Below are 72,089 nucleotides of genomic sequence, written 5' to 3'. Positions count from 1 at the left end.
GCCCCCAATAACCTTTTCCTCCTCTAAAATCATTCTTGTCAGGTCCTTTGGTCACAGCAGAGAGAAACCTGAGGAACACACATGATCAGCTGAAATGCATGAGGAGTTGAACAATCCCCCTTAACACATAAAAAAGTCCTTTAGGAATCAATTAAAATAAGGACACTCCTTCGTCCAGGGAAATGACTCCCTTGGTCATTGGATGCTGTGTTCGGGCAGCATCGGACCTGAGCTTTGGCCTTGGTCTCCTGAGGCAGCACTCACTGAGTCACCCCCTGATTAAGAAGGTCCTCTCACTGCCCACGGGCATTTGAGACCGTCCTTTATCTGGGTAGGCTCACCTCATTACCCCCCAAATGGCTCTATTCTGATGAGACATTTCTCTGCACATCCTCCAGACATACCGGGTGCTGAGGCTTGGATACAGTTTGTCCCCCCACCCAGGTTCCTGTGCTGGAACTTGGTCCCCAGTGTAACAGCATTGGGGTGGCAAGGCCTTTTAAGGAAGATAATTAGGTCATGGGGGCACCACACTCAGAAGCGATAAATATAGTTATCCTAGGATGGGCTCCTTCCCAGGAGAGCAGGTTATTGTAAAAGAATGAGCCTGGTTCCTCCCTGTCTCCTGCTTCCTCTCTCATGGTATGACCTCTCTCGTGGGTGGTCCTACTATATGGCCATCCACCATGGTATGAGGCAGCCAGAAGGCCCTAAACAGAGGCCACAGCTATGACTATCTAATCTTGGGATTTTGATCTGCAAAACCATGAACCGAAACAAACCTCTTTCCACAAAGAACCCAGCCTCAGGCATTTTGTTATAGCAACAGAAAACAGACTAAAACACCAGGCCAGTTCCCAACTGTCTATATTTAGCTTAACTTGACTCTACCATCTGAAATTTTTATCCTTCTCTCTCTACTCAAATTCCCTAGATCCTTAAAAGCCTTAGCTTGTCCACATCCTCTCTCCAGCTACCCCAGCATTAACTGTTGGCACCCTACATTTTACTGTTTATTCAAAGATTCCACTTTATCATTATCTTATTGAGGAGAAAGACCACAATCCTTTGTGAATCAGAAGGACTGATTTTTATATCCCCCGTGCTTATCAAAATGCCTGGCAAACAGTAGTTCTTAAAAAGATGCTAGTCAAATGAATGATTATCTAACTTTTAAATGGAAAATGTCTGGGGGAAATATTGTGTGGAAGGAACAAATTGGGATCAAATACTTGTGATGCAACCTCAAACAAATTACAGGATTTCCCAGGGCTCAGCTGCCTCCAGGGTAGAACAGACACACTGACTGACACACGTTGGCTGCCTTTACTACGGGTAACAAGTGCAAAGCAACTCTATATTTTTTGCACTAGATAGTGGACCTGGGCTAGTAAGGCACACAGGGAAATGGCCGTGGAGGAAAGGAATGGAGTCCCAAAGGAGAACCACATCTGGGGGAAAGGTTTCAGTAGACAGAACTGCACCAGGAGTATACCCATCGGAGTTCCATGGTGCAGGAAGCAGATGTCAAGGTGAAATAGAAGCATCAGAGGTGTATTCTAGCCTCCCTCCTTCCCAGGGAATGTCAGGTCCTCAGTACCCCATCTCCTGAGCACCCCAGGACCACCCACTCCTTCTTTCACACTCTTAGATCTGGGCCCTTGCTGACTGATTAACAGTAAGGATTTTCACTCCCGGGGAGAATGCAGCCTTCTGGCCATGAGGTGTCTTAGCCTGAGTCCCTCCTGCCTGTGGGATCAGGTGCCCTGAGAGCCGAGAGCTGCCGTCTTCAGCTTGGCCTAACGTCCCTGTGTTGTTCAGCTCTTCATGGGTAGAACCGAAAGACCCGACAAGAACAGCCGAGAGGAGGGAGGATTCACTTTGGCTCATGGTTTCAGAGGTTCAATCCACGGTCTCTGTGGGCTCCGAGTGGGAGCATGCTGGGGAAAGGCACGGGGGTGGGGGGCTGCTCAGCTCATGGCAGCTGGGAAGCAGGAGGAGGCCCTGGAAAGAGAGACCTCTCCAGGGCGTGCTCCCACTGACCCCTTCCTCCGTGAGGTCCCACCTCCCCACAGTCCATCAAGCCTCAAGGCATTCTACCTATCAAATGGGTTAATCCACTGGTGAGGTCAGCGCCCTGAGATCCAATCATTGCCTAAAAGCCCACCTCTGAACCTTGCTGAATGGGGGACCACGCTGTCAACACATGAGCTTTGGGGGAACATTGCAGATCCTAACCACAACAGCCTACCACAGGCTGAGTTTGGAGGGCCCAGTCTGGTTTGACCCCACGTTCCCTCCGCCAGCTGGCTCTGAGGCTGGCTCCTAGTGGTCAGCTGAGCAATGGCTTTATCAAGAACCAGCCATCAGTTTTAGTGGACTGTCTAAAGTCATATATAGAAAAAACATATTAACTAAAGAAAATGATCTGTGGTGAGAACTTTGCCTACAAAGAGAACAACCTTACCATTCTTCTGCAGAATAACTTGTCTGCTGAGAGTCTCTGGTTGATTTCCAAGAACAGGATCTTTAAGTTTGCGAAAACCAAGATTTCACTAAGCAGATCTTCCCACAATTGAGAAATATTCGTCCTAAAATTCCTTCAAACCCCCATCTTTTACATGAAAATTTCCCCCAAATCTTCCAAGAACCCAGGATGAATTCTTTGTCAGAGCTGGGGGTTTCAGTGTCTATACTTGTCCTTTCCCAGCCAACTCCACAGCAGGGCATGCAAGAAAGGAAATATTTCTAACCCAGCAGCCTGAGATGGGAAGCTGCCCACCCACCGCAAGCCCCAGGGAGCACAGGCTGTATCACATCATGTCCATGACACACGCACATACATAATGCAACACGACGTACATATATTATAGGTAATATATACTAGAGCACACCACATATTGGGTTCCCTGACTTACAAACGGCCTCAATATTAACAGCCCACACCTTCACAGGGATTCCATGTCTTCCTCTTCCCCCAAGACCTCCCCCCAGCTCCTAATGCGAGACAAGAGTCCCTCTAGCCAAACTTTACACTAGCACATAAAATAGGAGTTGAACAGATATATGCACAAGTGAACCGATCCTATTAAACTATCTATAAACCTATCAGCATATTAATACTAGAGGCATGGGATAATTATCTGCATCCCACATTGTCAAACAGTTTCCAGGAACAGTCATCTTGTGTTCTAAATAAGTGACTTTGAACATGACCTTTAGTTCTTTTATAGGTGCTTATAGCATATGATATCCGGTAACATTCCAAGAAATGTGTTTTCTCTGTGTGCTTTTAAATGACATAAGTAGCAAGCAGATTGCTAGTTTCATTTTACAGGTGAAAATGTTGGGGGTGGGGGGTGGTTAGAAAACAAGAGAAACTAAAAGAACTGTCCCGAGACCCAGAGAAGGTTTTTCTTCCCCTGCCTTGCCAGCATGAGCCAGATGTCAGATAAATAAGCAAAGAAGTGTGTGTGTGTGTGTGTGTGTGTAGACAGAGAGAGAGAGAAGGAGGGAAGGAGGGGAGGAGAGGGGAGGAGGGGAGGAGAAGGGGGAGGAGGAGGAGGAGAGCAAACCTTGCCCAGAAGAAGGCATTGCACCACCCTGTGCATTCCTGAAACCTAGGAGTCCTAACTTTGGGTGAGGGAGTACTGGGATGGATCTCAGGGGCACCCAACCACTGAGCCTCATCCCCAGCCCTATTTTACATTTTATTTAGAGACAGGGTCTCACTGAGTTGCTTAGCACCTCACCCTTGCTGAGGCTGGCTTTGAACTCACGATCCTCCTGCCTCAGCCTCCCAAGTGCTGGAATTACAGGCGTGCACCACTGTGCCTGGGCCAGAGTCCTAACTTTTAGACAACCCCTGCTTTAGCCAATTGTGAACATCCACTTATGCTTCAACACAGGAATAAAAGGAACACAAATCCAAAGGGACGTTTCCATTGCTATGTATCTGTCACTCGACCAAGAACCTCCTAGCTGGAGAAGTATCCAAAACCCCAAAGTTTCCTTCCTGGCCTCTGCCCTATCGGTGCTGGGGAGAGGCCACTGAGTTCTCTCCAGGTGCCCCTCCAGCCTCCACCCACCAGCTGCCTTTAGGTAAAGCTCCTAGAAGGAGGCTTTCCTTTCTCCCTGTCCCTTGCATTCTTTCTTAGTAATGTGTCCCAGGCGTGGCGTTTCAGGCTAGCATACGTGGCCGTGTGGGTTACTTCCAGGCCCAGCTATTACCAGCGAATGCGGTGACATTAATATGAGTAAATGCAGGAAAAGGGATGAAATAAAACATATCCTATTGAAGGAAATGAGAGCTCCTCGAGAAAGGCAAACACGCATAGGAAAGGACGTGGGCATATCAGGATACAAATGGGACCCCGGGGACCCGGGATTCCACAGGCATGATGCTATTGAAGTATTTGATACTAGAGTAAGCACCTGCAGATATGAATTACATCCTTGTTCAGACCACGAACATTGCAGTACTGACATCTCAGGAAGCGCTTACGTTAGATTTCAAATCCCCCTGCCCCCTGCAAAAATAGCCAATAAATCCATCAGCGACAAAGGACACCAGCTAAAAGGCTTAAAACGCTGAACGAGCCACCTCTCCCTCCCCAGAGAGGCTGCCACCCCTAATTTATTGGGGGTTTCCCTAGTCACTCACACCTCTGGCCATGGGACACAGGCAAGAGGAGGTGGGCTGTTAACACCTTCAGTGCTGGACTCGGGGAGAGGGCAGCTGGGCTTCTGGGCGTGTTTCCACACCTACTCTGTTTTTATATCGAGACACAGGATTTGCACATTTTTGTAAGGTGCATTATGCTAATTTGATACATGTGTACAATGTGAGATAATAAAATCAGGGCACTAAGCACCTCCCGCCTTTGGAATTTCCTGGTGTCTCCTGAAAATTGCTAGGATTTCGGCGGAGAGAGACAGAGCTGTGGGCCACGTCCAATTTTACTCGGTTGTAATAACGGTGGCTCTCTAGTCATTGTTTTGTAAGTGGCAAATCAGAGGCACAGTGAAAGACTCTCCTAATAAGAAAGGGGACAATGTGAAATCTCCAATAAAATAGAATGACTGATTTAAAAAAAAATGTCTGTGCTACATCAAAAGAGAGAAGAAAGACTTGGAAAAACTGTGCCAAAATTCGAATAACAGTTATCTTTAGAGGCAAAGTTAATTCTGTCTTCTTTCCTGCATGTCCCAAATAGTAGCCCTAGTGTGATGGTGAACGTGTGTTCAATCTGAGTAGGCCCTGGGATGCCAGCAGGTTTGCTGGAACATTATTCTGGGTATGTCTGTGAGGGTGTTTGGGGGTGAGATTGACATATGAATAGGTAGACGGTAGACGCAGTAAAGAAAACTGACCACCCCACTGTGGATGGGCCTCATCCAATCAGTTGAAGGTATGCTAGGAAAAACATCCTGCGGAAGAGGGAATTTCTCTACCTGATCATCTTTGAGCTGGGATACTGGTCTTCTCCTGCCTTTGATCTCAGACTGAACATATATCATTGTCACTTCTGGGTCTCCAGCTTACTGAATGCAGATGTTGGGACTGCTTGGCTTTCATTAATTGCAAAAACCTTATGCTAAATCTCTTCACATATGCGAGTGTGTGTACACACACACACGCACACACACACACCTATTGGTTCTGTTTCTCCAGAGATCCCTGATTAATTCAACTTGTTTTCCACCTTTCCTATCTTCTCTACTTTTGTTTCTATAATTAGAAAACAATTTTTTAAAATTATCTATGCAAATTGAAGAAGAACCATGTAAAGGAACCTAACAGAATGAATCCCCCTGAGAGCGTGAGTATCTCATCCCAGGTTTAATTTGGATATTTATTCTTGCCACATAAACCCTAAGGCACCTCGAGAGTATAAACGTCAATATTGTTTAGATTGCATCTCTCAAAGACTTTCCTAGTTCCTAAACATGGTCCATGTGTAACATTCTTGCACTGGAAATGAAATCAGATTTGATTCTATACCTGCCTTCCTCTTCTTCGGTGATTTTTAAATCAATAAAAGCAAAAATATTAGAAGATGGGTTTCAACAAAATCTTGTTGGATACTGCACGGTGGGGTTGCCTGGGTATTGACATAGTAATAATGAAATACTGAATATCTGTTTTGAACCTCCTAAAGACTGCATGCTTTACTGTCAAGCATCCGAAGAACCACCCGTGTTTCAGGTGCGTCCGCCCCACTTACACGAGAGCAACTCGGCAGGCTGAGGAATGGGGACCCACGGAAGGCCCTGTGGGCTAGCAGGTAGCAGAGCCGGGGCCTTTCCTTCCAAGTCCTGAGCTCTTTCCTACGAAGTGAGACACTGTCTGGGCGCTTGAGGAGCTGCTGTCAGCCGAGACGGATACCCAGGAAGCGACACAGGATCCAGGATGAAGCATTAACTCTGAGTGGTGTTTTCAACGACTTCCATCCATTACAGCAAGTCTCATCTGACTTGTTCCATTTTAAAAACCGAAGTTCAAAGTTGGGAAATAATTCACCCACGTAGTTAGTGGCAGCTCCAGCAAAAAGTCCTGGAATGATGGCTTGTGTTCCTAATGAGGCATAAACAGAGACGGAGCCGCGGCCCAAGGAGCTGGGTCTCCAGGAGGCCCGAGTGAACTCAGGCGGGCCCCTCTGCCCAGATGTTCGGCCACAGCGGAGTGCAGTGATTCAGGGGGGAGCAGCTTGTGCTTGATTGTTGACTTTTATTAAGCCTTTACGAAACCAGGGCTTCTCTTTAGGGTCCTTAACGCCATCGATTCCTTGTCGTTAGAGTGCCAAGGACCGAATGTTCTCTCCTAGTTCTCATCCAGAGCAGGACTGAGGAAGTGAGGAGGGTGTGGGAAGAGAAAGAGGAAGAAGAGAAAGGGGGCCAAGAAGAGAAGGGAGAAGAACAGAGGGGATCCATTTTTGCCTCATTCAAGTTCATTGCTATAATTACCTACCACTGCGGGGCAACTTCCTAAGGACTTGGGTCTTGGCTTCTATGACTTGAGTCTCACAAACACACAAACGGACTTGAAAGCAGAATTTGCTGTTGTTCTGGATAATGAACTTGGGATTGACTTGCTCAGGGTCACACAGCTAGGTGGTGGAGCTGGGGTCCAAATCCAGGTGAGTCGGACCCCAGATCCCGAGGTCGGAGCCTCTATACAGAATAGTTTCCCCGCTTCCAATCTCCACTGGCAGAGGAGCTCAAAATTCCCAGATGTTCTTTCTCAACTTGGCCAATCCACAGCCATGGGAGGTTCCCAAGCTACTTGGAATTCTTCATTAAAGTGCACGGCCTGTGAATTATCAAGATTCTTTTCCCATTGAATTTTAATACAACTGATAGTCAGGACTGCTGATGTAAGCATAGAATTTTATTCAAGCAGAATTAATACTAGTTCCAAAGGGTCCTGCCAGATTCCTCAGAACTAACACTCCCTCCAGGACATAGCGTCCCAATGAATTATGTTGCTTTGGTTGTTCTCTAAGTTTGAGTGAAAGAGGATAGGGCCAGGCAAATCAGCTACATTTAGCTGGGAAACGAGAGAACAAATTGACAGCTCTCGTTGCTGGAATCTCTGGGCAGAGCGAGAGGCATTGCCAAAGGATGACATCTTCAGGTCCTAAGGCGAAGTCTAACCATCCCAAATGTTAACGATACCGTCAGCACTCCCTGGGAAAATAAACCTTCCTTTCAAAAGTAAACTAGACTAAAGGTATCCGAAGATAAAAAGGTTGGTTTCCAGCCAGCAACAAAACTGTGCAAAAGGATTACAATCATTTTGAAATGAAGTTCTGGAGAGCTCATCAGAATGAGAACTGTGGAAGCAAATGCCCTGCCACTCAGGCCACAGAAGCTTGTGGCAGCACCACGGAGATGGCACACGCTGGCCAGGGGCCCCCGGAGTGGCTTCCTGTTTGTTTGTTTTTTTTAATAGCCTCTCATTTTCATAACGGAATAAGATGGTCAATTTATTAGGCAACAGAGAGCACCATTTGGGTGCAGGAGGTGTCGAGCAATGGTAGAGCGATTGCCTAGCATGCACAAGGCCCCGGTTTCCATATCCAGCACCACAGAAAACAACAACCAAATCACTACAGTGTTTGCACTACAGTGCTGCTTTGGAAAGAATACAGGGATCAGAGCCCCAAGTATTGGGTTCAAATCTCAGTTCCACCACTTACTAAGGTCCTTTTGGCAATTTATTGACTTTCATGAGTCTAAATAACTGTGATTTGCAAAACAGAGCTAATCAATCTGCCTCGCAATGCTACCGAGAGAATTCAATGAGATATCTTTTCAAAGTCTCTAATATTGTGCCTGGCATATACTATGTGCTCACTAGAAGCTCAGTGGACCATGGCCGAGCAAGTATTTAGGGTACTTCCACTGCTCTCCTTAAATAAGTTATTGCCTTGGGCTGGGGCTGTAGCTCAGTGGTAGAGTGCTTGCCAAGCACGTGTGAGGCCCTGGGTTCCATCCTTGGCACCACATAAACATAAATAAATAAAATAAAGGTATTGTGTCCATCTATAACTCAAAAAATATTTAAAAAAATAAGTTATTGCCTTAATAAGTCATCTCATATTTTTAGGAAATAAATGCCCAAGTATTTTAGAGATAAAGGGGCATACTGTCTGAAATTAAAGTAATTAAACACAGACACACACACACACACAGAGAAATCTAGATCTACCCAGAGAAAAGGAGAAAGCAAATAAAGTAAAACCCTAATGTTGGGGAATCATAGTAAAGATTTGTCCTAACTCTGTAACTTTTAAATATAAAATATGCCACAATAAAAAAGTAGCTGTTCTTTCACTGAGCCCCTCTCACGTGCCAAACACTAAACAAGGAACTTTACATACATTATCGCTGCATAATTCAACCCTCGCAATAATTGTAAGAGAAAAATACTGCGACTGTTCACAGTGGAAACGCTTTGAAAATATTGGAATGATTGAGTGAGACTCTGTACCCAGCACCCCCACCCCCATGACTGTCCAAGGCCGTCACGCGCACTTGGATTACATGCTGTGGAAACAGAAAGACTGTCGCAGCTCCCCCTGCAGGCACATCACGGGGGCGGCGGCATAACCCTCAGCCTCTCAAACAGCGTTTATTCGCTCGCTGTGTCCTCTGTGCCCACCAGGCAGCTGGCTGTGGAGGCTTCTGTTTCCCGTCAACAAAAAGCTGGGCATCCTAGGGGCGGGGGGCGGTGGCAGGCCATGCTCTGTGACCAGGAGATTGGGTCCCAGCCTTGCCCTTAGAAACTGTGTGACCTTGGGCAAAATACCCCAACTCTCTGGCCATCCGTTTGCTCTTCCGTGAACAGGCTTGAAAAATGGTCGCTGAGTTTTTGTTTTTGTTTTTTTTTTCCATCTCAGTTACTCTGGTTGTACACAATTGCCAAGTCTGTTGGAGTTTTCGACTACAAGCACAAAATATCGTAAAACTTTAAAATTGACATTGCATGTTTTTCAACCTTAATTTTATTTATTTTTATGTGGTGCTGAGGATGGAACCCACGGCCTTGCACGTTGCTAGGGGAGTGCTCTACCACTGAGCCACGACGGCAGCCCTTGACATTGTATGGTGACGATGTCCGTACAGAGAGATGTTGGGAGGAATGGGGGTAATATAAAGTGCAAGGGAGATTTTGAAAAGGATGATTTCCTACATGCCCTTTGGAGAAGTTGGTAGACAAAGGAGGGTAGCTTTCCCCAAATCTGCAGTCCAAACCCCTTAGAAAGGAAGTCCCATTTTCTCCCCAAACTTCTTGGTATGACTGTAGGAGCCAGCAAAAGAGCTAAGGGACCCCTTCACTTTAACAAGCCTCTTGGTTGAGGCAGGCGTGCCAACTAAAATGATGCTCCACTCACTGCCTGGCAATTAACTATCACTTAACAAACATTGCTTTTGGCACTTGCTGCCCTAAGCCCTCAAACAGAAACTGCTCCAGCTTCCAGCCCAGTTCCGAGCCAGTTTCACCCCCTTGGACCTCCCAACAGAAACGGCCACAGCTGTCCAGAGCTCAGACACATGGCTTCTTGGACTTGGGGTGCACAACAGCATAGGGGTGGCTATTCAAGTCAACACCCCCCCCCACACACACACACACCCACACTGCCCTGAGGCCAGGCAAGCTTCCTGGTGGAAACTGCCTTGGCCAGACTCTAGCAGGAACCTCCTGGCAGTCTTCCTCTGCCCTTGGCTGACACTGCACCCCTGACCCCTCCTGCTGAGCCGCAGGTGGACAACATATTTTGGATGGTTAAAAGATTGATGTATTTGATTTCCGTGACTAGGAATTTTCTGTGCCCACCCGTGAGCCGGTTGCTGGGTTGCTTCTGTTTCCAGTCAACAAATGGCTGGGTAGGTGACAGCGCATCCTAGGTGGCACAGCAGCATCATGGGGGTGGGGGGAGCAGGCCATGCTCTGTGACCAGGAGATTGGGCCAGTACACGGACCCTGTCTTTTTCCAAGACAGGGGCTGTGCACTGAGAGATTTGACTAGATGGTGTAAAAGTTTAGCAAAGCTGGTGTGTTTCACACAGGGAACCTCCCCACATCTTGATAAAGAGAACTCTCAGCCGGGAGCCAGGAGCGCGGCAGGCCCTGCCGCAGTGGACGGTCTGCCAACGGGGCTGATTTCCTTTGGAGGAATGCAGGAGGAGGCTGTGGCTGGGGACAGAGCCTGGAAGCAAGGAGAGGACCCTGAAACGGAGTGTCGGCCACTGTGTCACAGCTCCTGAGGAAGAGGGCATTCTGATCGCCTTAGCGAGTCTGGCATAGAGGAAAATCTCCTTCCTCTGCTGCTTTTAGCATCCCCCAGCTTCTGCCTCAGAGGAGAGTGGGTCAGCTGCTCCGTGTGACCGGGGGTGAGTCACCCCAGCTCTTCAAGTCTCCGCTTCCTGATCCGCAGCATGGGCCTAACAACGTGATCACATCAAGTGAGGGCACGTGGGAGCACTGGTCACAGCTGTGGCACTGAAGATGGAGAACACAGCGGAGCCCTTTTCTTTCAGTGACCCTCTGTCGAGGCAAGGGTCACCTGGAACAAGATGTAGGATGCGGGCTGACAACACAAGAGGCACATCCGCGTTAGTCAATTTTCACGCAGCCACACACAGTGGACGTGGCCCCGGACCTCCGTTTACAGAGGAGGTCACAGAGATGGGCAGACTTTTGGCATAGTCATTTCAGGCACTTTACTTTTTACACTTTGTATTTTGAAATAATTAAAGACATTCACAGGAAGTTGCGAAATAGAGGCCCCATGTGCCCTTCACCATCCCCTCCATGGCTGCCTCTTTCCTGACCACAGTCCTCCGGGGGCTTTGGCCAGTTCCTCGGGTGCACACCTCAGAGATGGAGTGGAACCCTGGAGGCTCAGCCAGGGGCTCGGTGGCAGCCGTCGGAGGGCTTTCACTGGGATAAAGGAATATATTGCAGTGCCCTGGGGAGGCCTTGCTAATCTCCTGATTAGAGATTTATGAGACAATAATTGAGATTCGCTGACGTGCTCAGAAAAAGTAACTGGCCCTACCCAGGCCGTTTTCAGCGATCCTGCCAACAGAGCCAGCCAAGTCGCTTCATGGTCCTACGATCTGTTAACTGGGTTCTGGACGTGACAAGCTTCCAGTGACCAGCTGGGCATGGGGCGATGAAAGGCGCCCGTCATTACCAGCCCCTCAGGTTCAGCAGCCCTCCCATCCATCCACTCCACGTCCAAGTCACCACCATCTGGGGCCAGCAGAGGTGCGCGGCCAACGCTCCCCTGTCCCTTTTCCACTCCAACTTGTGAACTTGGAAAGGAAAATAGCTCCCACATTTCTTGCTGCACTATTTATTGGACGGGAGTTATTTCATCAATCATTAACATCCTTCTCCGAGAACCGGTTCCCAAGAAAGAGGAAACCCGATCCTCTTCTCCGGCTTGGATGCTGCGCGCCAGTCGCACTCCACGTGACCACGGTGATGCCTTCCAAATGCTGCACAAGTGCTGCCTTCTTCTCTGTTGGGCACGATGCCCCAGGGGCCAAACACTCCCTGAGGAAAATTAAACCCATCAAGGTCCACCTCCGGCCAGCGCCCGCTTCCTGCGCTCAGCCTGCTGCAAGGCTCCTGACTGGCGGGACACCCTTGCTGGCCACTGTCTCACCTGTGGCAGGGTCTGGTACACTCTGCCCGTGGACCTGAGCAAGTGCAGCAGGGCAGACACCAAGAGTACTTATACTCCTCACAAAAATGTTCTGACCCTCACTAAAACAAACCTCCCTGCTCAGCTGCAATAAAGGGAAAGGTTAAATGCGGACCAAGGAGTAATATATAAAGCAGTTTCTCAGTTTTCTGGGGGGAATACTTAACAACCTAAGTATGTTTCCCCAGGAGGTAATCTATTATATTTTGTCCAATTTCTTACTCCAAGAACTGAATCAATTCATGATGTAATGCCCTGGGGAGAACAATCTTTTGGAAACAGAGTATCTTTCTGGGGACAAGGTTGAGGAAAACATCTTAATATTGTTACAGCTTTTGGCCTGGTAGTAACAGCTCTTTGCAAGTGGATGGCAGAGCAGAAGGGAAGACAGGAAAATGTCAAAAGGACACTGGCCTCCACAGTGTAGGGGAGCTGACAGGACTGTTTTCTTTCCTGGGAGAAATACAGAATAGAAATCCACTGGGGCATTTACAGGACAGCTGTGGGACCCTGGGCACAGGTTTTAGGGACAAATGGAGAATGCTGAGTATTTGAGGTGCTGGCACCTGCAAGCAGCAGCAGTCTTGACTCAGAAGCAGAGCTCTTTCTGGGTTCTTCTCTGCTCCAGCCCCCCACAAACATATTAGAAAAAAAAATGGTAAATCAGAACTCGGCATTCAGTTAATTCACGACCTTTGATTACTTTTGAGAAATTCTGGATGATTCCGCTGAAGCTATTGATTTCAATGACTCCTCAACATTTAGAGCAACAGCCAGCTAGTGCCCCGTGGCCTGCCTCCCTGAAGCACCAGGTGCTGGAAGATAGAGGTGTGGACAGAGCTCATGAAATAATCCACCAGCTGAGCATCAGGCTGCACACTCTCCACTCTGAGGCTCCAGTCACTTCCCAGAACTGATGTTGCACCTTGCTGTGTCACCAGAGGAACGACACACTGCAGCACCTCTAGTGAGGGTTGCAAAATTTTTTTTTTAAATAAAAAAAAAGGGAGGACAAGGCCTTGATCAAGGGCTATAAGTGGGTGGGCCTAGATTATTTATTTAAGGGAAGATGCATTGTTTCTCCAAGGGGAAAGGAAGCCACAGTGGGAATTATCTGAGAGGTTCTAATTGGATTTGATTGGACAATTATTTTTATATCTAAAAATAAGTTTACTTAGGTTAAAAAGGAACTGTTCAATTCTGAGAGTTTAAAAAAAAAAGAAAAATGAATTTGAATAAATCAGAGTGCTAAATATTCCTGTTACTCAAATGCAAATGTTACTCTATGCACCCACCACATTCAAATTTGAATACCAACAACTTAAATGACACTTTCAAAAACAAAAGCTTGCTTCACCCCCCCCCCCCCAAGAAATTTCTAGTGCCCTGTCCCCCTCCTTTTAAAATCACATTTCTCTGGCCTCTTGACAGCCCAGGCACGGTGGGCTTCTACAATATGCATTCACCCACTCAGGGCAAATTGCAAAACCTAAACCTCCACTCCTTAAAATGCCACTTAGGCTATTCACAGGACTATGTTGGGCTTTAAGCGCCTGGGAAGTAGAAATCTTTGCATCTATAAGCAATGCTTCTGTCTGATATTATTCAGCAAAACATCTGATGAAAGGATTTTATATTTCAAAGGCAAGACCTGAAAAGTGGGCTGAAATCTTTGCTACCCTGTGAGACTAGGATCGTTTGACTTACACATTTGCTGCCATTGTATCTTAAGACACAAACCAAGAGCCTGTTGGTCGCAGGTAATCACAAATTCAAAGTTATTATTGTGATATATTTTGTGAGGGTCAGAAAGCACAATGTACAAGATGGATTATCTTGATTGCACAGATTACTTTCTCCTCACAGATCCAAAGGGGGAATACTTAACAACTGAAGTGGGGAAGGCCGGGCTTGGTAAACAATGCTGGAGGCTGACTTACAAAGGGGCCATTGATGCTTCTTAGAGTGGGTTCTTTGGGGGGCAGAGAAGGCTGCTATCAAGGGGGTTTCAGGCATTCTTGCTGGCTCTGATATTCCTAAAATTCTCAGATTCTTAGTGGTCTCTAAATGTTTAAATACTTAAATTCAAGCATTTATCACTCTTTGGGGACTTCTGTAGAATTTATTTACATTTGGAGTTACTATTATCAGAGCTCATTTTAAAAATATTAGCAAAAAAAAAAAGTAGTCTATTTAAAAGTATTACCACAAATGCAATTCCTTAAGACAAATCTCCAACATTTAAGAAAAAATGCCACCTGCAAGCTGTAAATATGTACGTTAATTTTTCCCCATGGTATTTGCTTTGGCTGTGACCTACCCTAATATTCATTTGAACAAGGGCTAAAAATTGTCAAACTAAATTCTTGTTTGAGAGCTGAACTCTACTGCCAGTTTGAAACACACATCCAGGTTTAGGGAATATGTTTTGTTTGTCTTGGCTGTGACACAGGGCAGAGCAGTTTCCATCCCATTCGAATGCATTCAAGAGAGTTTGAAATATTGCACAATAAAAGTCATTCATTATATCTGTCTCCTTTCCCTTCCAAAAACAAAAATGGCTGCCCCGTTCCAAATCTACACAGGGGGCAGGAAGAAGGGAGGCAGAGGGTCACTGGAAATCACCCAAGACTAACACCAGGTTTTTCAGGTTTGAGTTAGGGAATATTTAAAAATCTTCATTCCCAATTTATACTCAAAACAAGAAAAGACAAAGATTGGTTGCCTTGGATTATTGCTGTTATGAACAATTAAAAAGGAGACACATTGTATTTGCTCAAATGTTTATAAAATCGTACATAAAATCTTACGCTTTACATTTAAGTCCCTGGCATCTAACCTACAAATGTAATTGAACCAAAATCTTCTTTTGCCCATTTTCTCTATAAACTTTTAAACTGCCTGACATTAATTTTATACTGAAAAAAATTATTCCACTGTTAGCAGCAGACATTTAGAAGAATCTATTTTTGCAAACACCTGATGCTATTTAGTGGTTATTTGATGTGAAACAAAGAAAAAAATTGACATTTATTTCCTTGCTTGGCATCCAGGATAACAGAACACTTCTAGCTGTTTGGTTTTAAATGGCAAAAACATAAAGACCACTACCAAATCACTATATTTAAAATTACAAAACATTACTAAAGTAGAATGAATAAGTGGGTGAATAAGGCCATGAAAATAAAATTAGCTGTAGTAAATAGATCTAATAGTTACCTTTAAAATTTCGGAGATTAAAAATTCACACACATACACAAGGATTTGGAACTTTTTAAAGTTTATATAATTTGAATTTTCTTCTAACCCCAAATGCCAATTGTTTGCATCCCTGCAGACCACTTGTAGCACAGCATGTAAACTTAAGCAATTTAGCCAATTTGTACACTTTGAATAAATGAGAAAAAAAATGCTAAGTTCACTTGAGTATGGAGAGAGGGACAGTTTTTATACTAAACCAAACTATAACAAAAACTTTAAAGTTAGCTCTCCCACCAATTGTCAGAAATTTTGTGGTAAAAGGCAAGCCTGCATTTTTCTTTAATGTGCCTGCTCACTTATTTTCCCCTTTTCATGTGTGATAGAATACTTAACAAATATAAAAGCAGTTCCAGAAAATACTTGAATCCCAACTTCATCCAAACCTCCAAAAATCTTTCCAATAAATGCTTCAGGTCATAATCAGGCTAAGTATGATCTTGGTTGAAGATGTGAAATAAAAACATGTATGCGGTGAATGGCAGTGATTAGTCAAATTCTCCTTTAGGGCCATCTTGTTATTTGTAGTCTGTATCTCAGTTTCATAGACAACAGACAGCACTGAATGATGTACAAAAAATAAACACCAGAATATCAGACAGCTTGAAATTGTCAGGCCATGGTACTTTAACAATTGTAGGGCCAAATCAAGGCTATGCAGTGATTCTCAAATTTAAGACCAAACCCCCATTTTTTTTAATGTACAATTATTTGTTAAATGAATTTTAATCCCACCCCACACCCTCAATCTAGGATTTCAAACCCTCAGGCAAATCCTTCACAAATCCTGTCTACAGTCAGACTTGGTAGAACAGAGAGTTGAATAACCATGTGAGATTATTTTAAAATTTTGTTCCCTACAATCCGCTGTGTGCAGTCTAGTTTCAGATGTATGCTTCATCCAGATGTATTCACACTAAGAATACAAAGGAAGCAAAAATGATTTAAAAACTTGCATGAGATGAAGACAACCTGTAACAACCAGGTCCAGGAGTGGTTAACAAAGGGACATCAGGAACACATGTGCCTTTTGGAGCTTCCACCGGTGGCTCTGAGACGCCTCGCCAGTGGACTTCTTTATAACCATGCCCTAGACTACTGTTCTGCCTCCCTGAAGAAAACTGAGCTTCAGAAGACAATGATCACATTTAGAAATGAATGTCTGGCATAGTTGTCAAATAAATGCCTGACAGAGATATTAATAAATCTATAATCTGCTCACCTGGAATGACTTGGTGTAGGGAAATTTTCCATGTTAAGAAATAATTCACAAATGCTAAGTTCACTTGAGTATGGAGAGGAACAGTTTTTATACTAAACCAAACTATAACAAAAACTCAACTTATGAACACAAATGAACTAGTTCTATTAGATAATTTAATCTTTTGGAACTTATTTTAATTTCCCTTTATTTCTTCTATCCAAAGTTCAGTATCCAAAAAGAGAATTACTTCTGGACAATTGACTCTTACAGTGACTCTGGGTCACAATTTTAAATCACGAACCATAGTAAATTAGTTTACAGAAGACTGGGATGAATGCACAGCCATGCCAGGGAAACTGGTCTGCTTACCTTATTACTGAGAACTTTTTATTACTAACCTGGCTTCTTGTCCCCTAAAGGTAGTACCTGCAGGTCTGGGTATAATTGAAGGTCCCAGAAAGAAATGGTTGACCTTTTGCCTCTACTGCCCCCAACAAAGAACTTTAAACATGGTCTAACACTGGTCAGACATATAGATCAGTGGAATAAAGACCAGAAACAGACCACACATATAAGGCCAAATGATTTCAACAAAAGTCCCAACATAATTCAATGAGGAATGGATACGCTTTTCAACAAACGGCACTGGATGACTTCCACTAAAAACACACACACAAAACCCCACCCTTGCCTTACACAACATGCAAAGATTAACTCAAAGGAGACCTAAGACTGAAATGATAAATGAAACTATAAAATTTCTAGAAAAAAACAGAAAATCTTTGTACCTTCAAGTTAGGCAAAGATTTCTCAGGACACAAAAAGCAACCCTTAGGGGCTGGGGTTGTGGGCTCAGTGGTACAGAGCTCGCCTAGCAAGTATGAGGCTCCACATGAAAATAAATAAATAAAATTAAGGTACAGGGTCCATCTACAACTAAAAAAATATATATATTTTTTTAAAAAAAGCAACCATTAAAATATAATGCACCAAAATAAAAAAATTTGGACCAAAAAAAAAAAAAAAAAACCAACCCCAGTAAAGCCCTTGTATCCAAATACTTAGTAATCTTTCAACTCAATAATAAACAATAACACCAAGTAACATGGGCAAAAGGTTTGAACGGACAACATAGACGATAAGGATTGCAAACAAGCGTAGGAAAAGATGTTCATCATGATCAGTCACTGGAAAACAAACAGCTGGTGGTAGGAGTACAAAATGGGAAAGTACACCAATTCCTTAGAAAGGTAAACTACTTCAACCATCCAGTCCAAGAGCCCCGTCTCTTAAGTATTTATCTAAGATACAAAAAAAGAACCATACGTGAACATTTATAGCAGCTTTATTCATATTACCTAAAAAACACAATCCAAATTTCCAGAGTAGTGGTACATCAATAAACTGGAATACTACTCAGCAACAAACAGGTATCAACTACAGGCAGCATAAATGAATCTCAAAAAAGCAGACATGAAAAGTTATATACAGTATGATTCTACTTTTATGACATTCTGGAAAAGAGAAATATAACGACAGAAATCAGCAAAGAAGGACTGGGTTCGGACTCAGGTAGTGGAAATGTTCTATCACTGACTGCTGCAGTGGTCACAGGACTATAAATTTGACAAAATTCAAACTGCTCTAAAAGAGTAACTTTACTGTAACTTATTTTACCTCAGTAGGCTAGACTTTTAAAAAATAGCTCTTTCATTCTCCAGCATGAACCAGGCATGATCAATCACTGCCTCCTAATTACAGTAGTTCTAAGCCTTCTTCTCAATTCTGGCACCCCAGTTGAAAGTGGGGCAGTGAGAGAAAACAGAGGCAGAGTGGCTGTAAGTGGCAGAAGAAAACGAGAGAAAGAAGGCAAGGATGCGAAAACGTAAGGGGCAGGTTGCCAGTTAAGATCCAGAAGAGAAGTCAATTAACCATTTTACTTTAATTTTGAGGAATTTCTTTTACATTTCCACAAGCCCCATGTGCCACATTTTCAGTGGCAAAAGCTGGAGACAGTTCCCATCCATTACTAAGGAGATGGCTACCTGAATTACAGATAGCAAAAATATGCAATTCTATGCAAGGCTTAATTGAAAAGGTCTAGGACTGCTCACAGCAAGACTGAAGGACTCTCATGGTATTTTGTTGACCAACAAAAGTCGAGTTGCAGAATGGCACATCATGATCCTGGTTAGCAAACAACAAAATCGTACTCCCTGTGCATGGAAGAAAGTTCTGGAAGACCCCTGGCAGCTGTCAGTGTTTGCACACAGAGAGCTTCAACAGGAAGGTGAAGCTACACTGACGTCTGTCGGGGTGGAGGGAAAGGAAGACAGTTGTCAATACTTCTACTTCAAAGCTTTGTACAGTTCTCTGCCTTGTTCAATAGACACCTATTATTTCTGCGATTAAAAAATAAGGGGAGGCACCGGCAACAGCAAATAGGAGTTGCCCGGGCTTGTAGGTTTCAGAAGGTAGGGGGGGACTTCAGATACCATGCTGCCATCTCCTGGAACACTTAAGAATCTGTAGGAACAGAGGCAGAGGAGCTAAAGGATCAAACATGCAGGGTGAGTTCCTGCAGCAAAAAAAAGGCAAGGCAAGGAAAAACATTTTGAAGTCAACTTTTTGATTTCACCACTAAAGAAAAGAAAAAAAAAAAAAAGAAGCCTTGATGAAATACAGAAATTAATTTTTTACAAATCTGATACAGAGACTTTAGGTAGATAAACTATTCATAAATATCAAAATATTTATCAATGGAACATTTTAAAACCAACAGAACTTGTAAAAATGCGTATATATTTTTAGCTGTAGGAGTTAGAAAGTGAGAACAAGTTTACTTCAGAAAAACCCAAGCCAAAATCACAGATCAAAATACTTTATCCAACCTCATTAGCACTTTTTGAGAATTTTTTTTTAATGTGAATTTTTAAAAATTCAAATATGGTTGAGTCGGCATAATAAATTAGAACTAGTGGCAAGTAACAATCATTAGCTTTTTGCCTTCGTATTGAACAAGGGGAAATACAAAAGTTGTTTTTGAAACTCAAAGTCCTCTAATATTTAGGTGTCTGAAAGGTTTATTATTTTTTCATTTTTTTTTAATTACCAAAATCAAAAAGCTTCATATGAAGTTAATTAGTTTTTGTTGTTCTTTCTTTTTTGGTTGTTTTCAAGGGAACTGATTTGGTAATCACATCAAATCATAAATGGGAAAGGAAAAGGTCCATAAATAATTTACATGTAAAGATAAAAGAAATTTTTAAACAATCCACCCTTGAGCAGAAGAAATTGGGGATCACTTGAGTGTTAATGTAAAATACATTCGTCTTTAGCAGCAGGAGTTCCAGACCTGCCGGTGCCAAGGAGGTAACAAATAGTCTCCATCTACAAGGGGGAAATGGGCTGCTCAGCAGGAGCTTTCTTCCCTGTTGTGTTATTTATAGGGAGCCCTATTTGTTAACATGTTTCTGCTATTATGGCAAGGGAGAGCTTAATGATTTAAAGGATTTCAGAGACAATTGCTCAATGATACAATGATTTATGTGCATTCACAAATTCCAGATATATAGTAATTTAGATTTTCAAACTGCTGTCACCAAAACAGCCGGCAGGAAATATTATAAAAGGTACCTAAAGAAGCTGAGACAAGTGATAGTACCGGAAATTATGAACTGCTGGAAAATGCTGTGCCAATACAAACCAGTGACCTACCACCATGTATTATGTTAGTAAACTACTTTCCTAGTAAGTTTCTACCTTTCAAAATTTTTTTTTTAACCACAAATCATGAATTAAATGCCAAACTACCTGTGACTTATTCAAATCATTTGGGAATCCAGGCTTTAAAAGAGCAATCTTGTTTGAAGAAAAGAATGCTTTCATATTGATGTTATTTTTAAATTATATATTCATTTATAAAGATGGATTTATAAAATTCTGACTATTGAAAATTTCTAAAAATTCACATTTAGAATTTGATTTTAACTTAACTATTAAAGTAAAAATTTCATTTGAAATAGATAAGGCAAGTCTTCAAAGCTTCTCTTAAATTGAACCCAAAGAGAAAACAAGCTTCATAATTTCCATTTTCCTAATTGTTAAAATATTTAAGCACTTTTTTGTCATATCATAAAACACTTATCACCCCACATTAAGCCTTCAAGCTTGTATTACTTCCATCTTCATAAAGTTCCACATTTCTATACATTTGTCTTTTGCAAAAAATAAACTGTGATATAAGGATCAACCCTAAAGGTTGCTTTTGACAACAGAGTCTACACCTTCAGTGGTAAGTAAGTACTCTCATAAAATAAAGATTCAGAGACATACTGTTGGGTCTAAAAACAATCCTTTTAACAAAATACTAATAACAGCATTTACCATTTTGGGGGAGAACATACTTAACAGAATTTTTTTTTTTTTTGAATGATGCAGAAATGCACTTATTTCTACTTAAAAGCCAGTTCAGATCAAGTGATTTTATTGATCTGAAACTTTTGAGGCACTGAAGCTGAACAAAGGATGGAACTGAAAGAGAAGATGCTCCTGAGCAGGGACAACTACCTCATCTACTGCAGATGCTGCTGGGGAAGGGCTGCATCCTATTTTACTTTGCCTGTCTCCACCCCTTGGGAGGTGGGCTAGGGGCTTCCTCCCCTCTTGGGAAAGGCTCTTCTCCTGCAGAGGTTGGGCTGAGTGACACTGTGCCTTGCTGGAGAGTGTGGGTGCACAGAAGCTCCTCCTCCTCCTCCTCTGCTCAGGTAGGCGCGAACACTCAGCAGCCAGATCCTGGCTGCTCTCTTCACCTGAGGCAGCGACCACCACACGGGGGTTTTGTCTGGAAGACAGAGCTTCTTTTATGGGGGACATATTTCCCAGGCTTCTGCAGTCAAAAGTACTTATTGTTCTCCTCCTTGATTTTTGGGAAGTGGGAGGACATGGAGGTGATACCCACATAAGCCCTTCACTTTCCGAACTTTTTTGGAACCTTGAGCTTCGTCGCACTTTGGTTTTACCATTTTCTCTCTGAAAGATTTGTTCTAAACTAATTTCTAAAGAGCTTCCCACACTGTAGGAAGGTTCGTGATTCCCGTTTTGTTCCAAATGTAGATTCTGACCATCAGAATAACACATTGAGCGTCTTCTATGTTTCTTTTCTCTGCAACTCATAATGCTATTTTCTGGGGATTTTCTTCCCACATTATCACTGTTGCACTTAGCTTCTTTTATATTTCCAATTAGAACATCTTCTAAACAATTAAATTCTTTGTGTGACTCACACATGAAAGGGCTGCCCTGCAGTTTCCCCTCGGCAGCAACTACTAAGTCTTCTTGTTTCTCATACCTAATATCTTCTGAAATTTTCAAGGTTTGACAGAGCTTTTCTGCATTCTGACCAGCAGCAGCAGATTCCTGGCACTGAAGGATAAAATCAGGTTTCGGGTGATCTGACACAATGTGTTCTCCCATCACAGAAGCACAAGAAGCTTGACTGTCCTCGGTCTCAGTCTTAGTCTCAGTTTTTGATTCATTTTCACTTTCCAACGTATTTTCTGCTTTTGGAATGTTCCCGTTGTCTTTGGTGTCCATGGTATTTGTATTGGGGTCTTCCTCAGAAGTAACACTGCCAGGCAACGTGGAGGTTTTTATGTAAGAGCGGCAGAGTCCATACACATCAGATTCACCAAGGCCTTGCTGCACGTGCAGATCTTTGGGGTTCTGAGGCCAAAGAATGTTTTTTTTAACTCGAATTTTAGGAGGTGTCTCTTCTTCCAGTTTACCATTTGAGTTGCAACCATCTAGGGGCACATAAATATGTTTAAATCTAATTAAAAAGTAACAGTGGAAACTCAAGTTTATTAAACAGGTGCTTTATTGAATGACTGTGTCCTATTAACATGACGTTTAAGTTTTCAAAAATTATAAAACCTACAAATGCTACACTACACTTGTCCCCATTTGTCATTCTCCTCCTCCTTTCTTAGCTGTTCCCCAGTCCTCAGGTTAAGAAAACAGCTATTCAACGCATGAATTAACAAAGCACACAACCTCTGACTATGAAAATGAGTGGTACCTTAAATTGCTTCCTTTATTCTAACACACTTCCCACACTACAAGGTCCATTAGCATGAGGCTACCATATTTCCCATCTCCCTGAAAATAAATTACTAAAAATGGGCAACATTACGCTTCTAAAACTTATTCTATCTACGTCCCTGTATTTCATGATGCTAGGGACAAATTTACAATGAAAGAGATGAATTTGGAAAAATCTTGGGGATTTGAGGACTCAGTAACTAAAAGGGCACATAGCTCTCATATTCTCTGATAAAAAATTATACAAAGTGCCCTGTACTTTCAGAACCATGTTTGCTTTACATCTACCCTTTATTCCTCAACCTTTGACTCAACTGCATCCTCCACCAATGTGTGCTGCACGCAGCCTTTCACGAGTTTCAGACACTTTACAGGTAAAAAATGTCATCATCAAGTATGAGGTACGTAACTTATCCTAATGAACTCAGGCTAAGCTCTGTTCTAAATCTCAGTACTATTTATACTGTAATCTCAGAAAACAGTGTTTTCAATTGGCTAGTCAAATGAGTATAAAAAATTTTAAACAAAATAAAAATTGAAGATATATAAATCTAAAAAACAATGTTTCAATCTGAAATTATATCCATGACTAGGGTATTTAAAATCCTGTCATGTAAAGTTAAGAGATTCACATAGGTCAAGGTCCACTCAATGCCAATCAGTGAATATGTCACTTGGGCTTTTACAGCTTTAAAATAATCGGTATTTTTGTATTTTTCATAAAATTCAGCATACTAGAAAAGAAGGTAGGAGACAGGGAGGAAGGAAAAGAGGTGGAGGGAACGTGAAAGACAGATGGAAAGGATAGAGAGGAAGGAAAGAAAGAAGAAAGAAAAGAAGGGAGGGAGGGAGGGAGGAAGTTGTCTTGAATGCTTGAAGTTGTCTTGAACTTTGAGTGGGTAACACTATTGGTTAAAAAACGCTTCAAGTATTCAAAGAATTTTCCTCAAAATGCAGACAGCATGATGATTTCTTAGAACATAAGTAGCATTAGGCCACATTAAGAAAGAGATGGGTGACAGACCTCCTGTAACAAGGTGTCCCACATGAAAAGGCAGGGAGAGGCACAAGTGACAGGTTGGTCGTTCATTTAAATTCTTGCTCTATCCTCAGGCTGAGAAGCATGTAGAAACTAAGAGTCCACATGCTTGCTTCATTCTCAAATCCTAGGAATTGTAAATCCTCTACAGCATACCGCAAATAGGAGGCAGGCTGTAAACAGGATGATTGGCAAAGGCAGCTATTTTAAAAATGATTCTATTAAACAAACAAACAAAAAAAAAAAACACATCAAATGGACACACATCATCTTCAGCATGATTTAGCCAGGATTTAAACTTAAACATTAAAAATCAGATGTAATGTCTACCCATTTTTTAATTTAACTAGGATATTAATTGATTTGATCTTCACTTATAAACAAAAACCTTCAAGGGGCTCAAGCTCTGTTTATAAAAAATATTTCTAGAAGATGCTTAATAGCACCAATTCTAATGAAACTTCATGAGGCAAGATTTTTTTTGTTTTGTTTTGTTTTTGTTTTTTTTAAGTTTTTGCTTCAACTCATGTATCTTTTACTGAGCCATGAGCTTAAGGGATGGACTGCACAACCAATAGAATTTATTTTAACAAAATGCATTAATAAGCAAAATGATGAAAAAATAGAAATTATTTCCCCTGAAATTATATGCAAGTCTGGCTGGAATTTACAGATAGGACACAGAGCTCCCATCAGATTCGGACACTAGCCCAAGCCATCTCAAAAAGTTATAAACTACAGCTTCCTTTTCTTAAAATTCTCACTGTAATGGGGAAATAATGCTACTTTTATTTACGCACTGTTTATTGAATGGGAAATAGGGAAGAAAGGATGAAATAGAACAAAGAGGGTAAAGAGATGACATATACAGAACTAACAGGATAAAGAAGGGATACCTGAACACATCCTCCGGACGCCTGGAACCAAAGGTGTCATCTCGCAGACCTCAGGCAGCTCAGGAATAGGACTTAGGAGGGGCTTTTTGGAAGCCATTTCTCTTTCCCCATATAAAGACTTCTGAACTCTTTTCATCCACTTCCCTTTTTTCTCTGTGCAACTTTGTGAAACCTAAGAAGATATGTTAAAAATACTATGAGAAAGATGTAGCACAATGCACAATTTTGATCTTCTAACTTCTAAAACATCTCTAATTATCATTCACAGATTTCTGCCCCCCTCCCCCCAGTGCTGGGATTGAATTCAAAGCCTCATTCATGCTAAGAAAGTGCTCTACCACTGAACTATACACCCACAGCCCTACAGTGATTCCCCCTGACCCAAGAAAACAGGTTTTATTTAAACAAGGGTTTAAATACATTTCATAACATTAAAACTGGAAGGGAAAATGAAAATCAAAAACCAGTGTATCACTTCATGTGGCACTAAGCAGCCATTGCTAATAGGCTGCAAGCTCCAAGGCCAACTAGGTATTTGACCCCTTGTCAAAAGTTTAACTGCTCTTAGGCTGGCCTCACATTCCATTGTTTTGGACATACCTTAGTTAGAATATGTCTGGTTAGAAAGATCTTGGCGGCAACCCTGATGGATGTCTTATTACCTCACTGGAGGGAAGGTGGCCTCAAGTTCTGCCCACTTGGGCAGGTTTGGGACACCAGCACCTCTTTCTATTAACAAAGGCTCCCTCTAGTGGCAAAGAGATGTTGCTGCTTACCCCATCCCCTTCTGATTCACCAGGGTTGTTAAGGTCATGATACTCTTAGAGTATCTACTAAGGGAGAGCAGAGGAAATTCTGGCCAGACATAGCCATACATGATCCTGGGGCTCTGGGCTTTGCTGAACGATCACATTGTTTTGTTTCAGGCTGGACACTACCAGGTGCCTACTGCTTGACTGATATAAATGAGGGACTTCAAGACTAGATAGTATGGCTCTTTTCAGTTTATTGCATGAAGAAGTTACACTAGTTCAAGTTAAAAGTAGCCCCCAAATGGTTACATTATACAAGCTGTGAGGTTTTCAAACTGGTGACAAGGGACAGAAGGACAATTCTACTCATTGTAAGAAAATCCTCACTTAAGCTTCAGTGAGCCACAGCACTTAAAAGTCCATGAACTGATCATCCTTAGTCCAGTCTCTGCCAGGAACAGGCACATGTTCTTGTGCTGGTCGCCCTGCAGCTAAATTATGTCTCCATATTCTGGATGCTCAAGTGCAGTACCATTGCAGGCAAATTTTTTTTTTCTCAAACACCTTCACTAGTTTGCTTTTATCAGGGTCTTCTTGCCATTTCTCTGGTGAACTCATATGAATATAATCCTCAGTGCCAGCAGGAAGCCAGTCGTCACCCTTCTTGCATCAGCAAAAGGGTACAAAGAGTAGAGGCTCTGGATAGCAGACAGGGTGCAATTCCCTTTCCCTCGGAGGCAGTGGTCTGTGGAAGGCGGCTACACAGGAGAAGGAAGGTGAAGGGACTCAAAGGGGAGGCTGCGGAGTTGTTGCTGGCGGCTCAGTGACTGGGGCCTACAGTGATTTTTTTTTAAAGATAATTTTTACAGAAAAACTTATCATGATCAGTTATTCCATTTAAAATTTTAGGCATAAGTCATGAGTAGGCAGTAAGGTAACTTAGGCAAAGTCAGATATAATATGATGCAGCACTCAACAGATTGTACCGTAACTTTCTCTATTTCTACAAAGCATTTGCCAAAATAAGTACTGGATAAGTGAAAAAAAGAGATTAGATGACACAGAGTTGGACAGACCTAAGACATGAGATATTTATAACTAGGATGGAGTCTTGATGACTTAACCCATTGTCCCAGAAGCACAACACCTTTAAAAACTTAAATATATAATTATAAAACACATTTATTGTAAGGATATAATTATGGTATTAATATATTTTGTTAATACTATAATAATTATATACTTAATATATAACTATTTTATTTAGTATATTTTATTACCAACCTATTTTAATGCACTTGTGTAAATTTCAATATAATAGTCACAGATTTGAAAACTTGGGACTTAATGGGATAAGATTAACTAGCATGAGGCTATTTACTGAAATGCTATGGGACCTAGCTGGGAGAAGAAACAATACATATGTACATAGAATCTGAAGATCACACAAAGATAAATGAACTGACTCAATAAACAAATTAATCAAGATAAAAATGAAGAAATTGGAGAGGCTGGGGTTTTAGCTTGATGATAAAGCAACTGCCTAGCAGACATAAGGCCAAGACCCTGGGTTTAATCTCCAGGGCAAAAAAAAAAAAAAGTCAGAGAGAGTTAGATTCTAATGAACATAAGTAGAAGATGGGGGAAAAGATTTGGCAAGAACTGATTTTTTAAGCATGTTGTTTCAGAAAAATTAAACACACCACTTAAATTTCTGGACGGCAGAATTACATCCAATTCTGAGTGTCCTCTCCGCAACTGAGATATGGCATAAACAGGGACTCAAAGTGAGGTGGCACAGCAGATCTGGGGTTGCACATACAGTACATAGCCAGGGCATAGAAACAGCAGAAGCCAACACAGCAAAGAGTCTTCACATGAGATGAATCAAAGCAAGGAAGGCTCCCTGCATGGTACTTTGGGTTATAGTGAAAAAAGCTCATTTGGGTGACAGCATATATGATTTAGGTGACATTAATAGTATGAACAAGTGGATGAAGACTCAAGAGTACTGAAATGGCATGGAACTGTGTGTTCCTTGAGACATCTCGTAAAAATAATAAAACACAACATTCCATGGAAAAATAATTTTAGAACTCTACAAGAATGTTACTCTGGTTGATATATTGTACACACTTAATATAAAACTGAGTTCTCAATATAAATAATCTTTATACACATATGGAAAATGCTGAGTTCCATATTTTATCAATACATATATTTTGCATGAAATAACTGTTGACATTCCATTGAACTGGGGAAATGCTGCCTTAGTAATGGCTGTGGAAGCCATGAGAAAAGAAATATCTCAAGGTGAGACTCACTGAGGAGCAGCTACAAGAGACAATTGGCCTCTGGTGTGAGACAGACTGGGTTCAAATTCTGATTCTGCAACTTAACTGTTTTATGATCTTCGGCAAGAAAACTCAACTCTGCACCTGCTCCTCCTCCTGTGCAGAATGGGAATCACATCAGCACACACCATACTAAGTTGTAGCAAGTGTTACATGAGTCTGCAGCTGAAATGGTTAACATGGGGCTTGGCCTGTACAAAGGGTTATGTTAGCTATTCTTCTTCTTCCAATTCCTTCCCGTTACTTTGAAAATTGATATGGGGAAAAATACTTTAAAACACATTTTGACTGCCAGGTGTGGTGGTGCATGACTGCAACCTCAGCGGCTCAGGATGCTGAGGCAGGAGGACCACAAGTTCAAAGCCAGCCTCAGTAATTAGTGAGATTCTGAACAACTTAGTGAGACCCTGTTTAAACATAAAAAAATAAAAAAGGGCTAGGGATGTGGCTCAGTGGTTGAGCCCCCCTAGGTTCAATCCCCAGTACCAAAAAAACATTTTTTATTGACAAATTATACATATTTATGGTGTACATAGTATACATGTGGAATGGCTAAATCAAACTAATCATCTTATCCACTACCTCACATACTTTTTAGTATCAAAGTATGCTATGTTTTATAGGGGGGCATTGGCCCTACATGGTAGTTTAATACACTATGGTCAATGTCACCAGGTTATAAACTCCAGAAGAGTTTCTCATTTATAGTAAGAAAAAAGAATCCAGTCTGGAGATGTGGCTCAGTGATCGAGAATTTGCCTAGTATGTGCAACGACCTAGGTATAATTGCCAGCACTGCAGAAGGAAAAAAAATAACCTAGCATAATTTTGGGAATCTTTTTTTATGTTAGATTGGTCAAACGCTACAACAGTGTCTTGCATGTAGTAGGTACTCAAATACAAATGAATCAATGAAATATCATAGAAAAACGAAGTACCCTCAAGCTTACCAATTTGCTAAATGTGACTGAAAGACTAAATTTGTTTATATGGTCATGAACTAATAATAATAGTACACACACCACCAAAAAATAATAACCAAAGCATCTCAAGTCTGTCCTGAAAATACATCCAGCAATGCTGATCTTACCAATGAAAAGACTTCATCAGCGAAGGCTAGAAATTGATCAAAATTTCAATTTACCCTGCTTTACTCATAATGTAATCAATGAAAGAAGCCACATCAGAATGGAATTCTTAGGAAGCCACATGATCCAGAAACAGGTTGGTTCGTGGGGGCAGACAAAAGATAACTGGAGGTATTGCCCCCAAAGCAGTCCAATTTTCCCCAAAATCAGATTCTTCTCATATAGTGAAGGAGGTCATGAAACAGAAGTATTTTATTGCTTTATTTGCATAATTAAGACAAAATAATTTTCAGAGACTAGTTTTTTAAAAATTATTTTAAAATAGCTAGGCATGGCTGTAGTCCTAGTACTTGGGATGTTGAGACAGGTGGGTTACTTGAGCCCTGGAGATGGAGGCCAACATGGGTAACACAGAAAGATACCATCTTAAAAAAAATAAATAAAATAAAAATATTTCAGGTACACAGTAACCAATCAAATTGTATAGGCAAGCTTGGAATGATGAAACACACAATTCTCTATCCATGGTGTTCACTATTCCTGGTTCTAGTTTTAGTTCTTGTGGCCAGCCCCCTCTCAACAAATTAGGACCTCATATTGCTGTATTTATCCCTTTTTAAATACAAAATCTCAAACACCCAAATGTAAGGAAATAGTATACTGAAACCTACATACTTAACTAATTTCAACAATTACTAATACAGAAATCATGGTTTATTTATAATCCCCTGCATCCAGAGTATTTAAAAGCAAATCATTTCATCTGAAAATCTTGCAATCTAAGAGATAAAAATTTTCTTTAAAAATCAGTAAGAAATACAAATCAGTGATAAAAAGGAACTACCAATACATATAACCTAGACAAATTTCCAAGAACATGCTGAATGAAAAATGCTAATCCCAAAGTTATAGGACATGAGATCACTTATACAATAATCCCAAAATGACAAAATTATAGAAATGAAGACAAGATTGATGGACGGTGAAGTTGGAGCAGAGTTATTGGGGAGGGGAGTGGATACAAAAAAGGCAACAGGCACATCTTTGCAGCAGTAGAAATGCTCTGTATCTTGACATGTTAATGTCCTGGTTGTGATATTTTACTATGGTTTTGTAGGATGTCACCGTTATGAAGAACTGGGTAAAGGGTCCTTGGGACCTCTGCCTTTTTCTAAAATGATATCAAAATTTAAAAAAATTAATTATAACACAAAAACCATAGGGACAGCAATTTTCCCTAACATCGCCTCAGAATTCAAAATTCCAACTGTCCCACAAATGCCTTCTTACAATTATTTAACTTAGGATCCCAGTGAAGTCTCCACACATTTCTATTTAGTTGATATACCTATTCAAGTCTCTCTCACTTTGATACCTTCTTTTTCTCCTTGCTATTTATTTGGTGAGTAAACTGAGGAAACAGTCCTATAGAATCAGCTATGCTGTGGATTTGCTTAACTGCAATCAGTGTACCTTTTTGCTCCTCTATCCCCTGTATATACTATAAACTGGGAATTAGATCTAGATGCTTGATTAGGTTCTGTTTGACAAATCAAAATATAAGTTATATAACTGACAAAAATTACATGGATTAGGTATACAATGTGATGTTTGGATTTATGCATACATTTTACAAAGATCAGATTAAGCTACTAACATATTGATCATCGCATGTGTGTTTGTGTTGATAACATCTAGGTTGTAATCTTAGCAATTTTCAAGGAAACACTATTTACTGTAGTCACTATGTTGTCCAATCCTCCTCAGCCCACCAGTCCCTTGGCAGCTACCATTCTACTGTTTATATAAGTCTGACTTTTTTAGATTCCAAGATGCAAGTGAGATAATGCAGTTGCTTTTTGTGTCAGGCTGCTTTCACTTAGCACAATGTCCTCCAGGTTCATCTATGATGCTATAAATGACCGGGTTTCACTTTTATGACTGAATAGCGTTCCACTGTGTATGGTTACCACATTTTCTTCATCCATTGACCTTTCTATGGACATTTAGTCCCACAGCTTGGCCATCATACAAAACATTTCAGTGAACATAGAAGTACACATCTCTCTTGACATACTGATTTAATTTCCTTTGGATACATCCCTGAAGTTGGGACTGCTGGATCATATGGTAGTTCCTTTTTTAATTTATTTTTTGGAGACCTCCAGTTCATGTAATGGTTGTGCTAATTTAGATTCTCATTAGCAGTGCACATGGGTTCCACTTTCTCCACATTCTTTCCAGCACTTGTTACCTTTTTTATAGTAACCATTTCCAGTAGGTATGAGGTGATATCTCATTTTGGTTTTGATTTCCATCTGCTTGACCACTGGTGATGCTGAACATTTTTTCATCTATCTGTTGACTACTTTTAATTTTTTGAGGAATGTCCATTCAGGTCTTTAATCTGTTGTTTAACTGGCATGTTTTCTCACTATTGAGCTGTTTTTAATCATAGGTTACCCTCTGTACTTTGTTGAATGTTTCCTTTGCTGACTGAATCTTTTATCTAATGATTTCAGAAGTTGGAATAAACATTCCTTAGCTGAAAGTTCTCTATAAAGAACTTTCCTCTCATCAACTATTCACCTGAAATAGAACCCAAGCTTTATTTTCATTTTCAAATAAAAAGTGAGCTGATATTCTAGTAAGCTTCCAAGGTGGCCATTAATCCTTTAAAATATTATTATGAACTTATGTTATTTTGTCATGTTTGTATTTCAATAAGTTGTAATCATTGTTTCTGACAGTCTTATATCTGATCACTGGAAGCAACTCCACAATGTTTTTATGTCCTTTAACAAGACCTCAAGGTTTTTAGCATCCTTCTTTCCACTCTGGTACACACCAGGCTCACCTTCTTCACTTGCTGTTGTAAATCTGAAAGCAGTTCTTTCATCTCTGGACCCTAGTATCTTTTAACTAGTACTTAGGAAAGACAATACAGAGACCAGGAATGCTCATTCATTCCAAGTCTTGCCAGTGGACAAAGCTCGGAAAATCTTTTAAATGGAAAAATAACAAAATGAATTCATTATGGTATTTCCAATTCAAACTAAGTCTAACATTTAGTTTGAATTTTAACTTTTGTCTCACAGTGAAGTCTAAAGTGCTAGGTCAAAAGGCAAATAAAAATTAAATTTGAGCAGAGGCTGCCAAATTCCCCCCACTGTAGAGGTTTGTGTTACTAGAAATGTCTGAGTGTGCCTGTTTGACCCACAGCCTCAATAGCAGAGTATGTGGTTAATGTATACATTTTTCAAATATAAAAAGTGAGAAATAGAAACTTAAATGCATGTTAGAGTTGAAGTTCTGTTGTGAGCAAATCTGAATACTTTGCATGTTTAAGGCTCATTATCATTCAATTTTGTAATTTGTTTTGGTATCCAAGATTTTTCTGTAAAAGTCATTCACTGTCTCAACAACTCAGAAGCTCTTTAAATATTAGTGATATTAACCCTTTCTTTTTAGATGATGAGCAAGAAACCATCTCAAAAAAAAAAGAAATAAAAATATTTCAGGTACACAGTAACCAATCAAAATTGTATAGGCAAGCTTAGAATGATGAAGCACACAATTCTCTACCCATGGTGTCCACTATTCACTGGTTCTAGTTTTAGTTCTTGTGGTCAGTCCCCTCTGGGGCTGTCTATGTTTGATATGAGTTGCAAATACTTTTTTCAAGTTTGTCCTTCAACTTTTCTTGCAAAGGTTTCATCCCCCCGTGCAGGTTCCATGTTATTTGGTTCAAAAAAAGTCCCATTTACCAATCTTTGCTCTCAAAACTTCTGATTTCTGAGTTATATTTTGGAAGCCTTTCCATTTCTAGGTTGTAAAGGAATTCACTCTTTAGGATTCTAAGGCTACTTCTAATTTAATAATTTTAGTTATCTGTTGATTTCCTGTATTGAAAAATGATGATTTTTTTTCCTGTTAGTTTTGGTTCTATTGGTTAAATTTGAACTTCTTTCTTGCACTAATTTTAACACGTTATCCTGAATCCTGAATTTATAAGATGACAATTCTAACACCCACAGTGCTTACTATGGTCTCACATTTTGGCACATGCTTTATTAACACTGAAAACGAGCTTCAAAAAATGTGCCATTGCCACCACTGCTTTACAAACCAGAGACAAGAATCTTGCCTCCCATTCCACTGGTGGGAGTGGTGAAGCCAGGCTTCAGAATCAGAGTTCCAGCTGCACAGCCTGCACCCTCACCCACTAGACTGTCAGAGCTAAAACCTCTACCTTCTACCTTCCCCCTCATCATAATCTCATGAACATTCATACTGTACTGTACAACAATCAAACTGTTCAAGCTTCATCCTTAGTAGAAAGGAATCTATACTGCTATAGACTGTAAGCATTTGCCACTCTTCTACCTGTGTTCCTTTCTTTTCCTATGGACTCCTTGTGAGAGAGTTCCTAGCACTTTACAACTTATCTTTCCTTGTACTCCATTATTGCTTGAAATCTAACTCAAGTATGCTTCACATCTGCTCCAAAATTTGTCAGATTTTTATTTAAAATGGCATATAACTATCATTTCTTATTTGGGCAACACTCCTTTCACTTCTCAACCACAGGTTTTCTTTTTCTATTCAGAGATCTTCTCCTGGAATAACTCTTTACTCCTGTTCACATTTGGTCTGGCTACTCTTCTGGACTGGCTGACCAGTCAGTGATTTCCTTTGAGCTGCTCTTCTGTATTGCTACAGCCACTGTGTCCTGATTTCTTAAGCTGGCTCCTCAATTTGCCAGAATATCACCTCCAGTAACACCCAAAAGAAGGAGAATAATTTTCAGAGTCCTTGAATGTCTCAATGTCTTGATTTTTCCATCACACTTCACTGAAAGTTTGCCTGGCAATAGGACACAGAGCTGAAATGAAGTTTCCACTAAGCTTTAGATGTCCTGCTGCACGCCCTTTCAGCATTCTGGCTTCTACTAAACTTGATGCCATTCAAATTCTCTTTCTTTGTAGGAAAACTTCACTTTTCTCATTATTCTTTATCATTTAGTTTCACAGTGACATGTTGAAATCCTGGCCTTTTTGTTTAATTATGTCAGGCATTCAGCAAACTCTTTTAGTGTGAAAACTCCTTTTTCCAGTTCTGTTAGATCTTTTATTTTGGCTGATTTCTTCCACTCTATTTCTCCCTTCTCTTTCTGAGACCTTTTAAAGTCTCCAAGACTGGTCTTCCTTATCTCTTATGATCAGTCTAGTCTGTCTTTTGCTCTACCTTCTAGGAGATTTAACATTTTTTCTTTAGTCTGCCTACTAAATTTTATATATGAATCATTCAATTCTCTTTCTTTTTTATTCAATTATAAGGCAAACAGAATTAACACAACATTAAGTAACTTCAAACTGACTTTTGAAATGAAGTGTGATCAATTTAACAGGCATAGGTATAAGAATTCCTGACAGCCTGTCAACCCACATTGCTGCACGTCTAGATGGCCAGGCCTCATCAGTACCAGAGTCATTCTCCCTGTTGTTTTTCTAGAATTACTCTTTAAAGGAAAAACCATGATGGGGTTTAGCTGAAACACAAGCCTCCGGTCATGTTGGTGAGAGACAACACCACAAACACATCTTAGAAGATGCCACTGTGCAGGTCTAGTCTCAGGATCACAATGGCAGAGGTTACGAAAAGCCGTATCTTTCTTTTCAAACCTCCCAAAGATTACCTGATACCCTGCTATATTCCTTTTGATATGGTCTTTTTAGCCAGATATTTTCTTCTTTAATTTCTAGGTTGCTATTCTTACATTAGCAATATGATGACCCTAACAGTACCCAAATATCACCCAAATGGAGTTCAAATGTGAACACATGACTATTCAGAATTAGAAAGTTCAGACAGTAGGAAAAGTCACCCTAAAGTACTATCTGATACAGCTCGGGTCTCATGTCTGCAAACAGGAGCCTAAAAGGAGAAATGTACATATACCACTGAACTCGAGGACACCATGTGGGGCTACTGGACCGTTTAAATCTCTGGGTTTCTCCTGCTTCCTGGACAGCTGCTCACATAGCCTAGGGGCATCTGGACTGGTAACATTTGCTGAACACTGGGGAACCCAGCCCCAACTTTTCTATGAAAAGCTGCCATCTTGAATTCGCCATGATGGTCTCTAGATCAATTGCTGAGAATGGGCTTGTACTTTGTCAGTAGCTTGTCCTGCTGTGAACCAGTCAGATACAGCAGTGGAGCTCTGTGCAATTAGAAGGCACAGAGCCCACATAATCTAAGAGGGCTCTGCCACTGCTGATGGCACTGCACTTTCTGTTGACCATGAAGAAATGGTGTCATTCTCTCATTTCAGATCCTTCCTGCTGGGAGCATTCAGATCTATTAGGACCAAGCAGCAGAGTTTACCTGAATCAAGACCATCATACACAATGCTGCTGGCTCTGCTCTTAAACTAGTGGCATCATTATTGATATGAATAAATGCATTTGCCAGCTCATCATCTCTGCCTCAGCATAGGTGATCTATAGGGGAGGCTGTGACAGATTGGAGGTGCAACGGCCTAGATCCCTTATTGAGGGCCACTGGCTTAGAGGGGCTGAGTGGTGTATTCAACTGTGAGAGCCGCTGGACAGATGCTGGCTAGCAGCACTATCTTAAAGCCATTCACAAACTCCAAATTTTTCTATTTTTATAATTATTTTTTTCTCTGTTCCTTTTTCATAGCATCCTTTTCTTAGTTTTATCGAGATTGATTTTTTTCTGAAACCCAAGTACAAAAAATATATATGTTTTAGTCAGATCTTTACTGCTGTGATCAAAATACCTGTCAAGAACAACTTAGAGAGGAAGAGTTTCTTTGGGGCTCATGGTTTCAGAGATTTGTCCATAGATGGCTGACTCCATTGCTCTGGGCTCAAAGTTAAGCAGCACATCATGGAAGAAAAGCCCAGCAGAGGAAAACTATTCAGCTGGTGGTGGGATCAGGGAGCAGAGGGAGGGCAAGAGGGAAAGGGCTGTAAGGAATATGCACCTTTTCAGGGCATGCCCCCATAACACGCTTCCTCCAGTCATGCCCCACCTGCATGCAAGTATCGCCCAGTCTATTCAAACTTGAATGGGTTGGGTCAATTAGGTTATGGCTCTCATAATCTAATCATTTTACCTCTGAATATTCCTACACAGACAGTAACCTTGAGGGGATACCTCACATCCAGGCCAGCAGCACTGTCTTGGAGCCATCCACAACCTCCAAAATTTTCTATTTTTACAATTACTTTTCTGTTCCTTTTTTAAAGCATCCCTTTCTTAGTTTTATGCAATTTTTTTCTCTGAAATCCAAGTATAACAATCTATCGATTTATTTGTATGTATCGCTTTCATTCCCTGAATAACCTATATCTCTGGGGTCAGAGAAGCTCCCTAGTATTGATCTTATCTCTTTCATGCTATTGGTTCCACTCAATAATCTGATTTTTAAGAAACAAATGGGTAAATTAGTATGGGTTTCCATACTTTCTAGCTCAGTCTCTTTCCTACATGGAAACTACCTAGGAACCCTGTATAGGATAGGGGGCATGGCAATATGGTGGTATCAATTACCAGGCTTTGCTTTAGGATAAGAGCTGCTGTCAAGATTGTGGGACTTTCCAAATGCCATAACCTAGATGACAACATCTGTTCTGAGTATCAGGGTGGAAGAGGGGGTGGCATGCCTACTGGTGCAAACTATTCCATATATAGAACTTCAATTAATCTTTTTTTTTTTTTTTAATACCACTTCTCATTCTCACCATCCATTATACCTGCCAATTCTGAGCCCAGAGTCTCTTGGGATCCCCATAGCGGGCTGGTTCCCACATCCCTCTAGTTCTCTCCTAGCACATTCTGAACTGCAAATGTTTCCACCTCTTCTGTCAATATGTTCCCATCTGCTTTGTCTTCTAGAAATTCATTGAAGGCTGTCATCTGTTGCTTAATACCCCTTCCTCTTCTCATTACTACTTTTTTTAAAAAATGTTTTTTAAAGTTCTAATTTCTATTCTAAGTGTTCTCTTTTTATTATAGATTAATTCAGCAGGGTCCTCAAAAGGGTTGGTGCAATCTCATGCACAATCCTCCTTGATTCTTCTGGCCAATGATTTGATATGAATAAATGCACATGATATGAAACTATTTTTTAAAAGTATAGATATGAAGGAAATCAATTTATAATGCAGTGAGTTGTATGCAAGTTTTTCAATTTCTGCGTATTGTTTTCAGAAAGAGGAACTTTCAATAGTTTAAAAGCAAACAAACAAGGAAAATTTATAATTTCCTCTGAATTTGATGATTCAAAGGTATCTATGCCATTCAACCAAGAGTGGAGGAAAAAGAGAGAAATTCATAGCTTTGTGTGTGGATGTGTGTGGAGGGGGGGATGTAAAACTGATGAGTTTAGTTTAGAACTGTTGATTATAAAATGTTTACAAGATGATTTGGGAAGATATGTCTAGAAGGTAATTGAACATATATTTATGGACCAGGCAGATTGCGTCTTTGGACCATGCTGCATACAGAACCACCCAGCTAGAAAATAAACAATTTACAAGGGCAAAGAGAATTCTAAGGAATATAAATAGTTAAGGGTGGGTTCAGAAAAAAAATCAGCCTCTAACAGTGACTGTAAAGGAGTGTCCAATTATATCAAGCAAGAAAAAGACTAAAAAGCATGTATGGATTTTTTAGTAAATTATTAAATACCCTGGAAGAATAATGACATTTAAGAGGCAATTTGCAGCAACTTCACCAATGTGAATGTACCACTTCAGACAATAGTTGAAATACTGATTTGTAGTAGTACCTGCCCCCAACACCTGTGTGCATTTGTTTCTCTAAAGGGAATAATGAATTCAGAGCTGAAATGTTGCTGAAAAGGATATAGAATTGAGATAACTGACAAGAATTGTTGAAAATGGTTCAAGAAGTTCAGGAAGAAGAGGGAAATATGAAATCATAGGTATCTGAAAATTAGAGAATAAAGAGGGGGGTCAGATGATCATTAGTAGAACAGACACATAGGAAAGGGAATGAGGAAGGGGAAAAGACAGGAGTTGGAGTCAGAGAAGGAGGTATGCAAGAGAGTATTTTTAGAAACAGTAAGGTGTAAGGTAGTAACAAGTTGAAGTGCAGCAGAGGAAGCGAGTGACTTCAGAGAAGTGCAGTCCAAATCCCCAAAGTGGAGAGGATAAAGGACTAGAGTTGAGGAATTAGATCAGACATGCACATGGATAGTAGAAGGCATTTGGGATGACTGAAGTACTGAGGAAGACTGAGATCAAATTTCTAAGTTTAGAAACTTAAATTTAGAAATTTCTATGAGAAGTGACCCTGTGACTAGAAGAGAAGTCCAACAAATAGCAGATAGTGCATTCATCCCTGTCTGAGTAATCAGGGAATGCACAGGTGTTATGTGGCCCTCCTGGCCAGTTGGTTGATAGGGGAGTTTGAGAAGTCAGGAGCTGAAGGTGCCTCCTCAAGCGTCCAGGCCACCGCCATCATGCTGGGAAGAGCACAGCAGTGCACACTGGTGGGGCTAAAAATGCGCCAAGACAGATAAGGCTCCACAGTGCACAGGCTTCCACAGAATCGTCATCCAATGATCTGTGACAGTTACTTGTCACCGTAGCAAACAACAGGCACAGTTCAACGAGTATGCACTGGACAAACTGGGTTGGATGCAACCTGAGCTGGGACAACTGCCAAATGCCACCTAAGTGAAAACAGATCAATGTCTCCTACAGAACCCTATCATTTAAGACCAAGACTGGAGCCCAGGCTAAAAGAAAAGCAGATCTGAAGCCTGCCAAACAGTCACCTTCTTTTCTGGACCATGTACATGGGCCCGTGGCTCATACTCAGGACACACTCAACAACAGACGAAAACACCCACGCAGATGGCATCAACCAATAGTGTGTATAATCTGGGATAACTAACAGTAAAAAAAACAATGTGAATTTATGTGACCTGGCAGTTATTTCATAACATTTCCTATCCATTAAAAATTTTAAGGGGCTGGGGATGTGGCTCAAGCGGTAGCGCGCTCGCCTGGCATGCGCAGGGCACCACATAAAAGTAAAATAAAGATATTGTGTCCACCTAAAACCAAAAAAATAAAAATAAAAATAAATTTTAAGGGGGGAAAAATAGAATTCCCAATAGAGGGGTTAAAGTAGACTCAAAGATTATTTATTATGCAAGATATATATAACACAAAATGAAACAGAAGCAAAAATATCCCTCAGGTAGTTCATAGTTGAGTATACAACTTCTTATGGATGGTTCTACACTAGAATAACATGATTTTAATAATCTTGGTCCAATGTTAACTGGAAAAATATTGTTTCCATATTTTCCTTATCATACAAAACAAATAAATACACTACTTCTTTAAAATACACTACATCTTTAAAAAAACATACGTACCTGATTCTTTTTAGGAAGTGCCCTGTTTCTGTACTTCGTTTCTTGAGACTTCCTCCTATTAATTTTCTTTTCCTTACATGACTTAGTTTCTGCATTATGTAAGTTGCAAACGTTCTCCTCTGCAAAACTGATCAATTGCTGTAAGAAAAATTTAAAGCAAGGATCCCATAAAGCCCAAGCAGTCACATTTTTAATGTAAAGCTCTATTATTCTTTTTCCCATGATGCTCCTATCATTTTACATCCCATTTCTTCTTAATTCACAAATTCCACTAGTGGCATTTTAACCAAAATTCAACTAAGAAAATTGAAGATTTATTTATTCATCAAATATTTATGGAGAACCTACAATTTAGCACTTAACTATTGTTGGGTTACAAGAAAGAAAATTGTGAACTGTAAGATTCTATGTTTGAATTATGGGCTTATCACTTAAAAGTTCTATGACATTAAAATATATGTTTATACAATATGATATAAGCAAAAATCCAATTTAATCCAATTTAACATAATAGAAAAAGACTTGCATTCAATGAGCATTATGCTTATAACTTCCAGTTGAAACTCAGTGTTAAATTGAAGTGCAGTTTAAGGAGGAGTTGTGCTTATGTAATTTTCCAGCTCTGTTAATTACAAGCTAATCTCCTCCACATTCACCTCAATGAAATTCATAAAATTACACAGTTCTTAAAAATTTCAAAGGGATTACCTCTCACATTAACAATTTGAGACAACGGCCAAATGCCACCTAAGTGCCAAGATAACTAATAACAGAATTTAAAATCAAATCAGTAAACATTACTACTCTGGATTACATGCTAAATAGATTAAGATTTAATTTTTAATAATACTCATTAAAGTAAGATTTTACCCATTATCATCTGATCATGAATATAGAAAAAATATATTGTAAGATTTAATATAAACACTTACATTTCTTCTGCCAGAAGTCCGTGTTAGTCTACCAATTTTACGGGAGGATACTTTCTCGTGGTTATTTGAAGAACTAAAGGTATCAGTGCCTGGTAAGTAAGACACAAACAAAATCAAGTTGCTAACACAAAATGATAACATGAGCCAGCTTTGGGAAATACTGAACAGTCTTTTAGATACACTCACTTTTAATATCATATTTAGACATAAACAATTACCAAGAGGAATAATTTTTGAGATCTAAAAATTCAGAACACTTTAAGCTTCTGAATATCATCACTTTCTGTGGTGAATGCTTAACATATTATCATGCTAACAGACTAAATTACACCATAATACCACATATTATGATAAATGCATGCTATTTTCATAGATATCCATTTATTCCAAACTATATTTTGTAAAGGAAATTATAATAGCATTAAGATAACCATGAATATATCTTGCTTAATTAAAAGAAAAATTTTGATTTGTTTTATAAAAAAGTACTATAAAAAATACTATAATGAGTTTAAGAGTTAAGACTTTGGAAAGTGATTAGACTACATACAGCTCAAAAGTTAGCACAAACTTAATAATATATAGCTTGGATTCTGTGCTCATAAGATGGCTGGTGTCAACAAGAACCCATTAAAGGATTGCAACCAGGGAAGTAAGGCTGAGTAATTGTTCCCACTCCAAGAGCCCAATCTATAACATTTACCAACCAATGCCTGGTTTGTAAGAAGAGCTGGGAGCAATCTCTGCTGCCTTAATAAAAGATAAGGTCCTTGGAAGTACATGTGCCAAAAACGCCATGCTAATATTGATGAAACATTTTCGATCTTTAAGAATAACCCTTATCTTACAATTCAAATCATTCCAGTTGTGCAAAATATGATAGGCGCTTACTGTTGATACTTAAGAATTGAGAGTCCCATAGCACTTCAAAAAAGGATTTTCAAGATTTAACTTCCATCACAGAAAGTTAAAAGTGGGTGATTATAGGACTTAGAATGGAAAGGGATAGATAAGCAACTTCCCATAAACTTTTTAAATAACTACAGTGGTAGTTTGTTTTTTTAAAACCAAGCATAAATTGCTGTAACAAATATAAGTCATACCTGAGAGATTCTCAGAAACGGAAGGATTCAGAACTCCAAATGATACCTGAAGTGGTTCTATGTTTTCCTAAACAAAGTGGGGGCAGGGATGGGGGAGTGGTAGAAATTAGATATCTTTAAATTCAGTTAATATATAAATAATTTGCCCAAAAGAAAAATGTCTTATTTGGGTAAGAGGAATTGTAATAAGATTATAATAAGCAATAAGATTAAAGAGAAGGTAACGATATTAGATTTAAAAATACATGTTTTTTATAACACTGAACAATCATTTTTATAATGAAACCATGGTTAGTAATTATAATCCACCAAAATTTCTATTAAAAAGTGAAAGTTGCTTAATGATTCATTGATAAGTTACTTTTTGGTTTATTAAAAATTTCACATGGGGCTGGGGATGTGGCTCAAGCGGTAACGTGCTCGCCTGGCATGCACGGGGTGCTGGGTTCCAACCACCACATAAAAATAAAATAAAGATGTTGTGTCCACCGAAAACTGAAAAATAAATATTAAAAAAAACAAACAAACAAACAAACACTCTCCCTCAAAAAAAAAAAAAAATTCACATCATTCCAGGCATGGTGAAGCCCTCATGTAACTCCAACTACTCAGGAGGTTGAGGCAGGAGATCACAAATTTGAGGCGAGTTTGGAAAACTTAGAAAGAACCTGTCTCGAAATTTAAAAAGGGCTGGGGACAGTACCTTATTGGCAAAGCACTAAATTTTATATGCAAAGGCCCTGGGTTCAATGCCCAGTACCATCAAAAAACAAACAAACAAACAAACAAACAAAAACTTTTGTTTAAAGCCTGCAAAGTAAGTAAGAAAACCTAATAATAAATAAAATCTAACATTACAATATTATTCCTGGAACTTCAAGGATAAAGTGGCAATATAAACACATTAATTGCCACGGTGTTCACAGACCATGGACTTCATAGATAAAATTGGTCAATTTGAAGAAATATCCTTTTTTAAATCTGCTTGCTCTAATTCTTTCTTTTTTTCCTCAAAAATGGATGCTGGATTTTGTCAAATGCTTTTTCCGCATCTACTGAGATGATCATACAACTTTTCCTGTTTTGGTCAGCTTTTGCATTGCTGCGACCAAAAGACCTGATAAGAACAATGGTACATCTTACAGCAGTTAAGTCCCATGAAATATGCTATGTACAAGGAATCATGGAAGTATTGTTTGTAAGAGGGAAAAACAGGAAAAAAAATCTACATAGAAACTAGATTTAAGAAACGGTGGCTAGGAAAGGCAGCAGAATACAACAGACACTAGTATGGCAATAAGTAAATCAATGGATGTGTAACTGATGTGATTCTGCAATCTGTATACGGGGTAAAAATGGGAGTTCATAACCCACTTGAATCAAAGTGTGAAATATGATATATCAAGAACTATGTAATGTTTTGAACAACCAACAATAAAAATTAAAAAAAAAAAACAAAAAAACGGTGGCACTTCATTTAGTCTACCTCATGATTTCAAAGCATAGCTACTGCCCATACAAAACAGGTATGACCTGAAGAAAATCCAACAAGCTTGTTCTGCACTCATCACACTTACAAGATTCTCCCCCTTGTCCTCAAAATTTGGTTGAGGCAATTGCTCAGGAACTGGTGATTGCTCAAGTAGCAGAGGACTAACACTACTCAAATCCTTTTGTCGGACAGGTGTTCCTCCTTTACGCAATGGAGTGTTTGCTGGCAAAGATTCATCAAACACTTCTGGGCTTAGATCCTCTCCAAAAGTAACTCTCTTCCTCTTCCTCACATTTAGAAAGGCCGGTGTTTTAAGACTTTCTTGATCTTCTACAAATAATAAATAGGAATATGTTAAAAAATTAAGCCCTAATTCAAATTATTATTTGAATAAAAGATGGTTTATAAAGCAAATCCAAAATGGCAAAGAGAATATGGCACAGATTTTAAAGTATAATTTTGCATAAATATCTTAATAGTTTATAAAATTAAATATAAAGTTTTTGCTGGGCACAGTGGCATACGCTTGTAATCCCAGTGGCTCGGGACGCAAGAGGATTGCGAGGTGAAAGCCAGCCTTAGCGAAAGTGAGGCATTAAGCAACTCAGAGACCCTGTCTCTAAATAAAATGCAAAACAGGGCTGGGGATGTGGCTCAGTGGCCATGAGTTCAATCCCCAGTAGCACCCCCCCCCCAACACACACACACACACATGCACATATACACATACATACACACATACACGTATATATAAAAGAATATATATATATATATATATATATATATATATATACATATATATTCTTTATAATTCTACCATTAAATAAAATGGACATAGGTGAAATAGACAAACTTTAAAAAAAATTCTTTTGTAGTGCTGGGGATAGAACCTAGGGCCTCCCCATATTGGGCCAGCTACTACTGAACTACACACTCAGCCTCAGACCAATTCTAAGGCTCTCCAAAGAAATTCAATCCCTCCCAAACATCTTTCATTCCTACATAATTTCAGGAGCATCAAAGCATTAGTGGATCACTGAAAATGGGATATATTAGATTTTGTTAACAAGAAAAATGATGCCCTCAGGCTTAAAAGTAAATATGAATTTTTTACCTGCATTTTGTTCTTCGCAACAGTTGGAAAGATTTGAGATTAAGCCTGGATCAATCAAATCATCACAGTGGTTGTCATGGTGCTCCTAAACAAAAATGATAATCAATGAGTGATTCTCTATAAAGAAATGTACATGTAGTTATTAAGAATGGCAATTTTAGGGGCTGGGGATGTGGCTCAGGCGGTAGCGCGCTCGCCTGGCATGCGTGCGGCCCGGGTTCGAGCCTCAGCACCACATACCAACAAAGATGTTGTGTCCGCCGAGAACTGAAAAATAAACGTTGAAAAATTCTAAAAAAAAAAAAAAAAAGAATGGCAATTTTAGGGTACTGGGATTGTGGTTCAGTGGTAGAGTGCTCACCTAGCACAGATGAGACACTGGGTTCGATCCTCAGCACCACATAAAGACAAATAAGTAAAATAAAGATTAAAAAAAAAAAAAAAAGAATGGCAATTTTGACGTGAGCAGTCATTGTAAAATTGACATAAAAATGTAATATTTGAGAATAAATTTAATCAACATGAGTAAGAACTGTACCCTTAAAATGATATAAAATTACTGAGGAAATAAATATATAAATTAAGAAAAAAGAATGTCAATTTTGAAGTTTTTCTGTCAAGGGCAGACAGTATAGTACTGAAGATTATCTTAATCTTCATAATTGTTCTAAAACATCATGATGTTAGATACAAAGGAAAAATGGGTTCTCTACATATTACTTTGGCACATAGTATTTTAAGAACAGAAATCCATAAGTGTGAGTTAAATCATTCCATCTTTAACCCAGAAAATAAAATTAAGGAAATATGAGTGGCTAGAATTATAGTGTACTGCATCTGGTATAGGATGAGACAGAGTAGACAAAGAGTCCAAAGTGTTACGAATTGCACTAAAACAAGAAAAAAAAACTAAACAGGTAAATGAGTTAACCGGATGTGTTTATCTGTAACATGAGAATTGCACCTTCCATAAATGCTCAAATTTCTTGCCTTCATTACACGAAAGAAGGCAGCTTTTGTCCATGTTTATCCAAATGAAGATTACAGAGAGGCAAATTGTAAAGGAGGGATATTGTGAACTCTGCAGAAAGACAAGGGGAACACAGGGCTGCTGGACTTTCTAGGAGAGTTCGGCCTGTGGACTGTGTCAAAGTCCCCTCTGAGTCACCACCTACTTGTACGGCCTCAACCCACTCACTGTTCTTGAGAGCTTTTCCTTTTCTCCACTACATCCATCCCAAGAGCAGCACGTGCCAAGAATAATTCTGCCCCAGACGAACCTCCTTAAACCTGCTATGTCTCAAATCAGTTCTCTTTCCTGACCAGGCAAATGTACATAACAAAACTGTGAAGAAAGTTAACATACACACAAAAATCATGGTTACCTTTAGATTTATTTTTAATTAAAACAACCATAAAAGTTAGCAAATAACTTGAATTTTGTAAGCCAAGCAACTTGGGCCAACTTAGTAAAAAGATTCTCTACACAATCATGCCTTCCTATCATCCTAGTGGCAGGACCTGATGTTTATTATATAATATTTTTAAAAACAATTATACACGTCATTAAGGTGTTATCTGAGAAGTTAACCTAAAGATATAAATAAACAGTACTGTACTAGAGATCTAAATCAGTTCTTCAATCAAAAAGTTGATAAAACACTTAAAATAGCAACTGACCATGATGATGAAAGGTAATCACTTCATTTTGGCTTTAAAAATAAATCTGTCGGAATAGCTGTGTGTTAAAATGCATGTGCATTGGAAAAAAATATTTGTATTTCTGATGTGCCAGGCACTGGTGCTAACTTAATATCAGCATCAATATATTATAAATATAATTATCAATATACTGAATGCTAAAATTACCAGATACGGGAATTACTAATATCCTTTATAGGTAGAAAACCAGGACAAGAAAAGGTTAAATAATTTGCTCAGTTATTACATTTCTGAGTCTGAATTTGACAACAGGCACTGACTCCTGAGCCTCCATGAGCAACCTGACACAGATTTTAACATCATTCTTACCTGGGTTCACTGAACAACCCTTAAGCCTAACCTACATGCCAAATGGGGCTTTCACCTGTCCTGGAGTATACCACTATAAAGATACCAGAACTGTCCAGAGACACTCCTCAATGAATGGCACCTATTTCCCACCAGCTTCCTCTTTTCTCATATCAACTAAGCTTAGAGAAAAAAGTTTGATACTAAAACGCCCATGAATCACCTGGGTTTCTTGAATAAAGAGAGGGTCTAATGCTAACTCTTTGAGTAGGACCCGAGATAGTGCATTTCCTCAAGCTCCAAGGTGACAGTGCAAGGATCTGGGTTCTAGAAATTATCATATGAATATCTATGGAGATATGTATAGAAACATTCACTGCAGTACTTTGTGTAATAAAGAAATACTGAACCAAAAATAGAAAAAGAAAAAAGGAAAAAGTTTGTGTCAGATCAGGCGGGGGAGGCTTTATTGAGATATCACTCCCGGGCAGAACTTGATCAGACCCACAGAGGGGACAGGAGAAGGGTCTGAGGAGAAACTACGCGGAAGTTCGACCGGACTGGACTTTTATGGGGCTTACAGCAGGAAGGGAAGGGCTTGGGACAGGAAAAGGTGTTTCTAGGGTCCCTTGCCCCCTTGAATTTGGTCAGGGGAGTTGGCTGAACTCCAGGATTGGCCAGGGGGTCCTGTGGATTGACAGGCGTTAGTCAGGAGATCTGGCTGATTCACAGGCGTTTCCGCTGGCATCTGATTGATGTTCTTTTCCGACGTGGGCTGCTTTGTTCTAAGTTGCCACTAAGTGGCCACCAAGTCGCCACCACCGACCTAACAGTTTGGTTATAAGACTTATTTTTTAAGACCAAATATTTTGGATAGATAGGTAACAGACTGACACATTACATTTCCTTTTACATTAGTATGATACATGACACTTCAGAGGTATTGCTTTGAAGAAAAATGAATTCTTATTCATTTGCTATAGGAAATATGATTCTCTTCTTACCTGTAAGTTCTCTGCAAAAAGGTTGCCAGAAGGTTTCTTCAATACAGAACGAAGTACAAAGGAGTCAGTGGATGGAATGTCCCTCTTGCACACAGTGGTAGCTGATGACTTGGCCTCGGAGACTGTGTCTGAGCTTGCCCCTGCTGTCAGTATGTCAATTAAAACAGCATCACTTGATTCTGTGCCCTCTACATAATCAGGAACCTTGCATTCTTCAAGATGAACATGTGATTGTGAGATGTCCAAATCTCCTTGTTCTAGACCAAAAATATTTGATGTATTGAAAAGACAATAGCATGCTATGAAGAAATTCAAACCTTATATATCCTGTTCAGGGAGGAGCATCTGGGATTTAATTTGAACTCATAAAAAGAAGACAGAGAAGTGGCCATCAGTCAGTTTGTAATTCAAAACTGATGAATAAGGGGAAAAAGCAAGCAAGAGATGTTGGCCACCATAGAAATCCAGGTCAGAGGCTGGAAAACAGCACCACAAATGAGCCATACACTGCTAGTCTACCTTGGCTCATAATACCTATTACCTGCATTATAAAACTAACCTAAGCAAATCATTGAGTAATGAGCAATTTTACTGCTGAAAATCAGAGGCAATATGCAAGAGAGGTGGAAATGAGAAGCAGGTAAGGTTATCAAACCAAACCAAGTCAATGTGTCACATCTGTGGATTCTGCATTGGTAAGTGCAAGGACCCAGATAAATCTGAATTTTATTCTAGTTACTTACACGTAAGAATTCTCCTATAAAGGAAAAATTCTGAGACATATTTACACACAAAAAATTATTTTTCTTTATGAGAAATACATTATAGGTTAAAAAAAAAGGCAGGAGGGAAAGACTTGGAAGCATGAAGGGAAAGAGAAAGAGTGTGAAGTGAATAACAGCAGGGTCAGACAAGCAGTGCACATGAGGCTACCAGCAGCATAATTATTCTGAATTTCTGCAGCGGTAAAGAAGGGGCAGAGACTGTACTGAAGGCAGAGATCAAAGGTATGCAGGCCTCCTGTCCAGGTGCCCCCTTAACAAAGGACTTTTAATTCCATTTTACAGGATTGTTTTACTCTTCCTGGAGGCACACTGTCTGAAACATGACCTCTTGAGAAGCCACCAAACAGCCAGACAGTGTAACTCATAATAAGGCCCCACTGCCATAGTAGACCCACTTTTCCCTGTCTCATTGAAGAACTTTTGGGCAGCTTACTGGCATGCTCAAGTGAAATTTTGATACTCATCATGTATTAGACAGAAGGTAGAGTAAGGTGACTGGTAAAATGATGATTTTTATTATCTATACTATTTATAAATATTATAAAACTATTTATAAGTATTATTAAGGACTATGTCACTCCTAAGCAAAGTCACACGACAGTAAAGCAAAGAGAATTGGTCAGGAAGCAAGAGGGCCTTATGTCATCATAGTGACAAGCTCATAAGCTGGTTGCTGTTGAGGGCCACAGCCAAGTAGGGAAGATGCATGGCATTTTTGACAGAAGGGAGTGGTTGAGAGGTGACACCAGCGAACCATTGAGATGATAATGGTTAAGTTAAGCTGCGTATTTAGTTGTATATAGACCCCTGCTGTCTACCTCAGGCGCCTGCTACTTTGGAGTTCTCACAGGGATTCCTGGGAGTTGGTTGGTGAAGTTCAGGTGAAGTTCCGGAGGAGGGATTTCCGGTTGGGGGTGTTCCTGAAAGGGCCACGTAGGTGGCAATCGTGGGAGTTCCTGTTTGAACCTACAAGTGCCTCTGCAGCAGGCTGCCCTTAGTGACCAGGCAGGCTTCTATCTATCCATCCATCTATCATGGGATTAAAATTAAAAGTCAGAGCACATGCTCTCTACAAAAAAATGCTAAAGAAGTTCTTTTTAAAGGTAAGAGAAAATTCCAGAGGAAACTTAATCTTTAGGAAAGGATGAAGAAGAGCAGAAACGATATATACTAGGCAAATATAAAAGGCTAGCTCCCCTGTTATTTAAATACTTAAAACCAAAAATTGTAACAGCTATGGAGCTACAGTAAAGTATATGTATTATATGACACTTCCAGTACAAAGAATGAAGAAGGAGGGATCCAAGATGGTGAACTAGAGGGAGGCTGCATTCCTTGCTGCTGTTTGCCTACCTTTTGCCTGCTGCCTGCAGACTGTCCACACACAGGGCTCAATGCCTGTTGCTGCCTGGAAGTCCATTGTCAGGGAACCTGTAGGTTTGGTTACACACTGCTGCTACCATCTTGGGACACTAGCTAGGGCCTGGGAGGCTCTGCAGGTTTGCCACTGCCCCACCACCATCTGGGGGTGCAGCTGCCTCAGTCTGGGGACATCGGCCAAGACTTGGAGATATACTGTCAGGGTACATGCAGGTCTCCTTGCACCTGAGGTCTTCTTGCTGGGTGTGCTAGTGGCCGCCATCTGGCTGCCTCTTTGCATGGTTGCTCCTTTGTGTGAGCACACCCCTGGTGGTCTCTCTGCAAGCTGGAACATCATTGAGATCTTGGGACTGCAGCAGGGCACAGCCTGGGGAATCTGGAGCCCAGCTTCATCAGATTGCAGCTGAGACTATGTGGGTCAGCATGGGCCTGGCAAGCCCGTGGAAAGTCAGAGACTAGGCCCAATTCCCCGGGTGGAGAAACTGGAGAAAACCAGGCTCTCTCCAGCTCAATGAGTCCTGAAGTGTAAGGGAGAGAAGGGGCTGGTGACAACAAGTGGGAAGATGTAAAGAGGGGGAGAAGGCATCTTGCTCCCAGCTTGCCCAGCCAACCTGCCCAGCACCCACTGGACTGGAGCTACCATCAAACTTCAGACAACCCCATCTATCAGAAAAGAAAAGCTGAGAAAATTTTTAAAAGCCAACAACAGCAATTGGTCAGTTTTCCATAGACTTTCCTTTTTTCCTCCCCCACCTCACATCTCTACCATCTCTGAATCCAAATGTTTTTCATGTATCAGTTTATTGAGGAGTGAGATGTCTGAATAGGATATTACAGTGTGATTGTATATTCTTATATTTTTAAAAATATAATTTTTTAATTTTCTCTTTAGTTTTAGGTGGACACCATATCTTTATTTTATTTTTATGTGGTGCTGAGGATCAATCCCAGTGCCCCATGCATGCTAGGCGAGCACTCTACCACTGAGCCACAACTCCAGCCCCTATTCTTATATTTTTACATTTTGTTTTTATTTGTATATATTTTCTCCCTCACTTATCTGTCTCACTAGATTTTTTTTCTCACTTCTCTCATGTTAACAGCCAACCTCTGTTAATTCCTCCTTTGCTCTTACTATAACTTTTTATCTCTATTTTCTCTTCTTCTCCCTCATAAATATCACATCCTCTCTCCCGTTTGTCCATCATTTGAAATCGTAAACCCTTTTAGCAAACTTACTGTTCATTCTATAGACTATAATTGAACACATCATTTCTGTTTATTGCAACAAAACTGGAGATGCCAAAATAGGAGCTATTTAAGGTTGTATATTGTTTGCATTGGGTGCTGTTATTATTGGTCTCTCCCTTAAAAGTGAGGTAGTACAAGCCTTCAGGGACACTATAATTGGACTTCAGGGTAGAAACTGTACTGCCTCAAATCCATACTTCTAGATGGGAAAATGCACAAACAACGTGAAAAAACAAGGGAACAAAGTGCCTCAAACAAACCTCAAACAAAAAGATGTTCCAACAATAGAATCCATAGACAACACAGTATAAGAAATATCAGAGAAATTCAGAATGTACATAGTTAATTTAATCTGCAAAGTAAAGGATAGTATAAGGAGTGAAATCAAAGAGAAAATACTGGAAGTGAAAGATCACTTCAATAGAGTAAGAGATTGTGGAGGGGGCAGGGAAACAAGCAGAAATCCTCGAAATAAAGGAATCAATAAATCAAATAATAAATTCAATAGAAAGCATCACGAACACACTAGACCACTTAGAAGTAGAATCTCAGGCAATGAAGACAAAATATATTCTTGAAAATAAAGTTGACCATTCCGTAAAGATGGCAAGAAATCATGAACAGAACTTCCAAGAAACATGTGATAACAGGAAAAGTCCAAACTTAAGATTTATTGGAATAGACAAAGGCATGGAGATACAAACCAAAGTAATGCACAATCTTTTCAATGACATATCAGAAAATCTCCCAAATCTAAAGAATGAAATGGAAAATCAACTGTAAGAGGCTTACAGGACCCCAAATGTATAAAATTACAGCAGCCCTGCACGGAGGCACATTATAATGAGAATTACTAACACACAAAATAAGAACAGAATTTTAAAGGCTGTGAAGAAAAATAAATAAATAAATAAACCAATTTGGATATCAGCTAATTTCTCAACCCAGACCCTCAATGCCAGGAGGTCCTGGAATAACATATATAAATGGATATCAACCAAGAATTTTATATCCAGCAAAACTTAGCTTTAGACTTGAAGATCAAATAAAAACCTTCTGTGGTAAACAAGAAAATCAGCAAAGTCAAATCAAAAATCAAAAATAAACTAAAATGACCAGGAATTTAAAGCATATTTCCATAATAACCCTGAATGTTATGGCCTAAATTCATCAGTTGGCAGACTGGGATTAAAAAAAATAAAAGACCCAAAACTATGCTGTCTAGGAGAGACTCATCTAGAAAAAAGACATCCACAGTATGAAGGTGAAAGGATGATAAAAAAAAAAAAAAAAATACCACTCACGTGAACTGCACAAACAAATGGGGGTTTCCATCCTCATATCAGATAAAGTGGACTTCAAGCCAAAGTTAGTCAGAAGGGATTAAGAAGGACATTTCATACTGCTTAAGGGAATCATACATCAACAAGATACAACAATCGTATCCATGGCCCAAACAATGGAGCATCTACATACATCAAACAAACTCTTCTCGATTTCAAGAATCAAAGAGACCACAACACAATAATTCTGAGTGACTTTAACATACCTCTCTCACCACTGGATAGTTCGTCCAAACAAAAACTAAGCAAGGAATCTATAGAACTAAATAATACAATCAATAATTTCTACTTAACAGACATATAGAATATTTCATCCATCATTGAGCAAATACACTTTCTTCTCAGCAGCACATGGATCCTTTTCCAAAAAATGGACCATAAGTTATGCCACAAAGCAACTCTTAGCATATACAAAAAAATAGAAATACTACCCTACATTCTATCAGACTGTAATGGAATGAAACTAGAAATCAACGATAAAATAAAAAATAGAAGCTACTCCAACACTTGGAGACTTAATAACATGTTACCGTGTTGGGAGCCATTTGTGAAGGATGGGCAATGTTGGAATCATTAAGGAAGGGAAGCTGCTCTTCCAGGAACCACTGAGTGAAATTTCCCAGTTCCAGAAAGCCCAGATCACTGTGGCACTCTGACCTAGCTCACAGCTCCACGTTCAAACACAGCCATTGGAGATGGCTGGAGAATCCCTGTGGTCCTGGGCTTTTCTTAGTTAGTAGGCTTTGATGGCTTCTTCTATCCCACTGCTCAAAACTGTTCTGTTTAAATTGTGTATATCCTCTTGCATTCAGTTCGGGTAGTTCATATGGGTCTAGAAATTTGTGGATATCTTTGAGATCTTCTATTTTATTGGAGTATAAATTTCCAAAATAGTGTCTAATTACCTTCTGTATTTCAGTAGTATCCATCATGATATTTTCTTTTTTATCATGAATTTTAGTAATTTGGGTGTTCTTTCTCTTCATTAGTGTAACTAAGGGTTTCTCAGTTCTACAAGACTTTCAAAGAATTAACACCAATATTCCTCAAAGTATTCCATGAAATAGAAAAGGAGGGAATCCTTCCAAACTCATTTTATGAGGCTAATATCACCCTGATACCAAAACCAGACAAACTCACACGGAAAAAAAAAAAAAAAAAAAAAAGCCAGACCAATATCCCTGATGAACATAGACGCAAAAATTCTCAATAAAATTCTGGCAAATCACTTACAAAAACATACTAAAAAGATAATGCATTATAATCAAGTGGGATTCATTCTAGAGATGCAAGGTTGGTTCAACATACAATAATCAATAAACCTAATTCATCACATCAAGAGACTTAAAAGTGTTTGACCAAAAAGAGCACCTCTTCGTGTTCAAAACACTAGAAAAACTAGGAATAGTAGGAACATATCTCAACACTGTAAATGCTATCTGTGCTAAGCCCAAGGCCAACATCATTGTAAATGGAAAAAAATTGAAAGCATTCCCTTTAAAAACTGGAACAAGGCAGGGATGCCCTCTTTCACCACTTCTATTCAGCATAGTCCTGGAAACTCTAGCCAGAGTAATTAGAGGAAAGAAATTAAAGGGATACAACTAGGAAAAGAAGAAGTAAAACTGAGTTTGCTGATGAGATGATTCTATATTTACAAGATCCAAAAAATTCCACCAGAAAACTCCTAGAGCTAATAAATCAATTCAGCAAAGCAGCAGGATATAAAATCAATTCTCAGACATCAAATGCATTTCTATACATCAGTGATGAATCCACTTCAAGAGAAGTTAGGAAAACTACACCCATTCACAATAGCAAAAGAAAAAAGAAAGAAAGAAAGAAAATACTTGGGACTAAATCTAACAATAAAGGAAAAAGACCCCTATAACGAAAAATACAGAACACTAAAGAATTTGAAGAAGACTTTAGAATATGGAAAGATCTCACATGTTCTTGGATTAATATTGTCAAAATGGCCATACTACCAATCTATGAAATGGCTTTATATAGATTTAATGCAATCCAATTAAAATCCCAATAGCATTCCTCATAGAAATAGAAAAAACAATCATGAAATTTATTTGGAAAAAGAAGAGACCCAGAATAGCCAAAGCAATCCTTAGCAAGAAGAGTGAAGGAGGAGGCATCACAATATCAGACCTTAACTGTACTACAGAGCTATAGTAACAAAAACAGCATGGTATTGGCACCAAAATAGACATGTAGACCAATGGTACACACAGAAAACACAGAGATAAACCCACATGAATAAAGTTATCTCCTACTAGACAAAGGCACCAAAAGCATACATTGGAGAAAAGATAGCCTATTCAACAAATGGTGCTGGCAAAATTGGAAATCCATATGTAGCAAAATGAAATTAATTACCTATTTCTCACCCTGCACAAAAAATCAACTCAAAGTGGATCAAAGACTTGGGCACTAGAACAGAGACCCTGTGCCTAATAGAGGAAAAATTAGGACCAAATCTCCACCATGTCAGCTTAGAAACTAACTTCCTTAACCAGACTCCTAAAGCACAAGAAATAAAATCAAGAATCAATAAATGGAATGGATTCAAATTCAAAAGATTTTTCTCAGCAAAGGAAACAACAAATAATGTGAGGAGAGAGCCTACAGATTGGGAGAAAATTTCTACCATATGCACCTCTGATTAAAGCATTAATCTCTAGGACGTATAAAGAAATCAAAACACTTAGAACCAAAAAACAAAACAAAAAAAAACAAGTAGCCCCATCAATAAATGGGTTAATAACCCAATCAATAAATAAATTTCTTCTTCACAGAAGAAGAAATATAATCAATCATCGAACATGTGAAAAAATGTTCATCATCTCTAGCGATTAGAGAAAAGCAAATTAAAACTACTCTAAGATTTCATCTCTAGTCAGAATGACATTTATCAAGAAGACAAGTAACAATAAATGTTGGCAAGAATGTGGGAGGAAAGGTGTACTCATACATTGCTGGTGGGACTTCAAATTGGTGCAAGGACTCTAGAAGGCAGTATGGAGATTCCTCAGAAAACTTAGAATGGAACCACTGTAAGGATTCTGGCTGTGGAAATGTTTAAGGCAGTGTTCACTCCTGGCGGGTAACAGGTGCTCTGTTTTCCACACTTAGAATATTCAGCAGTTTTTCCCTGGAATTAGTATGATAACTAATACATGTGCATTGCCTAGCTGCTATGGTAACATCCTTCATGAGGAGGCTCTGGGCTAGAGTCTTATCAGCCTTGACCTTGCTCTCAGACACTCAGCTCCTGGGCATAAAGGAAGTCTCTTGTTAGTCAACTACAATGTTTCACTGAGCCTAAACCTGCCCACCTAACAATAACTTTATCCAATGGACTTTCTTGAGAGCTTCACAAAGCTCCTAACATTGCACATTGCAACTTAGTACATAACTGAGGAATAAACAGCATAATGTTGCTAGGTCTGTAACCTGCCTAGTGATTCAATGAACAATATGTACTAAGGATGCCAATGACCTAAAGTAACCTATTGATATAAATAAAGCTAGCAGCTCAGGCAAGCAGCTTTTGCTTTGCCTCTGCACCTTGCTTCTGTCTCCTTTTGTTTTCCTTACAAACTACCATTTGACCCAGCTATCCCATTACTCGGTTTTTACCCATAGGACTTAAAATCAGCACACTACAGTGACACAGCCACATCCATGCTTATAGCGGCTCAATTTATGATAGCTAAACTATAGCACCAACCTAGATGACCTTCAACAGATGAATGGATAAAGAAAATGTGGTACATATACACAATGGAATATTACTCAGCCTTAGAGAAGAATGAAATTATGGTGTTTGCAGGTAAATGGATGGAGCTGGAGATTATCATGCTAAAGCGAAATAAGCCAAACCCAAAAAACCAAAGGCCAAATGTTTTCTCTGATAAGCAGATGCTAATCCATATTGGGGGTGGATGGGTGGCTAAAAATGAAGGAATTCTGGATTGTGTAGAGGGGGGCGAGGGGAGAGGAAGTGAGAATGGGAAGAACAGGGGACTGAGATGGACATCATTATCCTACATACATGTATGATTACCCTACTGGTGTGACTTTACACCATATTCAGCAAAAGGGAGAAGTTGCTCTCTATTTGTATACAATGTATCAGAATACATTCTACTGTTATATATAACTAATTAGAACAAATTCTAAAAAAACAACTACACACACACACACACACACACACACGACAGTTTAGATTTATGATTTAATTGTCACTGCTCTCCCAACTGGATGATTCCTGCTGGTTAAAGAAAGACGAATCAATCATTGACTCATTGATTCTCAATCTGTACCCGCTGCTCTGGCCCCCCAACAAATTTACCAGCCTTCTCTCCTGCAAAATAGAAAATCTAGTTTTACAAACAAGGAAATATGAATCACTGTAACAAAAGTGAAGGATACAGTCAGTCCAGAAAAGATCATTTGTGTGTCGATCATTTGTGAACCTTGAGATTCACTTGATGAAGAGAACTTTGCTGACTATACAGATTCTCAGAGATAATATGAATTGATAAGATTTAATAGTGCAGAGGTTTCTCAAGCTGGAAAGATGCAAAGTCTTGGTGTGTCCTTGAGTGCAACTTTCTTTTCCTGCTCAGGACAGTCCTTTCCCATAGTCCCTGCTTGCAAAAAAGTTAACACTGACCATGACCATTATTTGATGTGTGTATTACCCAGTGTTTTATCTTATTTGCCTGGATAAGACTTGGGAAAGCACTTAGCCTGAAAACTAAATTAATATATTTAAGAATTGATTAGTGAAGCAGCCATGGAATGGGGACATGTTAATATTTTAAGAGGGGTGAAAACACTGGCCTTCACGAAGAGCTTCACTTATTGACCCCTCTGGCTTCATTTTATTCAAAGTAGTAAATAACATACCTTCCATTAATCCAAAATAAATAAATATTTTTTTTAAAAAAAGAACTAAAAAGCCATGGTGGGGGATAGGAATCAAGCTGTACAACTGGTAAATTTCTATATTCTATGTGAAGTTGTACAATATTAATTGTAAGAAGACTATGAGAAGCAAAAAATGTTATGTTATAGTCCCAGAGCAATAATAAAAAAAAGATGCAACCTAGGTAAAAGGCAAGAAATTAAAATGGAATTCTAAAGTCAAAGTCAAATAAACCTAAAGGTGGCAAGAACAGAGAGGAACAAAAAAACTAAAAAATATATGATAAAATAGTGGATATAAATATATACTGCAACTAAATGGTGGAAATTATCAGAATGAATAAAAAAGCAAGATACAACTATGTCCCACCGGAATTTTACTTTTAAAAAACAAAAACAAATAAAAAACAGGCAGGCAAGCCTGAAACTGTGGTAGCAACTCTCACTGAATATGAGAAAACAAATTTTGGGAAACGATAAATAACTTCTGCATCCTATGAAGACTTTTTGTATCCTTAAAAAGAGAAATAAGTAGCAAAATTTACATATAGTGCTACTCTAACAAAACAGACTTAATATATTAGTAGCCCCTACTCTTTATACTACATTCTATTAGCTTGGAAATACTTGACCAATTAAGACAGCAGTTCAAAAAATAAATTGCTCATATTCCAATAATTCCAACACATTCCTACTAGTTTGAGAGCTCCTAAAAAGTATGAAATCATGAAAGCTCCTAAAAAGTATGGAATCATGTTAGTCTTCTGAAGTTTTAGTGTATAAGTACATAAATAAAACATATCCATGGAATGGGGTAACCAGCAAAAATACTAAAGAAAATTCCCTACTTACCGTTTGAAGCCTCTGGGCCCACTAAACAGGTAGAAGATGCTTTTGCTATATATCCAGGCTGGGTTAAACCAAGTTCAGATGATTTCTTAGAGAAAACAGGTAAAAAGTAAAGAAGCATTATATTTTATTACGTGTAGTATAACTGAAACTTGATGCAGATTTTAGTAGGCATCATGGATTACCTGGAAATTTGGTGTTCAGTCACCTTATTATCTAACAAACAAACTCAAAGTGAACAGGAATCTAACAGAGGAGTACTCATCTTAATTGTATCCTAAACATCTCACAAAATAAATTTTCAGTCCCCTAGAAAAAGTTTAAAGGACATATTTATGTTGCCTATTGAAATTGCTACCTTCAAAGAGGAATGTCTTAAAGTGTTATGTAATAATCAAATACCAAAAGATAAACAGCTAGAATGAAAGAAACATTAATGGCTAGGACAGAATATATATTCATACTAATTCAGAAACCATTTCTATATTGTGGTACATGTCCAATGAATCAAAGTTCTGATAAGAAAAAATCATTATGGCTTCTGTCGTATCATGTAACTCTAGCCAGAATAAAGCAGAGTGAGCAAAGATTTCGGACAACTCTGGGACACAAATGAAACCTATTAGAAATTGAAGAATCTCTAGTGAGTATGAGAGATATATTTTAACTGTTATATACAAATCTAAGTGACAGGGACGGTGCAGAAAAAAGTTCCGGCTGTTTAACAGTTAGATGCCCCTCTCACAAAGCAAATGAGAACCTACTGAATCACACCAGAACAAGGAATATAAAGCAAGAAAAGCTACGACACTGGCTCCCTGTTCCCTCTTGCATAACGGTCAGCAGATCTTCAAGAGTATGATTTTTCTCCTGTTTTAGTAAAATTCATGTTGGTTATTGTTCTTAGAGAATTTTACTAGCTAGGTAGTTATAAGCCACAAAAGTCCCTTATGTACTTGAAACAAGGAGGAATTGCCAAAGGGCACCTAGATTCCCAGCCAGTATTAACCCAGTCAGGCGCAACAAGTGCAAGACCTTAGACCTAAGCAGCACCTCCCAGAGATCACCCTACATGCAACTGCAGTGTAATTGATGTTTAAATTATCTGTCCGTTTAGATTCTACTTTCCTCGACAATAAGCTTCTTGAAAGCAAGACTAAGACCATCAAACCATGACCATCTAGAATAACATATCATGCAGATGACACAGAACTTAAGCTTTTCATAAAGTCCTTTGTGGAAGATCAACATATCTATCAAAACTATTTCTAGCCAGGTCTTGGTGGTGCACATCTGTAATCCTAGTACCTCAGGAGGCTGAGGCAGGAAGATCACAGGTTCAAGGCCACCTTTAGCAACTTAGTGAGGCCCAAGCAACTTAGATTGATCCTATATTAAAATAAAAAATAAAAAGGGCTGGGAAAACCACTCAGTAGTAGAGTGCCTCTGGATTCAAAGCCCAGTACTAAGAACAAAGAAAACAACACAAAACCCCACAAAACTGTTTTTAGTAAATGACATTAGAAGTAACATGCTATATGTACATAGGAGACTGTATGACCAATGTGATTCTGCAATCTGTAGTCAGAAAAATGAGAAATTATACCCCAATTGATTCAAATGTATGAATTGCCAAGATCATTGTAATGTCATGTGTAGCTAATAAAAAAAAAAGAAAGAAAGTAACATGAAGGAAACACCAAACACAACTTAAAACCCTAGCATCTACATGTCACAAGAAAGCATTAACATTGAAATAAGGCCTTGACAGTCTTAAACCACCCAGGCAGGAAACCAGAGCTCCATTTGTGTGTGTAAAATAAATGAATTACCTCAGGAAGATCTGCAGAAGCTTCATCAGCACACATGCCATCCACATCCATACTAAGGATCTGAAGATCCATCACTCCCCTTTCGACATTGCTGAGGTTGTCATCAGAGCTGCTCTGCAAGGATATTCTTCGACGTTTGCATGGTAACTTTTCAGAGAAACCAGACTGCTGACATTCACCAAGACCTTCCATGTTGGCTACACACACAAAATGACACAGGAATCAACATTTTTTTCCTAAGCTATTTTAAAATTTTGTACACTATAAAAATTGGGGGAAAATTCAGTGTTTAAATTATCAATGAAAAGAAATAATTTTTTTTTTTATATCTTTAACCTTTTTACTCAAAAAGGAGATTGAGTTGACAGGCAAGAAAACATGACTACTAAAAAGACAATAAATTTAATTAGAATTATGGGATTTTTAGAATGATACACTAAAATACATGTGCATTTCTAATAGGGTGTCTCACTCTTTCTAAATTTACCATTAAGCCTTTTATTTTGAACATTTTAAAGGATGTGGTTATGTTCTAATACTGCTGTGTTTTTATTGTGACTTTTGTGAAAAAATGCAACTGTAATGTGCCTCAGTTCTTTCTTAATACAAAAAAAGAAGCCCTAACCCTTGATAATTCAAAGTCAGCAGAATTATAATAATGATACAAATAAAATAAATTTTCAAACCCAGATAAAAATCCAAATAATAGATATTTTAGAAACTACAAATACAAATTAGGACCTCTGAATGGGTCATGCAATGCAGAGGTGAATGAATCAGACATGTTGAGTTAACAGTAGACTGCACACAGAAAGTACTGAAATGTACTTGAAGATGGTTTAAGCAGTGTTATGGATTGTATGTGAGGTGTCCCCCAAATGCTCATGTGAGAAAGCATGCTAGAAGGTTCAGAGGAGAAATGATTGCGATGAGAGCTTTAACCCAATCAGTGAATTAATCTCCTGATAGGACTAAGTGGTAACTGAAGGCAGGTAGGGTATGGCTAGAGGGGGTTGGAACTAGGGCGTGGCTTTGGGGAATATATATTTTGTATCTGATGAGTAGAGTCTCTCCCTGCTTCCGGATCATCATGTGCACTGCATCCCTCTGCCACATTCTTCCGCCATGATGTTCAGCCTCATCTCAAGCCCAGAGGAATGGAGTCAGCTATCTATGGACTAAGACCTCTGAAACGGTGAGCCCCCAAATAAACTTTTCCTCCTCTAAAATTATTCTTATCAGGTCTTTTAGTCACAGCAGCAAAAAAGCGGACTAAAACAAGAAGTCAAAAGAGAATCATTTGTGCTCGCTTCGGCAGCACATATACTAACATTGGAAAGATACAGAGAAGATTAGCATGGCCCCAGTGCAAGGATGACACACAAATTCATGAAGTGTTCCATATTTTTAAATTCTTAAAAAAAAAAAAAGTCTAATAAAGCAAAAAGCATCTTTTCTTAAAAAAAATTAAAAATTAAAAAAAAAGAGAATCATTTGAAACCTAGGCATGTGAAGTACTAAAGGAATAGTTATACTGATTGCAGTAAGTCCAAGATTTTGTTGAGTTCTGGTATTTCAAGTGCTTTGTATTTGGAAAAACAAAAAATGACTAAAAAATAACCAAATGAATTATAATTTAAGAGGTACAGCAAAGAATACAGCAGATCATTAAGATATCAGATTGGACATATATGTGGTTAACCTCAGAGTTGGGTATTTGGTATTCACATAAATGTTTGCAAAACTAAAAGAATAATCCTATTAAAAAAAATCAAGGTTTATAAACTCAAATTTGACACATATCCTATTCTAAAGCTGATATGAGCTAATAAGCTCTATTTAAAACTTAGAACTCAATTGCAATGATGTGAAAATGAAGGTTCAGGAATGCTTGATATTAGGTTTTTTTCAAAAGAAACCAGAAATCCAGATTTCTGTGTGATATGTCCCAATTTTAAATGTTAGGCTCCATTTAAAGATACAATGGAACTCTGCAAAAACTGTTTTCTCACAGTGAAAATAAATCTTCTTTATATCTTAGAAACTTGTCTTCATCAACACAGAAGTCAGAATACAGAATGAATTCTTGATACTCACTCAAACCTGTTGTCTCAAATCCTCCTCTCACTCCTGAGAATTCTGGACAATCAATCATTTTCTCATCTTCCTTTATGGAGTGAAAAGCTGTCTGGAAAGCAGATATCCGCTCTCTTAATGAGCTAACATTTTGATACAGTCCAGGGCTGCCCTGTTATAGTACAAAAACAGAGTATTATCAATCAAGCTTAGTTTATTCTAGGCCTATAATCACTGAATCTAAAACTAAATACACAAAGGCCTTTTGAAGATCAGATGTAAAGAATAGGTATAGCAAAGCTTCTTCTACCTGGAAGTCTGCATTTTCTATCTGAATATGTGGTATACTACAATCATTTTAATTTCCCCTCTGTTTTTCCCAGTTTTTAGCAAAACCTCAGGGAAGAGGAATAGCTAAGTGGTATGGATAGATGTGTAGCTATGTGCTAATACTGAGTAATGAGCCCATGAATCATGTTAAGAGAAGCTTGGAATAGGTGGAAATGCTTTAGAAAGGAGTCCAGATAAAATGCATTCCCAGTTATATGGGATTAACAACTCTTTAAAGGATTCCAAGGCCCTTAAGTGCTTTCTTTCACACCTTGGTATCCAATACAAAAACAAAACAACAGAAAAACACCATACTGAATCCCAGAGATGGGGCAAGGAAGAAGGGGCTGGAGGGTCCTGCTTATTTGGAAATTTCATCAAAAGTTGTGCTAAAACTGCAAGTCATCTGTGTGATGCCTTGTCACATGTTTCATCTCAGCACACCTTCAATCCAAGCTGATCTCTTTACTCATCCTCAGTCTGCAAAAGTCCCCTGCCAGGGGAAGTCAGAATAAGCACAGAAGTTCCACACTGGCTCCTGACATCCCTCCTCATAGAGCCAAAGAGCTCTCCCTGGCTACCTTTTCCTGATCTTATGGAACTTAGGAACGAAAGCCACTCACTTAACATACAAACCTAGATGGGGCATGCCCAGGAGCTCTCTGGAAACCCTTCTGACAGGGCACCAAGCAAATACTAATAAAATGAATTTACACTAGCAGGTACAGAAGTGCCACATGACAGGTGATATAAAATTTAAGAGTTCTGTCAATATCAATAGTAAGTTAGTGGTAAGTTCTCTCTGCAGGATTTTTGGTGTTTTGTTTTTCCTTCCTTTATTACTTGGACTAACACATTTCCACTGATAGGAGCTTGTAGCAATTCAAAAATTCACATCAAAATGCAAAAGTAAAAGAAAGATATTACCTTCCCTTAAGATATCATATGGAGGGAAATAAACAGTTAAAATCTTCAAGTCATGTTGGATGATCTGTTCATACATTTGATTCTATCCCTAGTACATTCATAAAGCAAGTCTATTACATAAAAGCAGAACATTTTAAATTCAAATACACTTGATGATGTAAACCTTTTTGACATAAAGAACACATATTATTCAAAAAGTCTATGGGTCACTTGTCTCTAGGAGTGATGGGACAAGATTATCTCAATGGCATATGAATTGCTTTTAATGTGCTTTGTGTGTACTCATATTTGAACATGACAGGGTTGATGTAATGTTCTAGCAACTTGGAGCACTTTGAAATGCAGCTTAATACAAACTATAAGTTTTCCTACTTGCAATGTTGTTTTCCTGCTGGAGGAAGAGAACAAGGTTCATGTACTAAGTAAATGAAACAGTCAAAACGTACAGCTTTTTGCCACTTTTGTCTTCTCAATCATGTCAGTCAGCCAACATTCCTTTCTGTGAACCAGAACCTGTTCTAGGAGCTTAAGATGTGGGAGGAATTACATTCCAGAGTGAAATTCTGAAAACATATTAAAGTAAGTTTGAGGACAAGAGATTTTGGAAAATATAAAATATGAATATGGCCAAGTCACTAAAGTGCTGAACACCTGAGATGAAACCACAATAATGGGAAAGTGGTGCAGGGGAAAAAGGTGTTCTGCAAGAATTAGGAGAAGTGAGCAGAAGCTCTTGGTGGAAATAGGATGGGGCAAAATGAAAGCCCACTGACTGGAAGCAAACAAGAGAAGGGCTTGTAGGGCTCAGATCAAGAGGGACCAGAAGCCTTCAGGATTTAAATCAAGGCATAACAGAAAGCCATGGCAAAGTTTTAAGGAGCAGAGTCAAGGATCTCATTTATACTTTAAATATACCTCTTTGATCTGTGTAATGATAGATAGATTAGGGAAAAAGGAAAAAGGAGACCAGGTAGGAGGAAGCAGTTGGTGACACTGGCTAGAGTCACTAAAGCAGAGTTGTAGCTGTGAGGATGTGAAGAATTATAGGTAGGCTTTTGAAATGCAGCCAAAAAGTAGTGATAACTTGGAGATGGGACTAAGGAAGACAGGAATCAAGAAAGATTAAAAGGCCTGAGGCCTGAGCAACTAGATGATGATGGCTTTCCCTGAAATGGGAGAGTGGGCTAGAGAATCTGCTGGAGGGTGGGTATCAACAGCTGGGTTTTGGCTAGGTTATGCTGGAAATGTTTTTCAAAACCCAAGGGAGCTTGGCTGGGGTAGTGGTTCAGCAGTAGAGTGTTTGCCTAGAATGTTCTAGGCCTGGGTTTGATCCTCAGCACCACATAAAACAATAAATAAATCAAATAAAGGTATTGTGCACAACGACAACGACAACAACAAAAACCCCAAGGGAGCACCAGGCGCAGTGGTGCATGCCTTTAATCCCAGCAGCTCAGGAGGCTGAGACAGGTTGCTGAGTTCAAAGGCAGCTTCAGGAAAAATCGAGGAGCTAAACAACTCAGTGAGACCCTGTCTCTAAATAAAATACAAAAGCTAGGGCTGGGAATATGGCTCAGTGGTCAAGTGCTCCCAAGTTCAATCCCTGGTAACACCCCCGATCCCCCCGCCCCCCAAAAAAACCCACAAGGGAGCAACTGAATAGTGGGCCGCTGTTATCCAGGACTTTGGGGCTGAAGACAGACATTTCAGACTCATCAGTGTAGAGATGATTCTCAAATCAAAGAGAAGGAGACAAAGAAGAGGCCTATACTGAAAACAGAGCTGACCAAGGCTCTTCAATGAATAGTGATATTCCCACATTAACTTTTAGAGCTCTAGGACTCAGGTTTATACCACCAGGAATTCTTCTCAGGAAAGCAGATCAGCCAGAGAAAAGATTCATAGATTACATGTTTCCCCAGGGAAAAAGTGGCCCTGTTTGTCTTACATAGAAATTCACTAGTTAGCAAGCCCTGTCTGTGCACCTTGAATTCCCAAGCAGTTTTTCAAAGTGCCTGAGTCTTAAATACAAACATCTGAAGATTAACAGACATTTAAAGTGCTGAGAATAAGACAATCTAAAATACAGCCCGAAAAATAAAAGGAACCTGATGAAAAAGAGATCTTGAAAGGCAAGGAAGAAAACCTCAATAAAACAATCCACAACAAAAGATATTCCATCATAAAAAGAAACATGAAAAGTCAGCCATCAAAATATTTGTTGAATAAATGAATGATCAGAGCTATTCAACTCCGTAAGCCAAAATACAATGGAGTAATGCTTTCAAATTTTTGATGGAAAATATTTCAACCTAGATTCCTGTACCAAGAAAAACAATGTAATGTGTTAGTAGAATAAATCTATCAAATATGTGGCAATTCCAGAAAAATGAGGTAGTAAATTAAGAAAAAGGAGACCAAGGAAATGGGATCCAAATGGAAGTGGAAAAGGTAATTACTAGGGATGGTATAAGAAGCTACAGAATGGTGTCTGCCCAGCAAGCCTAGATGGCAACCAAGCCAGACAGGACGAAAAGGGCAAGACTCCAAGAAGAAAAGAAGACTGACAGACTCTTAAGGTTCACAGTTTTTGTCAAGTAAGGAAATGAGATATGCAGTAGATTAAAAGAAAAAAAAAAAGTACTTATTAACTCTGGAAAAACAAAAGTTGTGCAAGAAAGAAAACCACTGCATTGTACAGAACAGTTTCTGGAAAATGTGTACATTTAAGTAATGCATACCAAACCCTAATTTAAACAAAAATTGTACCTGATGGCACTGGAGGGAGAAAGGGGAAAGCATTAGGTTAGGTAGGTGAAGCACTATACTATACCAACTGTTTTGCTATAGTTATTTTCAGTAGTAATAACTATAGCAAAATCAAACCATTCCATGCATATTCTAGGAAATGCTATAAGTACATCACATTTATTTATTAATCCTCAGAAAGTCCTTGCTATTATTATCACCTGATTTAAACTTGGGAACAGAGAATTTAAGTAATTTGTCAAAAGTCACAACTAATTACTAACAAAGCAAAGATAAAACCCAAGCAATAAAGCTTTAGACTCCATGCTTGTATCTACTGTAACAGCAGACCTCAACACGGTTTCCTACTCTTAAAAATTATCAAGTACTCTGAGCTATGTATGTTGGTTACATCTATTAGAAGTATTTTAACAGCCTTTTCAGAATTGTCAATCTTCTTTACTCAATAAAACTCATAAGATTTGTTAAAAGTTAATCACAACGTCACACACAAAATTCTATCAATTAATGTTTCATATTCTGTTATGTTAAAATCCAATCTACTTTGCAGTATAGAGGTTATCTTTTAACCATGCAAGTTTAAAAAAATTTATTTTTGTTCTAATTAGTTACACATGGCAGTAGAATGCACTTTAAAACACCATATGTAAATGGAGTATAACTTCTCATTCTTCTGGTTGTGCATGTACAATCACACCGGCCGTGTAGTATATATGCACACAGGGTAATAATGTCCAATTCTTTCTACTATTCTTCTTACCCCCCCTGCCCCCTCCCTTTCCTTCAGCCTAATCCAAAGTAACTCTATTCTTCCCTAGCCCCCTCTCCCTTGTGAATTAGCATCCTCATATCAGAGAAAACATTTGGGTTTTGGGGATTAGCTTACTTTGTTTAGCATGAATACTCTCCAGCTCCATCCATTTACGAATCTGCCTCAAACAAATAATTCTTACCAATGAGAAAATTTGCATTTGTAAGAATAAATTAGAATTTTAGAAACCATGTATCCACTACTATTAAGCCTGACAACTTTCTGAGAGATACTTCAATGGATCAGTAGGAATATTTATGAAGTATTTTACTATTGCCTAATAGAATGCATCAGTATTTGGAAGATAATATAGTGAATCAATACTTTCCAAATGACTGGGGCATACTGTTAAAAAATCTTGCATGGGCATACCTTTTCCACACATCCTCATCAACACGTATTGTTGCTTATGTGCTTGATAATTGCCATTCTGACTGGAGTGAGATGAAATCTTAGAGTAGTTTTGATTTGCATTTCTCTGGTGAGACTGCAAATTGGTTGCATTATGGATATTCTTCAGAAAACTTGAAATGAAGCCAGCATTTGATGCAGCTATCCCACTCCTTGGTTTATACCCAAAGGACTTAAAACCAGTATACTACAGTGATGCAGCCACATCAATGTTTAAAGCAGCTCTCAACTCACGATAGCTAAACTGTGGAACCAACCTAGGTGCCCTTCAACAAATTAAAGGATAAAGAAAATGTATATATACATGTATACACACAATGGAATATTACTCAGCCATAAAGAAGAATGAAATTATGGCTTGCTAGTAAATGGATGGAACTGGAGACTATCATGCTAAGTGAAATAAGTCAGTCCCCCCAAACCAAAGGTTGAATGTTCTCTGATATGTGGATGCTAACACACAATGGGGTGAGGGAAAGTAGGAAAAGAATAGAAAGTCATTGGATTAGTCAAAGGGGAATGAAGGGAGGGGGTGGGAACAGGAAAGACAGTAGAATGAATCGGACATAACTTTCTTATGTTCATACGTGAATACAGGACCAATGTAACTCCACATCATGTTCAACCACAAGAATGGGAAGTAATATGGGGCTAAGACTGTGGCTCAGTGGTAGAGTTCTCACCTACCCATGCATGAGGCACTGAGTTTGATCCTCAGCACCACGTAAATGAGAAATAAAGATATTGTGTCCACCTAAAACTAAAAAATAAATATTTTTAAAAAATGGGAAGTTATATAAGTACATATAATGTCAAAATACATTCTACCATCATGTATAACTAAAAAGGACAACAACAAAAAAAATGTTTTTAAAGATTTTTAAAGCAGGAAAGAAAAAAGTTGGAAAACAATAAAACAGTGCCTCATCTCATTCTAGAAAAATAGACAAACTGAAAAATGTTAGTAAAATAAATAGAAAGCTCCTCTGGAAAGAAAACCATTTCAATCCAAGGCCACCTAACTCTTATCCATGTTTAACATTATCATTTATGTTAACTGCAAATTCTCTGCAAGACACAGAAAACACACTACAAATCCAAAATTTCATAATAAACCAAAATATTTTCCTAGCAGAATTCATGAAAGAATGTACAAGAAAACCATACCTGAAAGGGAGAATCCTGTGCCAAAGATGTTCTCTTAGCATTCTTTAAAATCCTCCGCTGAGCAATGAAACGAATCAGATGGTTTGTTTCAGGAGAGCCCCGGGTGCCAATTGAAGAACGTCGACGAGACTTTTTTGTAATGAAATTCTCTTATAAATTGGAACAAAACACAGCAATCATTAGTAATCATGTCCAAAGCTGGTGATGTACCAGCCTGAGAGAGAAAACATGACATGTTACACAATACTAAGTAGAGAATTATTGGCAAGGTAATTCTAACCATCATCAATTGGGTAGAAATCTTTGTTTTGTCCACTCATTTAGTCCATGCTCCTAAAATAGTGCCTGGCACATAGAAGGCATCTATGAAAGTCGTCGAAAGATACAATAACACATTTCATCTAGTAGTTTTATTTTTGTTCCGTATTTCCTGCATACAGAGGTGGGTAATGGCTTTCTTTTGACTAAGAACTCCTCCTTTTTTTGAATTAGTTTTATCCACAATGACAGAAAGATTACCTAAGCACCTGAATAGCAGTCCCCCTTTACCCATGATTTCAGTTACCTAGGGTCACCCAGCTGGAAAACATTAAATGGAAAATTCCAGAAATAAACAATGCATAAATTTTAAATTGCATTGTATGACAGATGAAATCTCAAGTTCTCCAACTCCAACCTATCTAGGATATGAAACAAACTTTGTCAGGCATGTCCAGCATACCCACACATTAAGTCACTTAGTAGCCACATTGGCTATTTAGATGGTCTGATAGTATTTGTGTTCATGTAAACATTATTATACTTAATCATGGCCTGAAGCTCAAGAGTAGTGATGTTGGAAATTCAAACATACCAAAAAGAAGCTGCAAAGTGCTTCCTTTAAATGAAAAGCACAATAAGATGTTTAGAGAAACAGAACAACTTCATATGACTTACTACAGTGAAGTTATAATTTTTCTGTTATTAGTTAGTTGTTCTTAAGCTTTTACTCTACCAAATTTACAAGTTAAACTTTCCCACTGATACGCATGTACAGGAAGGAAAAAACAAGCACATACAGGGTTAAGTTCTATCTTCAGTTTCAGAAATCCACTGGGAGTCTTTGAATACATCCCTGTGGATAACAGCAGCAGGTTGTGAGGGTAGAGACCACTACTATGCTCTTTTGCTCTTAATTTTTCAAGGTAATTTTTTTTCTGAGATACCTACTTACCTTCAGCACACTACCCTAAATTTTGCCCTTTTGCCTGAGTACAAAACAGATCTAGCGTTTTACAGTCCTAAGAGTGATGTTCCTTTTTTCTTTTTTAAAATATTTTTTAGTTGTAGACAGACACAATACCTTTATTTGATTTACTTTTATGTGGTGCTAAGGATGGAACCCAGTGCCTCACATGTGCCAGTCAAGCATTCTACCACTGAGCCACAACCCCAGACCCAAGAGTGATGAACACAGAACAACAACAACAAAAACAAACAAAAAAGAACACAGAACAGGTGCCATTTCAGCCTTGTCTCATTAATGTCTCATACTGCGCGATAATGATTGGTCTCTCCAGTCTCCTGCTATCCTCCATTTCTAAATGTCATTCTCTAATCCAATTCTATTCCCATATTTCTTTCTTATCCACCGAAGTCAGACTTCACTGGTGAATTTCATTTCTACTGCTTGAACACCAGCCCAAGTCAATTTTCTGTTTGTGATTTTTAAAAGAGGCACATGCCAATCTATTGATGTTATTTTTTTGAATTGATCCTCAACTTCCACTTATTTTTGCTATATATAAACATTAATGAACGACTATTCCTATTATACACCCTCTTAGATCCCCCTTGTTGGGTCAAAAAGTGATTCACACAGTTTTCCAAGATGGGCATGGAACACACCTGATTTAGGATCATCATCAAGCTGGGTGCTCCAAGACCTTATTGACCCCATCTGCCATGCTAGATGAGTTGGGCATGTGCACTGAAGTCACCCAGGCCATGCTGCAAGCCTATAATCCCAGAAACCCAGGAGGCTGAAGCAAGAGGATTTTGAGGCCAGCCTCAATCTTTGTGAGACCCTGTCTCAAAAAATAAAAAGAGCTGGGATGTAGCTCAGTTGCAGAGTCCCTGGGTTCAATCCTCATTACAAAAAATTTAAAAGGCAAAAAAAAAAAAAAAAAAAAATCACCTGAATAACCAAGTTTGCAGAGTCAATCAACTTAGACACCTATTGTAATAAGATGGAGAGAAACAACAAAACTAATTATACTAATGTGATTTTTATACCTGAAAAGCAGTACAATAGAATGACAACTTTTCTTACCTGAAGAGTTCTTAACAGAGCTTTCAGGTGTAATTCCCAATTGTTCTATGGTTGCTGTGGAAAAGTTCAAAGATGATTTAAAAGTATCTGGTGTGCAAAGATCAGGAGTCATTCCTGCTGCATGCTTCTGAGGAATCACAAGCTTTCCAGTTCCCAAAATGAAAGCAGCATTTTCTGAAATGGACAAGATGTTGTAGGGCATAAACATCATTATCAAGATAAATACCTAAACCTTAAATTTCATGAAGAGGCAACAGATCACCACATACCAGCATTATTAATTGCAGACTCTTTGATTTCAGAAGACTCCTTGTCTTTTGAATTAGTATCCATCTAGAAGACAAAATTTAAAGAAACAAAAAATAACCCACCACCAAAATTAATGTGGCTAGACTAAAATCCTTATTCAGGATTGAATGCCAATACAATTTATATCAGCATGAATAGATTTTTTTGAGGTATAATGGCACAACACTTAAAACCACCACCAATCTTCACACAATAATTTTAATCTTTGTGTCTGGGCTAGCACCATCTTGCACTCTGACATTCCTATGTGTACATAAGCAATTGCTTACACAAAAATAGATACTGTAATGTTTTCTTCTTGGATCATTTTTGCTCCAAATTACAATTACACGTCAGTATGTCGCTGATATACACAATTCACTTTCAACTGGGAAGTATGGCAACTTCCTATGAGAGGGAGCTAACCCGTAATTCTAAATATTTTGATTTTTTTTTATATAGCTGCCATAAAAAGAGCTGTTGAGAGAGAAAGAAATGGAGTTACTGCTGTTCAGCTTGAAATAAAGCAGACCCCTCAATCTTTCTGGATATGTGAGTCATCTGTGTATCCCGGATAAAGAGGCAGCTGTGTGCATTTCCCGAAATTCTAAGTGAGCAGGTCTGGAGGGACCCCGGAAAACTCATTCTAAAGACCACCCCGGGTGACCCAGGGCAAGTCGTAAGTGGGTCACCTTCCGCGTCCCCGTGCGAAGTGCTAAGTCCAGCAATTCCGAGAGACACCCCGGAGAAGGAGCACTGCCAACCCACCCCGAAGCCAGAGCCCTGAGGCGGGCCTACCTCTCATGCCCACCTCGAAGCGCCCCGCGCCCGGGTTTGCTCTGAGAGCACCGCAGCGGACCAGAGTCGCGGCTGTCTCCCTCTGTGGACCCTAGCTCTTCAGGGGGCTGCTCGCCACCTCTGTGGACCCTAGCTCTTCAGGGGGCTGCTCGCCACGTCTGCCCACCGCGCTGCGCCCCGCGTCCCACACCGCACCTAGCGGTCCCCTGCCAGCCCACCGCTCCACAGCCGCCCGCCGCCAGATTCAAATTGCGGCCCCGCCCCCTCGATGCCGGCGTAGCCTCCGGAATCTGTACGCCGTGCGCCACCCGAACTCTCCTAGGCCTTTCTCTGGCCGTCAGGCACAGGTGAGGGCCCCTGGGACCGGAGAGTAGCCACCACTAGCTACAGGCACGCCCCCGATAAAGCTGACTGACTGCTTTCCTGAGTCCCGGGCACTATTTTCTTGTGAGAAGCTCGCGGAGTAACCATTTATCCGTTTAGCTCCGGGCCCAACCTTTCCATTGGATGCCGCAAACTTCGAAAAGAATCATTAGACCAATCCTGACAGAACGACGGACTGGCTCTTTTACCCAATCAGCCAATCCTGACTGCAGCCGTTTCCGCTGTGGGTTGAGAGAGTGGGAGGAGTTTTGTGCGCGGGTTTCTTCTAGCACTCCACCTTCTTCCTCCAACCCCGCCTCCGTATGCAGATGAGTGCCAACTAGAATTGAGCGTGCGCTTGCTCAATAACGCGTAGAGCAGCCGTTCGGCTGTAGTTTAGGCTCTGATTGGCCAATATCCCTTTCCGTCTAGTAG

The 72,089-nt window shown here is 39.4% G+C and overlaps 1 protein-coding gene and 1 non-coding gene across 3 annotated transcripts; one reads left to right on the top strand and one right to left on the bottom strand.

Annotated features, from left to right (window-relative positions):
• Nucleotides 1-18,012: 18,012 nt before the first annotated feature.
• Nucleotides 18,013-71,709, bottom strand: Cdca2 (cell division cycle associated 2). Of its 2 annotated transcripts, none has more exons than XM_046447897.2 (15): nucleotides 71,292-71,709; nucleotides 70,475-70,538; nucleotides 70,206-70,379; nucleotides 67,895-68,043; nucleotides 61,501-61,651; nucleotides 59,404-59,600; nucleotides 57,575-57,659; nucleotides 47,017-47,273; nucleotides 44,003-44,087; nucleotides 42,974-43,218; nucleotides 41,397-41,463; nucleotides 40,294-40,382; nucleotides 39,362-39,499; nucleotides 24,721-24,892; nucleotides 18,013-22,487 (listed from the first exon to the last, which is right to left on the bottom strand). In XM_046447897.2, exons 2-15 carry the CDS (start codon nucleotides 70,536-70,538, stop codon nucleotides 21,169-21,171), a joined length of 3,192 nt encoding a protein of 1,063 aa, XP_046303853.1. In that variant the 5' UTR covers nucleotides 71,292-71,709; the 3' UTR covers nucleotides 18,013-21,168. The 2 variants fall into 2 exon arrangements, with proteins under 2 accessions (XP_046303853.1, XP_058436403.1); XM_058580420.1 differs by having other exon boundaries at nucleotides 71,305-71,709.
• On the top strand, nucleotides 60,706-60,812 carry LOC124094887 (U6 spliceosomal RNA). Its single transcript, XR_006852364.1, has one exon. It is a non-coding gene; the product is annotated as a U6 spliceosomal RNA (small nuclear RNA).
• Nucleotides 71,710-72,089: the final 380 nt, after the last annotated feature.

The sequence above is a fragment of the Marmota monax genome, unplaced genomic scaffold (genome assembly GCF_021218885.2).
Source record: "Marmota monax isolate L192 unplaced genomic scaffold, Marmota_monax_Labrador192_F-V1.1 WCK01_AAM20220418_F8-fsc00040, whole genome shotgun sequence".
NCBI lineage: Eukaryota > Metazoa > Chordata > Mammalia > Rodentia > Sciuridae > Marmota > Marmota monax.
The sequence above is the reverse complement of the archived record's forward strand: the minus strand, read 5'-3'. Positions and strand labels throughout refer to the sequence as shown.

Excerpts from the sequence above, each read along its gene's own strand:
- Cdca2 (XM_046447897.2), bottom strand. The coding sequence starts at position 70,538 with ATGGATACTAATTCAAAAGACAAGGAGTCTTCTGAAATCAAAGAGTCT. Across the intron at positions 70,380-70,474 it reads GTCTGCAATTAATAATGCTG|AAAATGCTGCTTTCATTTTG; the intron begins GTATGTGGTGAT and ends TGTCCATTTCAG. Across the intron at positions 44,088-47,016 it reads TTTTTGCAGAGAACTTACAG|GAGCACCATGACAACCACTG; the intron begins GTAAGAAGAGAA and ends ATTTTTGTTTAG.